Consider the following 57,566-nt stretch of genomic DNA (forward strand, 5'->3'; position numbering starts at 1 on the left):
TCCACTACTGATGACATCGTCTCCAATCTAGTGGAGTACTAACATGTTCCACTACTGAATTCATTGTCTCTAATCTAGTGGAGAAATAACATGTTCCACTACTGAAGACATTGTCTCTATTCTAGGTTGGAGTAATAACATGTTCCACTACTGAAGACATTGTCTCTAATCTAGTTTGGAGTAATAGCATATTCCACGACTGAAGACATTGTCTCTAATCTAGTTTGGAGTAATAACATGTTCTAATACTGAAGACATTGTCTCTAATCTAGTGGAATAATAGCATGTTCCACTACTGAAGACATCGTCTCCAATCTAGTGGAGTACTAACATGTTCCACTACTGAATTTATTGTGTCTAATCTAGTGGAGAAATAACATGTTCCACTACTGAAGACATTGTCTCTAATCTAGTTTGGAGTAATAACATGTTCCACTACTGAAGACATTGTCTCTAATCTAGTTTGGAGTAATAGCATGTTAAACTATTGAAGTCATTGTCTCTAATCCAGGTTGGAGTAATAGCATATTCCACTACTGAAGACATTGTCTCTAATCTACTGGAGTAATAACATGTTCTAATACTGAAGACATTGTCTCTAATCTAGTGGAGTAATATAGTGTTCCACTACTGAAGACATTGTCTCTAATCTAGTGGAATAATAACATGTTCCACTACTGAAGTCATTGTCTCTAATCCAGGGTGGAGTAATAACATGTTCCACTACTGAAGACATTGTCTATAATCCAGGTTGGAGTAATAACATGTTCCACTACTGAAGGCATTGTCTCTATTCTAGTGGAGTAATAACATGTTCCACTACTGAAGTCATTGTCTCTAATCCAGGGTGGAGTAATAACATGTTTCACTACTGAAGACATTGTCTCTATTCCAGGTTGGAGTAATAAGATTTCCCACCACTGAAAACATTGTCTCTAATCTAGGTTGGAGTAATAACATGTTCCACTACTGTAGACATTGTCTCTAATCTAGTGGAGTTATATCGTGTTCAACTACTGAAGACATTGTCTCTAATCTACTGGAATAATAATAACATGTTCCACTACTGATGACATCGTCTCCAATCTAGTGGAGTACTAACATGTTCCACTACTGAATTCATTGTCTCTAATCTAGTGGAGAAATAACATGTTCCACTACTGAAGACATTGTCTCTATTCTAGGTTGGAGTAATAACATGTTCCACTACTGAAGACATTGTCTCTAATCTAGTTTGGAGTAATAACATGTTCCACTTCTGAAGACATTGTCTCTAATCTAGTTTGGAGTAATAACATGTTAAACTATTGAAGTCATTGTCTCTAATCCAGGTTGGAGTAATAACATGTTCCACTACTGAAGACATTGTCTCTAATCTAGTTTGGAGTAATAGCATATTCCACGACTGAAGACATTGTCTCTAATCTAGTTTGGAGAAATAACATGTTCTAATACTGAAGACATTGTCTCTAATCTAGTTTGGAGTAATAACATGTTCCACTACTGAAGACATTGTCTCTAATCCAGGGTGGAGTAATAACATGTTCACCTACTGAAGACATTGTCTCTAATCTAGTGGAGTAATAACATGTTCCACTACTGAAGACATTGTCTCTAATCTAGTGGAATAATAACATGTTCCACTACTGAAGACATCGTCTCCAATCTACTGGAGTACTAACATGTTCCACTACTGAATTTATTGTCTCTAACCTAGTGGAGAAATAACATGTTCCACTACTGAAAACATTGTCTCTAATCTAGTTTGGAGTAATAACATGTTCCACTTCTGAAGACATTGTCTCTAATCTAGTTTGGAGTAATAACATGTTAAACTATTGAAGTCATTGTCTCTAATCCAGGTTGGAGTAATAACATGTTCCACTACTGAAGACATTGTCTCTAATCTAGTTTGGAGTAATAACATGTTCCACTACTGAAGACATTGTCTCTAATCTAGTTTGGAGTAATAACATGTTCTAATACTGAAGACATTGTCTCTAATCTAGTGGAATAATAACATGTTCCACTACTGAAGTCATTGTCTCTAATCCAGGGTGGAGTAATAACATGTTCCACTACTGAAGACATTGTCTCTAATCCAGGGTGGAGTAATACGATTTCCCACCACTGAAAACATTGTCTCTAATCTAGGTTGGAGTAATAACATGTTCCACTACTGTAGACATTGCCTCTAATCTAGTGGAGTTATATCGTGTTCAACTACTGAAGACATTGTCTCTAATCTAGTGGAATAATAACATGTTCTAATACTGAAGACATTGTCTCTAATCTAGTTTGGAGTAATAACATGTTCCACTACTGAAGACATTGTCTCTAATCTAGTTTGGAGTAATAGCATGTTAAACTATTGAAGTCATTGTCTCTAATCCAGGTTGGAGTAATAGCATATTCCACTACTGAAGACATTGTCTCTAATCTACTGGAGTAATAACATGTTCTAATACTGAAGACATTGTCTCTAATCTAGTGGAGTAATATAGTGTTCCACTACTGAAGACATTGTCTCTAATCTAGTGGAATAATAACATGTTCCACTACTGAAGTCATTGTCTCTAATCCAGGGTGGAGTAATAACATGTTCCACTACTGAAAACATTGTCTCTAATCTAGGTTGGAGTAATAACATGTTCCACTACTGAAGACATTGTCTATAATCCAGGTTGGAGTAATAACATGTTCCACTACTGTAGACATTGTCTCTAATCTAGTGGAGTTATATCGTGTTCAACTACTGAAGACATTGTCTCTAATCTAGTGGAATAATAACATGTTCTAATACTGAAGACATTGTCTCTAATCTAGTGGAGTAATATAGTGTTCCACTACTGAAGACATTGTCTCTAATCTAGTGGAATAATAACATGTTCCACTACTGAAGTCATTGTCTCTAATCCAGGGTGGAGTAATAACATGTTCCACTACTGAAGACATTGTCTATAATCCAGGTTGGAGTAATAACATGTTCCACTACTGAAGGCATTGTCTCTATTCTAGTGGAGTAATAACATGTTCCACTACTGAAGTCATTGTCTCTAATCCAGGGTGGAGTAATAACATGTTTCACTACTGAAGACATTGTCTCTAATCCAGGTTGGAGTAATAAGATTTCCCACCACTGAAAACATTGTCTCTAATCTAGGTTGGAGTAATAACATGTTCCACTACTGTAGACATTGTCTCTAATCTAGTGGAGTTATATCGTGTTCAACTACTGAAGACATTGTCTCTAATATACTGGAATAATAATAACATGTTCCACTACAGATGACATCGTCTCCAATCTAGTGGAGTACTAACATGTTCCACTACTGAATTCATTGTATCTAATCTAGTGGAGAAATAACATGTTCCACTACTGAAGACATTGTCTCTATTCTAGGTTGGAGTAATAGCATATTCCACGACTGAAGACATTGTCTCTAATCTAGTTTGGAGAAATAACATGTTCTAATACTGAAGACATTGTCTCTAATCCAGGGTGGAGTAATAACATGTTCACCTACTGAAGACATTGTCTCTAATCTTGTGGAGTAATAACATGTTCCACTACTGAAGACATTGTCTCTAATCTAGTGGAATAATAACATGTTCCACTACTGAAGGCATCGTCTCCAATCTACTGGAGTACTAACATGTTCCACTACTGAATTTATTGTCTCTAACCTAGTGGAGAAATAACATGTTCCACTACTGAAGACATTGTCTCTAATCCAGGTTGGAGTAATAACATGTTCCACTACTGAAGGCATTGTCTCTGTTCTAGTGGAGTAATAACATGTTCCACTACTGAAGTCATTGTCTCTAATCCAGGGTGGAGTAATAACATGTTCCTCTACTGAAGACATTGTCTCTAATCCAGGTTGGAGTAATAAGATTTCCCACCACTGAAAACATTGTCTCTAATCTAGGTTGTAGTAATAACATGTTGTAATACTGAAGATATTGTCTCTAATCTGGTGAAGTAATAACATGTTCCACTACTGAAGACATTGTCTCTAATCTAGTGGAGTAATATAGTGTTTCACTACTGAAGACATTGTCTCTAATCTAGTGGAATAATAACATGTTCCACTACTGACGTCATTGTCTCTAATCCAGGGTGGAGTAATAACATGTTCCACTACTGAAGTCATTGTCTCTAATCCAGGGTGGAGTAATAACATGTTCCACTACTGAAGTCATTGTCTCTAATCCAGGGTGGAGTAATAACATGTTCCACTACTGAAGATATTGTCTCTAATCCAGGTTGGAGTAATACGATTTCCCACCACTGAAAACATTGTCTCTAATCTAGGTTGTTGTAATAACATGTTCTAATACTGAAGACATTGTCTCTAATCTGGTGAAGTAATATAGTGTTCCACTACTGAAGACATTGTCTCTAATCTAGTGGAGTAATAACATGTTCCACTACTGAAGACATTGTCTCTAATCCAGGGTGGAGTGATAACATGTTTCACTACTGAAGACATTGTCTCTAATCCAGGTTGGAGTAATAAGATTTCCCACCACTGAAGACATTGTCTCTAATCTAGTGGAATAATAATAACATGTTCCACTACTGATGACATCGTCTCCAATCTAGTGGAGTACTAACATGTTCCACTACTGAATTCATTGTCTCTAATCTAGTGGAGAAATAACATGTTCCACTACTGAAGACATTGTCTCTATTCTAGGTTGGAGTAATAACATGTTCCATTACTGAAGACATTGTCTCTAATCTAGTGGAGTAATATAGTGTTCCACTACTGAAGACATTGTCTCTAATCTAGTGGAGTACTAACATGTTCCACTACTGAATTTATTGTGTCTAATCTAGTGGAGAAATAACATGTTCCACTACTGAAGACATTGTCTCTAATCTAGTTTGGAGTAATAACATGTTCCACTACTGAAGACATTGTCTCTAATCTAGTGGAATAATAACATGTTCCACTACTGAAGTCATTGTCTCTAATCCAGGGTGGAGTAATAACATGTTCCACTACTGAAAACATTGTCTCTAATCTAGGTTGGAGTAATAACATGTTCCACTACTGAAGACATTGTCTATAATCCAGGTTGGAGTAATAACATGTTCCACTACTGAAGGCATTGTCTCTATTCTAGTGGAGTAATAACATGTTCCACTACTGAAGTCATTGTCTCTAATCCAGGGTGGAGTAATAACATGTTTCACTACTGAAGACATTGTCTCTAATCCAGGTTGGAGTAATAAGATTTCCCACCACTGAAAACATTGTCTCTAATCTAGGTTGGAGTAATAACATGTTCCACTACTGTAGACATTGTCTCTAATCTAGTGGAGTTATATCGTGTTCAACTACTGAAGACATTGTCTCTAATCTACTGGAATAATAATAACATGTTCCACTACTGATGACATCGTCTCCAATCTAGTGGAGTACTAACATGTTCCACTACTGAATTCATTGTCTCTAATCTAGTGGAGAAATAACATGTTCCACTACTGAAGACATTGTCTCTATTCTAGGTTGGAGTAATAGCATATTCCACGACTGAAGACATTGTCTCTAATCTAGTTTGGAGAAATAACATGTTCTAATACTGAAGACATTGTCTCTAATCTAGTTTGGAGTAATAACATGTTCCACTACTGAAGACATTGTCTCTAATCCAGGGTGGAGTAATAACATGTTCACCTACTGAAGACATTGTCTCTAATCTAGTGGAGTAATAACATGTTCCACTACTGAAGACATTGTCTCTAATCTAGTGGAATAATAACATGTTCCACTACTGAAGACATCGTCTCCAATCTACTGGAGTACTAACATGTTCCACTACTGAATTTATTGTCTCTAACCTAGTGGAGAAATAACATGTTCTACTACTGAAAACATTGTCTCTAATCTAGTTTGGAGTAATAACATGTTAAACTATTGAAGTCATTGTCTCTAATCCAGGTTGGAGTAATAACATGTTCCACTACTGAAGACATTGTCTCTAATCTAGTTTGGAGTAATAACATGTTCCACTACTGAAGACATTGTCTCTAATCTAGTTTGGAGTAATAACATGTTCTAATACTGAAGACATTGTCTCTAATCTAGTGGAATAATAACATGTTCCACTACTGAAGTCATTGTCTCTAATCCAGGGTGGAGTAATAACATGTTCCACTACTGAAGACATTGTCTCTAATCCAGGGTGGAGTAATAACATGTTCCACTACTGAAGACATTGTCTCTAATCCAGGTTGGAGTAATACGATTTCCCACCACTGAAAACATTGTCTCTAATCTAGGTTGGAGTAATAACATGTTCCACTACTGTAGACATTGCCTCTAATCTAGTGGAGTTATATCGTGTTCAACTACTGAAGACATTGTCTCTAATCTAGTGGAATAATAACATGTTCTAATACTGAAGACATTGTCTCTAATCTAGTTTGGAGTAATAACATGTTCCACTACTGAAGACATTGTCTCTAATCTAGTTTGGAGTAATAGCATGTTAAACTATTGAAGTCATTGTCTCTAATCCAGGTTGGAGTAATAGCATATTCCACTACTGAAGACATTGTCTCTAATCTACTGGAGTAATAACATATTCTAATACTGAAGACATTGTCTCTAATCTAGTGGAGTAATATAGTGTTCCACTACTGAAGACATTGTCTCTAATCTAGTGGAATAATAACATGTTCCACTACTGAAGTCATTGTCTCTAATCCAGGGTGGAGTAATAACATGTTCCACTACTGAAAACATTGTCTCTAATCTAGGTTGGAGTAATAACATGTTCCACTACTGAAGACATTGTCTATAATCCAGGTTGGAGTAATAACATGTTCCACTACTGTAGACATTGTCTCTAATCTAGTGGAGTTATATCGTGTTCAACTACTGAAGACATTGTCTCTAATCTAGTGGAATAATAACATGTTCTAATACTGAAGACATTGTCTCTAATCTAGTGGAGTAATATAGTGTTCCACTACTGAAGACATTGTCTCTAATCTAGTGGAATAATAACATGTTCCACTACTGAAGTCATTGTCTCTAATCCAGGGTGGAGTAATAACATGTTCCACTACTGAAGACATTGTCTATAATCCAGGTTGGAGTAATAACATGTTCCACTACTGAAGGCATTGTCTCTATTCTAGTGGAGTAATAACATGTTCCACTACTGAAGTCATTGTCTCTAATCCAGGGTGGAGTAATAACATGTTTCACTACTGAAGACATTGTCTCTAATCCAGGTTGGAGTAATAAGATTTCCCACCACTGAAAACATTGTCTCTAATCTAGGTTGGAGTAATAACATGTTCCACTACTGTAGACATTGTCTCTAATCTAGTGGAGTTATATCGTGTTCAACTACTGAAGACATTGTCTCTAATCTACTGGAATAATAATAACATGTTCCACTACTGATGACATCGTCTCCAATCTAGTGGAGTACTAACATGTTCCACTACTGAATTCATTGTCTCTAATCTAGTGGAGAAATAACATGTTCCACTACTGAAGACATTGTCTCTATTCTAGGTTGGAGTAATAGCATATTCCACAACTGAAGACATTGTCTCTAATCTAGTTTGGAGAAATAACATGTTCTAATACTGAAGACATTGTCTCTAATCTAGTTTAGAGTAATAACATGTTCCACTACTGAAGACATTGTCTCTAATCCAGGGTGGAGTAATAACATGTTCACCTACTGAAGACATTGTCTCTAATCTTGTGGAGTAATAACATGTTCCACTACTGAAGACATTGTCTCTAATCTAGTGGAATAATAACATGTTCCACTACTGAAGGCATCGTCTCCAATCTACTGGAGTACTAACATGTTCCACTACTGAATTTATTGTCTCTAACCTAGTGGAGAAATAACATGTTCCACTACTGAAGACATTGTCTCTAATCCAGGTTGGAGTAATAACATGTTCCACTACTGAAGGCATTGTCTCTGTTCTAGTGGAGTAATAACATGTTCCACTACTGAAGTCATTGTCTCTAATCCAGGGTGGAGTAATAACATGTTCCTCTACTGAAGACATTGTCTCTAATCCAGGTTGGAGTAATAAGATTTCCCACCACTGAAAACATTGTCTCTAATCTAGGTTGTAGTAATAACATGTTGTAATACTGAAGATATTGTCTCTAATCTGGTGAAGTAATAACATGTTCCACTACTGAAGACATTGTCTCTAATCTAGTGGAGTAATATAGTGTTTCACTACTGAAGACATTGTCTCTAATCTAGTGGAATAATAACATGTTCCACTACTGACGTCATTGTCTCTAATCCAGGGTGGAGTAATAACATGTTCCACTACTGAAGTCATTGTCTCTAATCCAGGGTGGAGTAATAACATGTTCCACTACTGAAGTCATTGTCTCTAATCCAGGGTGGAGTAATAACATGTTCCACTACTGAAGATATTGTCTCTAATCCAGGTTGGAGTAATACGATTTCCCACCACTGAAGACATTGTCTCTAATCTAGTGGAATAATAACATGTTCCACTACTGACGTCATTGTCTCTAATCCAGGGTGGAGTAATAACATGTTCCACTACTGAAGTCATTGTCTCTAATCCAGGGTGGAGTAATAACATGTTCCACTACTGACGTCATTGTCTCTAATCCAGGGTGGAGTAATAACATGTTCCACTACTGAAGTCATTGTCTCTAATCCAGGGTGGAGTAATAACATGTTCCACTACTGAAGTCATTGTCTCTAATCCAGGGTGGAGTAATAACATGTTCCACTACTGAAGATATTGTCTCTAATCCAGGTTGGAGTAATACGATTTCCCACTACTGAAAACATTGTCTCTAATCTAGGTTGTTGTAATAACATGTTCTAATACTGAAGACATTGTCTCTAATCTGGTGAAGTAATATAGTGTTCCACTACTGAAGACATTGTCTCTAATCCAGGGTGGAGTGATAACATGTTTCACTACTGAAGACATTGTCTCTAATCCAGGTTGGAGTAATAAGATTTCCCACCACTGAAGACATTGTCTCTAATCTAGTGGAATAATAATAACATGTTCCACTACTGATGACATCGTCTCCAATCTAGTGGAGTACTAACATGTTCCACTACTGAATTCATTGTCTCTAATCTAGTGGAGAAATAACATGTTCCACTACTGAAGACATTGTCTCTATTCTAGGTTGGAGTAATAACATGTTCCATTACTGAAGACATTGTCTCTAATCTAGTTTGGAGTAATAGCATATTCCACGACTGAAGACATTGTCTCTAATCTAGTTTGGAGTAATAACATGTTCTAATACTGAAGACATTGTCTCTAATCTAGTGGAGTAATATAGTGTTCCACTACTGAAGACATTGTCTCTAATCTAGTGGAGTACTAACATGTTCCACTACTGAATTTATTGTGTCTAATCTAGTGGAGAAATAACATGTTCCACTACTGAAGACATTGTCTCTAATCTAGTTTGGAGTAATAACATGTTCCACTACTGAAGACATTGTCTCTAATCTAGTGGAATAATAACATGTTCCACTACTGAAGTCATTGTCTCTAATCCAGGGTGGAGTAATAACATGTTCCACTACTGAAAACATTGTCTCTAATCTAGGTTGGAGTAATAACATGTTCCACTACTGAAGACATTGTCTATAATCCAGGTTGGAGTAATAACATGTTCCACTACTGAAGGCATTGTCTCTATTCTAGTGGAGTAATAACATGTTCCACTACTGAAGTCATTGTCTCTAATCCAGGGTGGAGTAATAACATGTTTCACTACTGAAGACATTGTCTCTAATCCAGGTTGGAGTAATAAGATTTCCCACCACTGAAAACATTGTCTCTAATCTAGGTTGGAGTAATAACATGTTCCACTACTGTAGACATTGTCTCTAATCTAGTGGAGTTATATCGTGTTCAACTACTGAAGACATTGTCTCTAATCTACTGGAATAATAATAACATGTTCCACTACTGATGACATCGTCTCCAATCTAGTGGAGTACTAACATGTTCCACTACTGAATTCATTGTCTCTAATCTAGTGGAGAAATAACATGTTCCACTACTGAAGACATTGTCTCTATTCTAGGTTGGAGTAATAGCATATTCCACGACTGAAGACATTGTCTCTAATCTAGTTTGGAGAAATAACAGGTTCTAATACTGAAGACATTGTCTCTAATCTAGTTTGGAGTAATAACATGTTCCACTACTGAAGACATTGTCTCTAATCCAGGGTGGAGTAATAACATGTTCACCTACTGAAGACATTGTCTCTAATCTAGTGGAGTAATAACATGTTCCACTACTGAAGACATTGTCTCTAATCTAGTGGAATAATAACATGTTCCACTACTGAAGACATCGTCTCCAATCTACTGGAGTACTAACATGTTCCACTACTGAATTTATTGTCTCTAACCTAGTGGAGAAATAACATGTTCTACTACTGAAAACATTGTCTCTAATCTAGTTTGGAGTAATAACATGTTAAACTATTGAAGTCATTGTCTCTAATCCAGGTTGGAGTAATAACATGTTCCACTACTGAAGACATTGTCTCTAATCTAGTTTGGAGTAATAACATGTTCCACTACTGAAGACATTGTCTCTAATCTAGTTTGGAGTAATAACATGTTCTAATACTGAAGACATTGTCTCTAATCTAGTGGAATAATAACATGTTCCACTACTGAAGTCATTGTCTCTAATCCAGGGTGGAGTAATAACATGTTCCACTACTGAAGACATTGTCTCTAATCCAGGTTGGAGTAATACGATTTCCCACCACTGAAAACATTGTCTCTAATCTAGGTTGGAGTAATAACATGTTCCACTTCTGTAGACATTGCCTCTAATCTAGTGGAGTTATATCGTGTTCAACTACTGAAGACATTGTCTCTAATCTAGTGGAATAATAACATGTTCCACTACTGAAGACATCGTCTCCAATCTAGTGGAGTACTAACATGTTCCACTACTGAATTCATTGTCTCTAATCTAGTAGATTAATAACATGTTCCACTATTGAAGTCATTGTCTCTAATCCAGGTTGGAGTAATAGCATTTTCCACTACTGAAGACATTGTCTCTAATCTAGTTGAGTAATAACATGTTCCACTACTGAAGACATTGTCTCTAATCTAGTGGAGTAATAACATGTTCCACTATTGAAGTCATTGTCTCTAATCCAGGTTGGAGTAATAGCATATTCCACGACTGAAGACATTGTCTCTAATCTAGTTGAGTAATAACATGTTCCACTACTGAATACATTGTCTCTAATCTAGTGGAGTAATAACATGTTCCACTATTGAAGTCATTGTCTCTAATCCAGGTTGGAGTAACAACATGTTCCACTACTGAAGTCATTGTCTCTAATCTAGTGGAGTAATAACATGTTCCACTAATGAATACATTGTCTCTAATCTAGTAGATTAATAACATGTTCCACTACTGAAGACATTGTCTCTAATCTAGCTTGGAGTAATAACATGTTCCACTACTGAAGACATTGTCTCTAATCTAGCTTGGAGTAATAACATGTTCCACTACTGAAGACATTGTCTCTAATCTAGCTTGGAGTAATAACATGTTCCACTACTGAAGACATTGTCTCTAATCCAGGTTGGAGTAATAACATGTTCCACTACTGAAGACATTGTCTCTAATCCAGGTTGGAGTAATAACATGTTCCACTACTGAATACATTGTCTCTAATCCAGGTTGGAGTAATAACATGTTCCACTACTGAAGACATTGTCTCTAATCTAGCTTGGAGTAATAACATGTTCCACTACTGAAGACATTGTCTCTAATCTAGCTTGGAGTAATAACATGTTCCACTACTGAAGACATTGTCTCTAATCTAGCTTGGAGTAATAACATGTTCCACTACTGAAGACATTGTCTCTAATCTAGCTTGGAGTAATAACATGTTCCACTACTGAAGACATTGTCTCTAATCTACTGGAGTAATAACATGTTCCACTACTGAAGACATTGTCTCTAATATAGTGGAGTAATAACATGTTCCACTACTGAAGACATCATCTCCAATCTAGTGGAGTACTAACATGTTCCACTACTGAAGACATTGTCTCTAATCTAGCTTGGAGTAATAACATGTTCCACTACTGAAGACATTGTCTCTAATCTAGCTTGGAGTAATAACATGTTCTAATACTGAAGACATTGTCTCTAATCTAGCTTGGAGTAATAACATGTTCCACTACTGAAGACATTGTCTCTAATCTAGCTTGGAGTAATAACATGTTCTAATACTGAAGACATTGTCTCTAATCTAGCTTGGAGTAATAACATGTTCCACTACTGAAGACATTGTCTCTAATCTAGCTTGGAGTAATAACATGTTCCACTACTGAAGACATTGTCTCTAATCTAGCTTGGAGTAATAACATGTTCCACTACTGAAGACATTGTCTCCAATCTAGTGCAGTAATAACATGTTCCACTATTGAAGTCATTGTCTCTAATCCAGGTTGGAGTAATAGCATATTCCACGACTGAAGACATTGTCTCTAATCTAGTGGAGTAATAACATGTTCCACTACTGAAGACATTGTCTCTAATCCAGGTTGGAATAATAACATGTTACGCTACTGAATACATTGTCTCTAATCCAGGTTGGAATAATAACATGTTACACTACTGAATACATTGTCTCTAATCCAGGTTGGAGTAATAGCATATTCCACGACTGAAGACATTGTCTCTAATCTAGTGGAGTAATATAGTGTTCCACTACTGAAGACATTGTCTCTAATCTAGTAGATTAATAACATTTTCCACTACTGAAGACATTGTCTCTAATCTAGTAGATTAATAACATTTTCCACTACTGAAGACATTGTCTCTAATCTAGTAGATTAATAACATTTTCCACTACTGAAGGCAATCTACCCTATTTAAAAAGACAGAAACAGATCATTTGGTTCCATTTGACCATATTTATTAGTGAAAACAAAGTGATGTCATTTATATGGTAGACGGTAGACAATGGTAGAGGGTAGGCAATGGTAGAGGGTAGACAATGGTAGAGGGTAGACAATGGTAGAGGGTGTCACCATAGTCAAATCTAACTGGAGGGTATTAAAGGGACAATGGTAGAGGGTGTCACCATAGAGGGCATTATCTGGAGGGCAGGAAGTGTGCCCCCGGTGATGTGTTGTGCAGACCTCACTATGGAGAGCCTTAAGGTTGTGGGCAGAGCAGTTGCCGTACCAGGCGGTGATACAGCCCGACTGGATGCTCTCGATTGTGCATCTGTAGAAGTTTGTGAGTGTATTTGGTGACAAGACAAATTTCTTCAGCCTCCTGAGGCGCTGTTTCAGTTTGTCCATGATGTCCATGATGTGTACGCCAAGGAACTTAAAACTTTCCACCTTCTCCTTCTTCTCCATCTCCACCTTCTCCATTACATCGATGATACTCCATTACCATCGATGTGGATAGGGGGGTGTTCCCTCTGCTGTTTCCTGAAGTCCACAATCATCTCCTTTGTTTTGTTGACGTTGAGTTTGAGGTTATTTTCCTGACACCACACTCCGAGGACCGTCACCTCCTCCCTGTAGGCCGTCTCGTCGTTGTTGGTAATCAAGCCTACCACTGTAGTGTCGTCCGCAAACTTGATGATTGAGTTGGAGGCGTGCATGGCCATGCAGTCATGGGTGAACAGGGAGTACAGGAGAGGGCTGAGAACGCACCCTTGTGGGGCCCAGTGTTGAGGATCAGCGGGGTGGAGATGTTGTTACCTACCCTGACCACCTCAGGAAGTCCAGGACCCAGTTGCACAGGGAAGGAGCTTAATGATGAGTATGGAGGGTACTATGGTACTATGGTCAGTTGAACAAAAGGTGAACAAAAGAACTTGAGTTCCTGTATGTTGTCATGATCACACCACGACTCATTAATCATAAGGCATACACCCCCGTCCTTCTTCTTACCAGAGAGATGCTTGTTTCGGTCGGCGCGATGCGTGAAGAAACATTATTTTCAAGGACCCATTTTTTCCCCACACCTATAGAATCCTTTACCACAGAATCCTTTCATATAAAGTAATATTATACTGAGAAAAGCAGTATTTGTGTGAAGGCGTGGACGATTGTTGGCTAGTGTGTAAGATAATAAATACCTCATTCTGTAAACTATACAAATGAAACAAAATAAGTCTATGTTTTGGCATCTGTCTCCTCCTTGGTTTTTCTTCTTTGAGTGCAGCTATCAGTTGAACTGAATCATCATTATACTCCACAGATGAGAATACGGGTATACTGGATCCACACTGAGAAGAATACTCTCTTCTTACAATATATTGATAGATTGACCCCAGAGGTTAGTCAGTACATTACATTGATAGATTGACCCCAGAGGTTAGTCAGTATATTATATTGATAGATTGACCCCAGAGGTTAGTCAGTACATTATATTGATAGATTGACCCCAGAGGTTAGTCAGTACATTACATTTATAGATTGACCCCAGAGGTTAGTCAGTATATTATATTGATAGATTGACCCCAGAGGTTAGTCAGTACATTACATTGATAGATTGACCCCAGAGGTTAGTCAGTACATTACATTGATAGATTGACCCCAGAGGTTAGTCAGTATATTACATTGATAGATTGACCCCAGAGGTTAGTCAGTACATTACATTTATAGATTGACCCCAGAGGTTAGTCAGTTTATTATATTGATAGATTGACCCCAGAGGTTAGTCAGTACATTACATTGATAGATTGACCCCAGAGGTTAGTCAGTATATTATATTGATAGATTGACCCCAGAGGTTAGTCAGTATATTATATTGATAGATTGACCCCAGAGGTTAGTCAGTTTATTATATTGATAGATTGACCCCAGAGGTTAGTCAGTATATTATATTGATAGATTGACCCCAGAGGTTAGTCAGTATATTATATTGATAGATTGACCCCAGAGGTTAGTCAGTTTATTATATTGATAGATTGACCCCAGAGGTTAGTCAGTATATTATATTGATAGATTGACCCCAGAGGTTAGTCAGTATATTATATTGATAGATTGACCCCAGAGGTTAGTCAGTACATTATATTGATAGATTGACCCCAGAGGTTAGTCAGTACATTACATTGATAGATTGACCCCAGAGGTTAGTCAGTATATTATATTGATAGATTGACCCCAGAGGTTAGTCAGTATATTATATTGATAGATTGACCCCAGAGGTTAGTCAGTACATTACATTGATAGATTGACCCCAGAGGTTAGTCAGTACATTACATTGATAGATTGACCCCAGAGGTTAGTCAGTATATTATATTGATAGATTGACCCCAGAGGTTAGTCAGTACATTACATTGATAGATTGACCCCAGAGGTTAGTCAGTACATTACATTTATAGATTGACCCCAGAGGTTAGTCAGTATATTACATTGATAGATTGACCCCAGAGGTTAGTCAGTACATTACATTGATAGATTGACCCCAGAGGTTAGTCAGTACATTACATTGATAGATTGACCCCAGAGGTTAGTCAGTACATTACATTTATAGATTGACCCCAGAGGTTAGTCAGTATATCATATTGATAGATTGACCCCAGAGGTTAGTCAGTACATTACATTGATAGATTGACCCCAGAGGTTAGTCAGTACATTATATTGATAGATTGACCCCAGAGGTTAGTCAGTATATTATATTGATAGATTGACCCCAGAGGTTAGTCAGTACATTACATTTATAGATTGACCCCAGAGGTTAGTCAGTATATTATATTGATAGATTGACCCCAGAGGTTAGTCAGTACATTACATTTATAGATTGACCCCAGAGGTTAGTCAGTATATTATATTGATAGATTGACCCCAGAGGTTAGTCAGTATATTATATTGATAGATTGACCCCAGAGGTTAGTCAGTACATTACATTGATAGATTGACCCCAGAGGTTAGTCAGTACATTACATTTATAGATTGACCCCAGAGGTTAGTCAGTACATTACATTGATAGATTGACCCCAGAGGTTAGTCAGTACATTACATTGATAGATTGACCCCAGAGGTTAGTCAGTACATTACATTGATAGATTGACCCCAGAGGTTAGTCAGTACATTACATTGATAGATTGACCCCAGAGGTTAGTCAGTATATTACATTGATAGATTGACCCCAGAGGTTAGTCAGTACATTACATTGATAGATTGACCCCAGAGGTTAGTCAGTACATTACATTTATAGATTGACCCCAGAGGTTAGTCAGTATATTATATTGATAGATTGACCCCAGAGGTTAGTCAGTACATTACATTGATAGATTGACCCCAGAGGTTAGTCAGTACATTACATTGATAGATTGACCCCAGAGGTTAGTCAGTACATTACATTGATAGATTGACCCCAGAGGTTAGTCAGTACATTATATTGATAGATTGACCCCAGAGGTTAGTCAGTACATTACATTGATAGATTGACCCCAGAGGTTAGTCAGTATATTATATTGATAGATTGACCCCAGAGGTTAGTCAGTTTATTATATTGATAGATTGACCCCAGAGGTTAGTCAGTACATTATATTGATAGATTGACCCCAGAGGTTAGTCAGTACATTATATTGATAGATTGACCCCAGAGGTTAGTCAGTTTATTATATTGTGGTCATCTACTCTACTGGAGCTTACAGTTAGAAATACTGTAAAAAGTAAATTATACAATACTGAGCTATATGGTATGCTCCAACGTTTTTTATTGTATATTAATATGGAGAACAGCATTTGTCAGCCCTCCATCCAGCCCTCCTTCCAGCCCTCCATCCAGCCCTCCTCCCAGGCCTCCATCCAGCCCTCCATCCAGCCCTCCATCCAGCCCTCCTTCCAGCCCTCCTCCCAGCCCTCCTTCCAGCCCTCCATCCAGCCCTCCATCCAGCCCTCCATCCAGCCCTCCATCCAGCCCTCCTTCCAGCCCTCCATCCAGCCCTCCATCCAGCCCTCCATCCAGCCCATATCTTCAACCACCAACTTACCAACCTGAGACAAGGCCGAGTATAGCCCACAAAGATCTCCGCCACGGCACAACCCAAGGTGTGGCGCCAACCCAGACAGGAAGATCACGTCAGTGACTCAACCCACTCAAGTGACGTCCTAGGGACGGCATGAAAGAAGGCTGTAACGTAATTTTTTTTGAAAAAGTCAAGGGGTCTGAATACAAAAAAAAATATTTTGATTTGTTTAACTCTTTTTTTGGTTACTACATGATTCCATATGTGTTATTTCATAGTTTTGATGTTAATTTAACTCTCTGTTCCCCCCATGTCTTTGTGTGGGATTGTTTGTTGTAGTGCTTGTGCACTTTTGACTGACGCGCGACGGGTTATTTTGTACCCATTTATACTTGTTGTCCTGGATACTGTTGGTTTTGCTGAATAATCTACTCCGGTTATTACCCAGTTCTGCTCCCGACTTCTCTGTCGCCAGTTACGCAACCCGCTACAGAATCCCACACCAAGACATGGGGGGAACAGAGGGTTAAATAAACAACAAGTAAATGAGGGAATTGAAACCAGCTGTGTGGAAAAACAAGACAAAACAAATGGAAAATGAAAAGTGGATCGACGATGGCTCAAAGACGGGCGAAGCCGAGCTCCGAGCGCCTCCTGAACAAGGAGAGAAACCGAATTCGGTGGAAGTCATGAAATTAAGGTCTATTTAATTTGACTTGAAATTGAAATGATCCTTACCTCCTCAGAAACGGCTGTCATCACAACCGGAAGGTCAGCCCGGATGGGCCTTATGTAGGCAATGGCCTGGTTAATGCCACAATCCTCCATAATGTACCTTACAGTGTACCTGGTTGGAGGCAGAGGCAGAAGGGTCAGAGACCGGGCTCTGGACACTGGACGGAGGATTTCAAAAAGAAATAGGACTCAAGGGTGTCCAGAAAAATCCAGGGCCCACCGTCCTCGAACGTGACCCGTTTCTTCCACAGGCAAACATTGCCCAAGAGAGCCTTCTCCGTTGAGGTGGGCAGCTCTAGAGGAGGCAATAACAAAATGAGGCAATAACAAAATGTGTGACTCCAGGTCTCATGCTTCCTCTTCCTCTGCGCTTTGGTCCCTAGAGGATTGAACCGGGTTGCATACGGCTGAAAAAGCTGTGTAAATTCTTGTTGAGTGTTGAGTGGGGTTCGTAAAGGTGTTGGAAAATTGTGAACACTCCCACTCGGGGTAGGTGAGGGATCACTTTGGAGCAGGTGAAGGAGCACTTGGAGCAGGTGAGGGAACACTCGGAGCAGGTGAGGGAACACTCGGAGCAGGTGAGGGAACACCTGGAGCAGGTGGGGGAACACTCAAAGAAGGTGATATGGGAACACTAGGAGCAGGTGAGGGAACACTCAGAGCAGGTGAGAGAACACTTAGTGCAGGTGAGGGAACACTCGGAGCAGGTGAGGGAACACTTAGTGCAGGTGAGGGAACACTCAGAGCAGGTGAGGGAACACTTAGTGCAGGTGAGGGAACACTCGGAGCAGGTGAGGGAACACTTAGTGCAGGTGAGGGAACACTCAGAGCAGGTGAGGGAACACTTAGTGCAGGTGAGGGAACACTCAGAGCAGGTGAGGGAACACTCAGAGCAGGTGAGGGAACACTTAGTGCAGGTGAGGGAACACTCGGAGCAGGTGAGGGAACACTCGGAGCAGGTGAGGGAACACTCGGAGCAGGTGAGGGACACTCAAAGAAGGTGAAGGGTTAAAATGTATTTTGGGGGGTCTTCTAAAGACCCCTACCATTGATCATGTTGTTATTAATTTGTTGAATGTTGAATATTGAGGCCTCTCTGTATCCAGCTCTCGGCCAAAACCTGCAGCCCCGCGTCTGTGAGAATAGGTGAAAAAAGGGACTGAGGGTGATAGTGAGACACAAAGAGTCAGCGTCTGTTTTTCTCTGAAACAAGGGCAGATTTGCAGACCGCTGAGACAGGTTCTCAGAAACCTTGTGTTAAGATTAACTTATTTTAGCTGCACATGCAGGTTTTGACATAGGAGATGATGCCATAAGGTGTCTTTCTTTTGTTCGGGGAAGATCTCAGAAGAGACATAAGTTGTATGTTGATCTTTGACTTCTGACTATGGCTGTATTTTAATTAAAATATCTTAAATATATATGAACATTTTGAGTATTCCTAAGTTGTTAAGTAAATAACGGAGCCAAGAAAAGGTAGAACCAACAAAGGTGATATGAGAACACTCAGAGCAGGTGAGGGAACACTTAGTGCAGGTGAGGGAACACTCAGAGCAGGTGAGGGAACACTCAGAGCAGGTGAGGGAACACTTAGTGCAGGTGAGGGAACACTCGGAGCAGGTGAGGGAACACTTAGAGCAGGTGAGGGAACACTCGGAGCAGGTGATATGAGGACACTCGGAGCAGGTGAGGGAACACTCAGAGCAGGTGAGGGAACACTCGGAGCAGGTGAGGGAACACTCGGAGCAGGTGAGGGAACACTCGGAGCAGGTGAGGGAACACTCGGAGCAGGTGAGGGAACACTCGGAGCAGGTGATATGAGGACACTCGGAGCAGGTGAGGGAACACTCAGAGCAGGTGAGGGAACACTCGGAGCAGGTGAGGGAACACTCAGAGAAGGTGATATGAGAACACGCAGAGAAGGTGATATGAGAACACTCTGAGCAGGTGAGGGAACACTCGGAGCAGGTGAGGGAACACTCGGAGCAGGTGAGGGACACTCAAAGAAGGTGAAGGGTTAAAGTTGATTTTGGGGGGTCTTCTAAAGACCCCTACCATTGATCATGTTGTTATTAATTTGTTTACGTGCCATTGTACTTATGCTCACTGTATAGCTGAATATTGAGGCCTCTCTGTATCCAGCTCTCTGCCAAAACCTGTAGCCCCGCGTCTGTGAGAATAGGTGAAAAAAGGGACTGAGGGTGATAGTGAGACACAAAGAGTCAGCGTCTGTTTTTCTCTGAAACAAGGGCAGATTTGCAGACCGCTGAGACAGGTTCTCAGAAACCTTGTGTTAAGATTAACTTATTTTAGCTGCACATGCAGGTTTTGACATAGGAGATGATGCCATAAGGTGTCTTTCTTTTGTTCGGGGAAGATCTCAGAAGAGACATAAGTTGTATGTTGATCTTTGACTTCTGACTACGGCTGTATTTTAATTAAAATATCTTAAATATATATGAACATTTTGAGTATTCCTAAGTTGTTAAGTAAATAACGGAGCCAAGAAAAGGTGGAACCAACAAAGGTGATATGAGAACACTCAGAGCAGGTGAGGGAACACTCAGGGCAGGTGAGGGAACACTCAGAACAGGTGATATGAGAACACTCAGAGAAGGTGATATGAGAACACTCGGAGCAGGTGAGGGACACTCAGAGCAGGTGATATGAGAACACGCAGAGCAGGTAATATGAGAACATGCAGAGCAGGTGATATGAGAACATGCAGAGCAGGTGATATGAGAACATGCAGAGCAGGTGATATGAGAACATGCAGAGCAGGTGATATGAGAACACGCAGAGCAGGTGATATGAGAACACGCAGAGCAGGTGATATGAGAACACACAGAGCAGGTGATATGAGAACATGCAGAGCAGGTGATATGAGAACATGCAGAACAGGTGATATGAGAACACACAGAGCAGGTGATATGAGAACATGCAGAACAGGTGATATGAGAACATACAGAGCAGGTGATATGAGAACACTCAGAGAAGGTGAAGTGTTAAAGTTGATTTTCGAGGTCTTATATCAAATCAAATCAGATCAAATTTTATTTGTCACATACACATGGTTAGCAGATGTTAATGCGAGTGTAGCGAAATGCTTGTGCTTCTAGTTCCGACAATGCAGTAATAACTAACGAGTAATCTAACTAACAATTTCACAACAACTACCGTATACACACAAGTGTAAAGGGATAAAGAATTTGTACATAAAGATATATGAATGAGTGATGGTACAGAACGGCATAGGCAACATGCAGTAGATGGTATCGAGGACAGTATATACATATGAGATGAGTAATGTAGGGTATGTAAACAAAGTGGCATAGTTTAAAGTGGCTAGTGATACATGTATTACATAAAGATGCAGTAGATGATATAGAGTACAGTATATACGTATACATATGAGATAAATTATATAGGGTATGTAAACATTATATTAAGTAGCATTGTTTAAAGTGGCTAGTGATATATTTTACATCAATTCCCATTATTAAAGTGGCTGGAGTTGAGTCAGTGTGTTGGCAGCAGCCACTCAATGTTAGTGGTGGCTGTTTAACAGTCTGATGGCCTTGAGATAGAAGCTGTTTTTCAGTCTCTCGGTCCCAGCTTTGATGCACCTGTACTGACCTCGCCTTCTGGATGATAGCGGGGTGAACAGGCAGTGGCTCGGGTGGTTGTTGTCCTTGATGATCTTTATGGCCTTCCTGTGACATCGGGTGGTGTAGGTGTCCTGGAGGGCAGGTAGTTTGCCCCCGGTGATGCGTTGTGCAGACCTCACTACCCTCTGGAGAGCCTTACGGTTGTGGGCGGAGCAGTTGCCGTACCAGGCGGTGATACAGCCCGACAGGATGCTCTCGATTGTGCATCTGTAGAAGTTTGCGAGTGTTTTTGGTGACAAGCCAAATTTCTTCAGCCTCCTGAGGTTGAAGAGGCGCTGCCGCGCCTTCTTCACAATGCTGTCTGTGTGGGTGGACAAATTCAGTTTGTCTGTGATGTGTACGCCGAGGAACTTAAAACTTACTACCCTCTCCACTACTGTCCCATCGATGTGGATAGGGGGGGTGCTCCCTCTGCTGTTTCCAAGTCCACAATCATCTCCTTAGTTTAGACGTTGAGTGTGAGGTTATTTTCCTGACACCACACTCCGAGGGCCCTCACCTCCTCCTTGTAGGCCGTCTCGTCGTTGTTGGTAATCAAGCATACCACTGTAGTGTCGTCCGCAAACTTTATGATTGAGTTGGAGGCGTGCGTGGCCACGCAGTCGTGGGTGAACAGGGAGTACAGGAGAGGGCTCAGAACGCACCCTTGTGGGGCCCCAGTGTTGAGGATCAGCAGGGTGGAGATGTTGTTACCTACCCTCACCACCTGGGGGCGGCCCGTCAGGAAGTCCAGTACCCAGTTGCACAGGGCGGGGTCGAGACCCAGGGTCTCGAGCTTGATGACGTGTTTGGAGGGTACTATGGTGTTAAATGCTGAGCTGTAGTCGATGAACAGCATTCTCACATAGGTATTCCTCTTGTCCAGATGGGTTAGGGCAGTGTGCAGTGTGGTTGAGATTGCATCGTCTGTGGACCTATTTGGGCGGTAAGCAAATTGGAGTGGGTCTAGGGTGTCAGGTAGGGTGGAGGTGATATGGTCCTTGACTAGTCTCTCAAAGCACTTCATGATTACGGAAGTGACTGCTACGGGGCGGTAGTCCTTTAGCTCAGTTACCTTAGCTTTCTTGGGAACAGGAACAATGTTGGCCCTCTTGAAGCATGTGGGAACAGCAGACTGGGATAAGGATTGATTGAATATGTCCGTAAACACACCAGCCAGCTGGTCTGTGCATACTCTGAGGGCGCGGCTTGGGATGCCGTCTGGACCTGCAGCCTTGCGAGGGTTAACACGTTTAAACGTTTTACTCACGTCGGCTGCAGTGAAGGAGAGTCCGCATGTTTTGGTTGCTGGCCATGTCATTGGCACTGTATTGTCCTCGAAGCGAGCAAAAAAGTTATTTAGTCTGCCTGGGAGCAAGACATCCTGGTCCGTGACGGGGCTGGTTTTCTTTTTGTAATCGGTGATTGACTGTAGACCCTGCCACATACCTCTTGTGTCTGAGCTGTTAAATTGCGACTCTACTTTGTCTCTATACTGAAGCTTAGCTTGTTTGATTGCCTTGCTGAGGGAATAGTTACACTGTTTGTATTCGGTCATGTTTCCGGTTACCTTGCCATGATTAAAAGCAGTGGTTTGCGCTTTCAGTTTCACGCGAATGCTGCCATCAATCCACGGTTTCTGGTTTGGGAATGTTTTAATCATTGCTATGTGAACAGAAGGACTTGAGTTCCTGTATGTTGTTGTTAACCATAAGGCCTACGCTCCGCCCCTCTTCTTACCAGAAATATGTTTGTTTCTGTCGGCGCGATGCATGGAGAAACCAGCTGGTCATGCCCAAAACACAGGGTGGAAAACACTGGCCAACCCAAAACACTGAACAACCCAAAACACTGACCAACCCAAAACACTGACCAACCCAAAACACTGACCAACCCAAAACACTGACCAACCCAAAACACAGGGTAACACAGTCCGGAGCACAAAACACCTCCAACTCAAAACAAAATAATCCCGCACAAACAAGAATGAGCCTCACAAGCTTAAATAGACGAGCAAATGAAGAATACACAAATTGGAACAGGTGCAACCAATAAGACTAAACTAACAGAAAAGGAAAACGAGATCTGCGGCGGCTAGTAGGCCGGAAACAACGACCGCCGAGCATCGCCCGATCAGGCAGTATCCATCTCCATCTCTTCAATCCCCTCAGACTCTATTAAACATATAACGGATGATTTAGAATGAAGCAACAACATTCACAATAAACTGACCAGTAATTCTAGGAAACATGAGAATCATAAAGACTGTGATTGCTTTGGTTCTCTGATGACGTCCTGTCATCAGCTCCCCCTGAGGACAAGAACAGATAGTCAGTCAGAGCATACAAGTTGGTGAGCGAACCTTAAAGACATGACATTCTCTCAGAGGACCTGAGGACCTACCCTGGGGGTCAGACATGTTCTAAAAAGGTCAAACTCTCCTGAAAACTGAATCGAGTTATATACTGTAGAACAAGAGGACATTACTAGTCAGGTTAGATGTAGAGGACATTACTAGTCAGGTTAGATGTAGAGTTATATACTGTAGAACTAGAGGACATTACTAGTCAGGTTAGATGTAGAGTTATATACTGTAGAACAAGAGGACATTACTAGTCAGGTTAGATGTAGAGGACATTACTAGTCAGGTTAGATGTAGAGGACATTCCTAGTCAGGTTAGATGTAGAGTTATATACTGTAGAACTAGAGGACATTACTAGTCAGGTTAGATGTAGAGGACATTACTAGTCAGGTTAGATGTAGAGGACATTACTAGTCAGGTTAGATGTAGAGTTATATACTGTAGAACTAGAGGACATTACTAGTCAGGTTAGATGTAGAGGACATTACTAGTCAGGTTAGATGTAGAGGACATTACTAGTCAGGTTAGATGTAGAGTTATATACTGTAGAACAAGAGGACATTACTAGTCAGGTTAGATGTAGAGGACATTACTAGTCAGGTTAGATGTAGAGGACATTACTAGTCAGGTTAGATGTAGAGGACATTACTAGTCAGGTTAGATGTAGAGGACATTACTAGTCAGGTTAGATGTAGAGGACATTACTAGTCAGGTTAGATGTAGAGGACATTACTAGTCAGGTTAGATGTAGAGGACATTACTAGTCAGGATAGATGTAGAGGACATTACTAGTCAGGTTAGATGTAGAGGACATTACTAGTCAGGTTAGATGTAGAGGACATTACTAGTCAGGTTAGATGTAGAGTTATATACTGTAGATCTAGAGGACATTACTAGTCAGGTTAGATGTAGAGGACATTACTAGTCAGGTTAGAAGTAGAGGACATTACTAGTCAGGTTAGATGTAGAGGACATTACTAGTCAGGTTAGATGTAGAGGACATTACTAGTCAGGTTAGATGTAGAGGACATTACTAGTCAGGTTAGATGTAGAGGACATTACTAGTCAGGTTAGATGTAGAGTTATATACTGTAGATCTAGAGGACATTACTAGTCAGGTTAGATGTAGAGGACATTACTAGTCAGGTTAGATGTAGAGTTATATACTGTAGATCTAGAGGACATTACTAGTCAGGTTAGATGTAGAGTTATATACTGTAGATCTAGAGGACATTACTAGTCAGGTTAGTTAGAAAAGAGATGACTACTTATGCTTTACTTCCCTTTTCACTTTTCACAGAAACACTCTACCCAGTACAGCCAGTAGAGGACTGGTCACCCCTCAGAGCTGGGTTCCTCTGGTCTACCCAGTACAGCCAGTAGAGGACTGGTCACCTCTCAGACCCTGGATCCTCTCTACCCAGTACAGCCAGTAGAGGACTGGTCACCCCTCAGAGCCTGGTTCCTCTCTACCCAGTACAGCCAGTAGAGGACTGGTCACCTCTCAGACCCTGGATCCTCTGGTCTACCCAGTACAGCCAGTATAGGACTGGTCACCCCTCAGAGCCTGGTTCCTCTGGTCTATCCAGTACAGCCAGTAGAGGACTGGTCACCCCTCAGAGCCTGGTTCCTCTCTACCCAGTACAGTCAGTAGAGGACTGGTCACCCCTCAGACCCTGGATCCTCTGGTCTACCCAGTACAGCCAGTATAGAACTGGTCACCCCTCAGAGCCTGGTTCCTCTGGTCTATCCAGTACAGCCAGTAGAGGACTGGTCACCCCTCAGAGCCTGGTTCCTCTGGTCTATCCAGTACAGCCAGTAGAGGACTGGTCACCCCTCAGAGCCTGGTTCCTCTCTACCCAGTACAGCCAGTAGAGGACTGGTCACCCCTCAGAGCCTGGTTCCTCTCTATCCAATACAGCCAGTATAGGACTGGTCACCCCTCAGAGCCTGGTTCCTCTGGTCTACCCAGTACAGCCAGTAGAGGACTGGTCACCCCTCAGAGCCTGGTTCCTCTGGTCTACCCAGTACAGCCAGTAGAGGACTGGTCACCACTCAGAGCCTGGTTCCTCTGGTCTACCCAACACAGCCAGTAGAGGACTGGTCACCCCTCAGAGCCTGGTTTCTCTCTACCCATTACAGCCAGTAGAGGACTGGTTACCCCTCAGAGCCTGGTTCCTCTCTACCCAGTACAGCCAGTAGAGGACTGGTCACCCCTCAGAGCCTGGTTCCTCTCTACCCAGTACAGCCAGTAGAGGACTGGTCACCCCTCAGAGCCTGGTTCCTCTGGTCTACCCAGTACAGCCAGTAGAGGACTGGTCACCCCTCATAGCCTGGTTCCTCTCTACCCAGTACAGCCAGTAGAGGACTGGTCACCCCCCAGAGCCTGGTTCCTCTCTACCCAGTACAGCCAGTAGAGGACTGGTCACCCCTCAGAGCCTGGTTCCTCTCTACCCAGTACAGCCAGTAGAGGACTGGTCACCCCTCAGAGCCTGGTTCCTCTCTACCCAGTACAGCCAGTAGAGGACTGGTCACCCCTCAGAGCCTGGTTCCTCTCTACCCAGTACAGTCAGTAGAGGACTGGTCACCCCTCAGACCCTGGATCCTCTGGTCTACCCAGTACAGCCAGTATAGAACTGGTCACCCCTCAGAGCCTGGTTCCTCTGGTCTATCCAGTACAGCCAGTAGAGGACTGGTCACCCCTCAGAGCCTGGTTCCTCTGGTCTATCCAGTACAGCCAGTAGAGGACTGGTCACCCCTCAGAGCCTGGTTCCTCTCTACCCAGTACAGCCAGTAGAGGACTGGTCACCCCTCAGAGCCTGGTTCCTCTCTATCCAATACAGCCAGTATAGGACTGGTCACCCCTCAGAGCCTGGTTCCTCTGGTCTACCCAGTACAGCCAGTAGAGGACTGGTCACCCCTCAGAGCCTGGTTCCTCTGGTCTACCCAGTACAGCCAGTAGAGGACTGGTCACCACTCAGAGCCTGGTTCCTCTGGTCTACCCAACACAGCCAGTAGAGGACTGGTCACCCCTCAGAGCCTGGTTCCTCTCTACCCATTACAGCCAGTAGAGGACTGGTTACCCCTCAGAGCCTGGTTCCTCTCTACCCAGTACAGCCAGTAGAGGACTGGTCACCCCTCAGAGCCTGGTTCCTCTCTACCCAGTACAGCCAGTAGAGGACTGGTCACCCCTCAGAGCCTGGTTCCTCTGGTCTACCCAGTACAGCCAGTAGAGGACTGGTCACCCCTCATAGCCTGGTTCCTCTCTACCCAGTACAGCCAGTAGAGGACTGGTCACCCCCCAGAGCCTGGTTCCTCTCTACCCAGTACAGCCAGTAGAGGACTGGTCACCCCTCAGAGCCTGGTTCCTCTCTACCCAGTACAGCCAGTAGAGGACTGGTCACCCCTCAGAGCCTGGTTCCTCTGGTCTACCCAGTACAACCAGTAGAGGACTGGTCACCCCTCAGAGCCTGGTTCCTCTGGTCTACCCAGTACAACCAGTAGAGGACTGGTCACCCCTCAGTATTATAGTAATAAACCATGAGGTCTGTGATTAACAGTTGACCCATCAGTATTATAGTAATAAACCATGAGGTCTGTGATTAACAGTTGACCCATCAGTATTATAGTAATAAACCATGAGGTCTGTGATTAACAGTTGACCCATCAGTATTATAGTAATAAACCATGAGGTCTGTGATTAACAGTTGACTCATCAGTATTATAGTAATAAACCATGAGGTCTGTGATTAACAGTTGACTCATCAGTATTATAGTAATAAACCATGAGGTCTGTGATTAACAGTTGACCCATCAGTATTATAGTAATAAACCATGAGGTCTGTGATTAACAGTTGACCAATCAGTATTATAGTAATAAACCATGAGGTCTGTGATTAACAGTTGACCCATCAGTATTATAGTGATAAACCACGAGGTCTGTGATTAACAGTTGACTCATCAGTATTATAGTAATAAACCATGAGGTCTGTGATTAACAGTTGACCCATCAGTATTATAGTAATAAACCATGAGGTCTGTGATTAACAGTTGACTCATCAGTATTATAGTAATAAACCATGAGGTCTGTGATTAACAGTTGACCCATCAGTATTATAGTAATAAACCATGAGGTCTGTGATTAACAGTTGACCCATCAGTATTATAGTAATAAACCACGAGGTCTGTGATTAACAGTTGACCCATTAGTATTATAGTAATAAACCACGAGGTCTGTGATTAACAGTTGACTCATCAGTATTTTAGTAATAATCATAATCTCTATATGTGAAACTCTAACAAGTCAACAGCCACTTACCTTGTTTTTCTTGTAGTTTTCTAATCTTCTTCCCTGTAGACAAAATAAAACAAATGTATAAAAGCATTACAAAAATAATCATTAAAAAGCTTAAACACAAAGTCTTTTAAAACAAAGGAATATACAGTATAACCATTAAAACCATGAGGTCTGTGAGAAACAGTTGACCCATCAGTGTTATAGAAGGTAACCTGGTATAAATGAATAGAGTCTAATGGACAGTATATGGGTCATTCCTAGTTATATCCTGATCTAATACAGGACTGGTCTGAAGGTAACCTGGTATAAATTAATAGAGTCTAATGGACAGTATATGGGTCATTCCTAGTTATATCCTGATCTAATACAGGACTGGTCTGAAGGTAACCTGGTATAAATGAATAGAGTCTAATGGACAGTATATGGGTCATTCCTAGTTATATCCTGATCTAATACAGGACTGGTCTGAAGGTAACCTGGTATAAATGAATAGAGTCTAATGGACAGTATATGGGTCATTCCTAGTTATATCCTGATCTAATACAGGACTGGTCTGAAGGTAACCTGGTATAAATGAATAGAGTCTAATGGACAGTATATGGGTCATTCCTAGTTATATCCTGATCTAATACAGGACTGGTCTGAAGGTAACCTGGTATAAATTAATAGAGTCTAATGGACAGTATATGGGTCATTCCTAGTTATATCCTGATCTAATACAGGACTGGTCTGAAGGTAACCTGGTATAAATGAATAGAGTCTAATGGACAGTATATGGGTCATTCCTAGTTATATCCTGATCTAATACAGGACTGGTCTGAAGGTAACCTGGTATAAATGAATAGAGTCTAATGGACAGTATATGGGTCATTCCTAGTTATATCCTGATCTAATACAGGACTGGTCTGAAGGTAACCTGGTATAAATGAATAGAGTCTAATGGACAGTATATGGGTCATTCCTAGTTATATCCTGATCTAATACAGGACTGGTCTGAAGGTAACCTGGTATAAATTAATAGAGTCTAATGGACAGTATATGGGTCATTCCTAGTTATATCCTGATCTAATACAGGACTGGTCTGAAGGTAACCTGGTATAAATGAATAGAGTCTAATGGACAGTATATGGGTCATTCCTAGTTATATCCTGATCTAATACAGGACTGGTCTGAAGGTAACCTGGTATAAATTAATAGAGTCTAATGGACAGTATATGGGTCATTCCTAGTTATATCCTGATCTAATACAGGACTGGTCTGAAGGTAACCTGGTATAAATGAATAGAGTCTTAGTCCTGATCTTTCTAATTCAGTGCATTCATAAAGTTACTTTTTCCCCCAAAAATTACATTACATAAAATTGATTAAATTATTATTTCTCAATCTACACACACTACCCCATAATGACATCACAATTGTAACGTCGGAGAGTGATGGGTGTGGAGTCAGGCGCAGAGAGCAGAAGTTCACGGGAAAAAACGCTTTAATGTCCACAGATAGCAGGAACAGGTACAAAAATGGGTGAAGCCAAAACACAGGCTGAAACCCAAAAACCCAAAACAGACAATACACCACCTTCGTACAAAATACAATAAGCCCGCACAAACACAAGCGGGCTAAACAAACGTAAATAATACCCAAAACCCCAACAAGGAACAGGTGAAAACAATTAGACAGAAACAAACGAAAATGAAAAAGGGATACCGGCGAAGACAACTGATTAGGAATAGGTGATATTCGTGACAACAATACCCCATAATGACATCACAATACCCCATAATGACATCACAATAACCCATAATGACATCACAATACCCCATAAGGACATCACAATACCCCACAATGACAAAGCAAAAACAGGTTTTCAGAAATTTTTACAAATTAATCAAATAAATGTAAACTGAAAGTTCACTTGTTTAATGTTGAGACATCAATGACCAGTCTGAGATCAAGGACCAGTCAGACATCAATGACCAGTCAGAGATCAATGACCAGTCAGAGATCAAGGACCAGTCAGACATCAATGACCAGTCAGAGATCAATGACCAGTCAGAGATCAAAGACCAGTCAGACATCAAGGTTAAACTCACCTGTATGTTTTCTCCACATGTAGACACCAGCTGAAGCTGTGAGAACTACAACAGCTGCAAGAACTATAACAGCTGCAGCTATTAGTAGACCAACCTTCCACCAGTAGGGTAATATAGGAAACACGTCATCTGAAACAGAGAAGCCATGTCAAACCATTACAACAACACCTACACATGTACTGTACAAGAAGTAAAGCATCATTTATAAATACTACTGAACAGACCAATAAGGTCACACCCTAGGAAACCGTCCTCCACCAACTAGTCTAACTAACTAGAGGTCTCAGGTATTTGGGTTAACCAATGAAGACCTCACCTGGGACATGAATCTCTGTCTCCTTCAGGTGATTGATCTCCGTCTGGTGAACTCTACAGGTGAACCTGTTGGTGTCAGTCTGGTCCACGGTGACATGTCGTCTCAGAGCGTAGAGGCCTTCTGAGTCCCTGAGTCTCTCTGGAGGTCCATCAGCAGGGAGGATGGTTCCAGAACTGTCCAGCCACTCCATCTCAGGTTCAGGAAACCAGCCTCCAGACTCACACTTCAGGACCACCCCCCAGTATTTAGTTCCAACAATAGAGATCACTGGCTGAGATACAGCACCTACAGATACAAGATAAAACAGATATCACTGGCTGAGATACAGTACCTACACAGATACAAGATAAAACAGAGATCACTGGCTGAGATACAGCACCTACACAGATACAAGATAAAACAGAGATCACTGGCTGAGATACAGCACCTACACAGATACAAGATAAAACAGAGATCACTGGCTGAGATACAGATACAGATACAAGATAAAACAGAGATCACTGGCTGAGATACAGTACCTACACAGATACAAGATAAAACAGAGATCACTGGCTGAGATACAGCACCTACACAGATACAAGATAAAACAGAGATCACTGGCTGAGATACAGCACCTACACAGATACAAGATACAACAGAGTATTGACAGAAAGATGGTCAGAAGTCATGAACAGAACCCTGCAACACTGCAGTATTAACAGAACCCTGCAGCACTCCAGTATTAACAGAACCCTGCAGCACTCCAGCATTACCATGTCATCAACCTGAATACATTGTGATGTAACACTGAGATAATCATTAAACCATAACAGCTTTACTTGACAGACATCAATAATTCACTGTGTCAAAAGCCTTGGACAAATCAATTAGCAAAACAGCACAATGCTGTTGACTATACATTACATTCTCTACAGTATGTATTACTATCAGTACATAGTAACTACTGTGAGTCAACAGCAGGTAGTAGGGATATTGGGACACAGACAGTGAGTCAACAGTAGGTAGTAGGAATATTGGGACACAGACAGTGAGTCAACAGTAGGTAGTAGGAATATTGGGACACAGACAGTGAGTCAACGGTAGGTAGTAGGAATATTGGGACACAGACAGTGAGTCAACAGTAGGTAGTAGGAATATTGGGACACAGACAGTGAGTCAACAGTAGGTAGTAGGAATATTTGGACACACAGCCAGTGAGTCAACAGTAGGTAGTAGGAATATTGGGACAATACAGTAGGTAGTAGGAATATTGGGACACAGAGAGTGAGTCCACAGTAGGTAGTAGGAATATTGGGACACAGACAGTGAGTCAACAGTAGGTCGTAGGAATATTTGGACACAGCCAGTGAGTCAACAGTAGGTAGTAGGAATATTGGGACACAGACAGTGTGAAAGACCAGCAGAATACATGATCTCTAACAGAGGAAGGAATGATAAGGGAGGAAGACCAGCTGAATACATGATAAGGGAGGAAGACCAGCTGAATACATGATCTATAACAGAGGAAGGAATGATGAGGGAGGAAGACCAGCTGAATACATGATGAGGGAGGAAGACCAGCTGAATACATGATGAGGGAGGAAGACCAGCTGAATACATGATCTATAACAGAGGAAGGACTGATGAGGGAGGAAGACCAGCTGAATACATGACAAGGGAGGAAGACCAGCTGAATACATGATCTATAACAGAGGAAGGAATGATGAGGGAGGAAGACCAGCTGAATACATGATAAGGGAGGAAGACCAGCTGAATACATGATGAGGGAGGAAGACCAGCTGAATACATGACCTCTAACAGAGGAAGGAATGATGAGGGAGGAAGACGAGCTGAATATATGATGAGGGAGGAAGACTAGCTGAATACATGATGAGGGAGGAAGACCAGCCTAATACATGATCTATAACAGAGGAAGGAATGATGAGGGAGGAAGACCAGCTGAATACATGATCTATAACAGAGGAAGGAATGATGAGGGAGGAAGACCAGCTGAATACATGATGAGGGAGGAAGACCAGCTGAATACATGATCTATAAAAGAGGAAGGAATGATGTGGGAGGAAGACCAGCTGAATACATGATGAGGGAGGAAGACCAGCTGAATACATGATCTACAACAGAGGAAGGAATGATGAGGGAGGAAGACCAGCTGAATACATGATCTATAACAGAGGAAGGAATGATGAGGGAGGAAGACATGTTGATTTTTTAGCAGCCAATCATTTAGCCAGATTTACCAATACAACCTCTGATCACATCTCCAGTATTCATGACTCACCAACAAAGAGTTGAACAGTGGTGTTCTTCACCTGGCTGGTCAGTGTTGGAATGAAGCACCTGTAGCTTCCAGCATCAGAGAGAGTAACTCTGGTCAGCTTTAAGGAGACGTTGCTGTTCTTCAGTTCTTCATGAAACATTGATGTCCTTCCCCTGTAGGATGTAAACTGCTCCTCATTCGAGTCTCGACCTTGACGGTAAAGATGGACATTTCTTGTTTTCAGGTACAATCCTGTCCACTCCACTGCCATGTCCTCAGCACTGACATTGGGTTTCAGGGAACATGGCAGAATGACGTCATCACCAGCTAAGGCAACGACTCGGTCAGCCGGTCCAACAACCTGAACCTCAGACGACCCTGGAGAAAAACAAAGGACACACAGTTAAAGACACCTGGTAACTTCCTGTTTCTGATTCTGGCCCACATGACACCATTCATACCTATGTGAAGACTCAATAGCATTGTTGCCAAATGAAGGCGGCTAAGGTGGTGTCTCATGTGGGACATTTTTGTAGACAGTTTTAGCTACTCCAGGAGGTGACGTTGCTAGCTCAATGCTGCTCCCTCTCATTAAGTAACTCAAGTTGTAGGCCAACTATACACTGAGCATACAAAACATTATGAACACCTGAGCTGTGTTTGAATACCCATACTAACATGCTGTATACTACATACTTATTGAGTATATACTACATACTATTAGTTCATTTTAGTATACTGTAACTACATACTTATTGAGTATATACTACATACTATTAGTTCATTTTAGTATACTGTAACTGAACAGGATCAGATACACAGATACAAGATAAAACAGATCACTGGCTGAGATACAGCACCTACACAGATACAAGATAAAACAGAGATCACTGGCTGAGATACAGCACCTACACAGATACAAGATAAAACAGAGATCACTGGCTGAGATACAGCACCTACACAGATACAAGATAAAGATCCTTTCAGTTGAGTGTACTAGCTCTTCGCCTGTCTACCGGAAGTTGATGCTGTTGCTATGCAACCTCTTACTATCTAGTTAGCGTAACAAATGACTACGACATTTTACGACTTCGGGTGTGTTCTTAAATTTAATCTGGAGTGCCGGAGTGCACTCATAAATTCAGAGCATTGTCAGATTGTCCATTTGTAAATTCAAAGTGTTTCGCTCTCGGGGCACAAACTACACGCTCGGGCCGAGGAGTAGGGTTGATATGAGCATTCTGACCTTACAACGGTAGTCAAGTACCCAAGCTGGCTAGCTTGCTAGCTACTTCCAGACACAAATGAGACCACTCTGACCATTTATTTAGAGAGGTGACTAACTGTGCTGTTGGCAACAATTTAATTTAGCTTTTTTTGCTGACGTTAACTGACATCATTCATATTCAAAGGGTGTTGAGCACTCAGACAAGAGTGCTCTGAAATCAGTGTAGATATCCAGAGCGAATTTACGAAAAAGCACCCGAATGTCCATTGAGAAAGCACAACGAATACACCATTTAGCTAAGCTAAGAATGATGGGAATAATCAAGTCAATAAACGTTGGGTAGTTAGATATCCAGTAGTAAATATACTGGCAAGTTTGATGTATAATATAATTTTCTTAAAATCGTATTTTATCTTTATTTAACTAGGCAAGTCAGTTAAGAACAAATTCTTATTTTCAATGACAGCCTACAGTGGGTTAACTGCCTTGTTCAGGGGCAGAACGACAGATTTGTACCTTGTCAGCTTGAACTTGCAACCTTCCGGTTACTAGTCCAACACTCTAACCACTAGGCTACGCTGATGTGAACCTCTATTTCCTGAAGAATTGCATTGTGGGCCCTAAAATACGTTGATAATAATGTCCTCTGCGAGCATACCTCATATTTTGGCGAATTTAGTACAACATCCGAGAACTTTTTGCATACTAACTGTATCCATACTATGACCAATAAGCATACTACATACTATGTTCACATCACAAATAGTACAGTTAGTGTGGTTAGTATGAGTATTCGAACACAGCTCTGCTCTTTCCATGACATAGACTGACCAGGTGAATCCAGGTGAAAGCTGTGATCCCTTTATTTTCTAGGGGGTAGATCAGCTTTAATATTGTAGATAGATTGTAGCTTCTGCAAAGACTTTGCCCTGTTGGGTGATGGTCAGAAAACCCCCTTTCTCTCTCCCCCCCCCCCCCCCCCCACCTGTTTATGAACCCCCCCATAAATACCGAAACTCTCTCTCTCTCCATTCTATAGAATGATCTTTTGATCCTTTGTTACCACAGAGAGAACCTAGAACGAGGATACAGACAACCGCCGAAATATCTATCTATGAGAACATTTCCGAATGGTACTCTGAAGTATCCATTCTAACAACGAAAGGCTTTGATCTTCGGGGAAACACAACCAGAGAGACTCTGATGAACTCTCCAGCAGACGGATCAGATTACAACAGAGAAGACAACAACGACATATATACATTTAAATTGCAATGAGCATTTTGTTAATGTAAAGTACAGTTGAAGTCGAAAGTTTACTTAGGTTGGAGTCATTAAAATTCGTTTTTCAACCACTCAACAAATGTCTTCTTAACAAACTACAGTTTTGGCAAGTCGGTTGGGACATCTACTTTGTGCATGAAACAAGTCATTTTTCCAACAATTGTTTACAGACAGATTATTTTCACTTATAATTCACTGTATCACAATTCCAGTGGGTCAGAAGTTTACACACACTAAGTTGACTGTGCCTTTAAACAGCTTGGACAATTCCAGAAAATTATGTCATGGCTTTAGAAGATTCTGATAGGCTAATTTACATAATTTGAGTCAATTGGAGGTGTACCTGTGGATGTATTTCAAGGCCTACCTTCAAACTCAGTGCCTCTTTGCTTGAAATCATGGGAAAATCCAAAGAAAATCAGCCAAGACATCATAGAGGGGGCAAATTGTAAATTGTAGACCTCCACAAGCCTGATTCATCCTTGGGAGCAATTTCCAAACACCTGAAGGTACCACGTTCATCTGTACAAACATTAGTACGCAAGTATAAACACTATGGGACCACGCAGCCGTCATACCGCTCAGGAAGGAGACGTGTTCTGTCTCGTAGGGATGAACGTACTTTGGTGCGAAAAGTGCAAATCAATCCCAGAACAACAGCAAAGGACCTTGTGAAGATGATGGAGGAAACAGGTACAAAATTATCTATTTCCACAGTAAAACAAGTCCTATATCGACATAACCTGAAAGGCCACTCAGCAAGGAAGAAGCCACTGCTACAAAAACCGTCATAGAAAAGCCAGACTACGGTTTGCAACTGCACATGGGGACAAAGATCGTGCTTTTTGTTTGTTTCTAATGAAACAAAAGTAGAACTGTTTGGCCATAATGACCATCGTTAAGTTTGGAGGAAAAAGAGGGAGGCTTGCAAGCCGAAGAACACTATCCCAAACGTGAAGCACGGGGGAGGCAGCATCATGTTGTGGGGGTGCTTTGCTGCAGGACGGACTGGTGCATTTCACAAAATAGATGGCATCATGAGATCGGACATTTATGTGGATATATTGAAGTAACATCTCAAGGCATCAGTCAGGAAGTTAAAGCTTGGTCGCAAATGGGTCTTCCAAATGGACAATGACCTCAAGCATACTTCCAGTTGTGGAATAATGGCTTAAGGACAACAAAGTCAAGGTTTTGGAGAGGCCATCACAAAGCCCTGACCTCAATCCTATAGAAAATGTGTGGGCAGAACTGATAATGCATTTGTGAGCAAGGAGGCCTAGAAACCTTACTCAGTTACACCAGCTCTGTCAGGAGGAATGGGCCAAAATTCACCCAACTTATTGTGGGAAGCTTGTGGAAGGCTACCCAAAACGTTTGACCCAAGTTAGTCAATTTAATGGCAATGCTACCAAATACTATTTGAGTGTATGTAAACTTCTGACCCACTGGGAATGTGATGAAAGAAATAAAAGCTGAAATAAATCCTTCTCTCTACTATTATTCTGACATTTCACATTCTTAAAATAAAGTGGTGATCCTCATTTTTACTAGGATTAAATGTCAGGAATTGTGAAAAACTGAGTTTAAATGTATTTGGATAAGGTGTATGTAAACTTCCGACTTCAACTGTTTATCAACTGTATATGTTAAACAGTTCCATACTCTACCACTAATGAATACAGTACCATAACAACCATCAGCTCTATATGTTAAACAGTTCCATACTCTACCACTAATGAATACAGTACCATATGCCAAAAATGTGAGATTTGACCATTGTCAAGTCCTAGGTGATGGATATCAGATTCACCCCCGTCCCCTGAAACACACACAGGCCCCCCGTTGTGACCATTGTCAAGTAAAAGGAGATCAGATTCACCCCTGTCCCCTGAAACACACACAGGCCCCCCATTGTGACCTTTTCCCCAAGCATCTCTGCAGTCAGACTTTTTGATGATTTTATGCCACCAGGCCACAATAGCTTGACCCGTCTCTGATTGTCTGAGTGTGACCCCCTGCCCATGGGTTACTGCAGCTAGTGTTGCCAGCACAGCCACTGCATGGGTGGGGGCACCCCACCGGAATCCCCACCGGCTAGGTACAAGGTCATCAAGGTTCTCATTAGCAGCTTTGAGAATGTCCTTGTATTTTGTGCTCTCCCATCAGCGGGGTTCGTAGGACCAACCCTGCCAGGCAGCTCAGAATCATAAGGGATCTTGCTGCTCTAGGTCTCTGACCACACTCACCATTCTGATTTGGCTGCGTCTAGGCTACTTACAGTAGGCCTATAAACCAGATAAGAACTCCTCCTTAGTGGGTCCATCAGGTGGGTGTCTAGGCTACTTACAGTAGGCCTGTAAACCAGGTAAGAACTCCTCCTTAGTGTGTCCATCAGGTGGGTGTCTAGGCTACTTACAGTAGGCCTGTAAACCAGATAAGAACTCCTCCTTAGTGGGTCCATCAGGTGAGTGTCATGATAGGACAATAAATAAACTATATTAATAATTTATTTTAAAATGTATATCCCTCATCTGCACAAAATGGAAAGCTCTCTCTCACTCCTGCTCACAAACATGGGCTCTGGGATTTGCAACCATTACATTTTTGTTCACTCACATAACACTTTTCCAAACCCATCTTCCATCCCCACATATTGTTCCTGTGTTTGCTGTGTGTTTACCATGTTGATTCAGTTCTTTACTGTTCCAGTTCCTTTATTTGAAGATGTGTTATTTCAATAATAATTATTTAGCTAATTATCCTTTCTTCTAATGCTGTCTTATCTATTTATAAAATACTGTAAAAACAAAAAAAAATATTTTTAAAAATACGGTTGAATACTAAAATATATATATATATTTTCACCATTCCCTGTCTTGGTTGGTATAGTTGTAGTTTATTTCTTTATCAATTGTTGTATTTTATTGTTTTCCTATATTTTGTTATTACAATCCCTAACATGGCTAGAATTGTATGTTTCATTATTTGCCCCCTCTATGAGAACATTGTAATTTTTAGATTAGACATGGAGTCTTTGTGTTTCTGAACATACAGTTGATCTACTACGAGAGCTACACAGCTTGTATGGGTCTACAGTCTACAGTCTACAGTCTACAGTCTACAGTCCACAATGTCTGCTGCCTTAGTTTGTTTGATGGCAGTTTGGGTAAACTCCAGAATGTTATCAAGAGCGATCAGATGATTTGCAATGTATTGCAAAGTCCCTCTTTGCCATGCAAATGAACTGATCCCCCAAAAACATTTCCACTGCATTTCAGCCCTGCCACAAAAGGACCAGCTGACATTATGTCAGTGATTCTCTCGTTAACAGAGGTTAGTGTTGACGAGGACAAGGCTGGAGATCACTCTGTCATGGTGATTGAGTTCGAATAACAGACTGGAAGCTTGAAAAGGAGGGTGGTGCTTGGAATCATTGTTCTTCCATGGTTACCTGTGTTAGGTTCTTATTTTTCAGAGTAAATAACCCACGGACACTAGAGAAGCTTTAACCAAGTTTAATTCTTCCCAAAGGTTCTGTACAGCTGTAATCAGACAACCCAACATTTGTTCCATCCAGATATTTATGTCCCACTTAAGACACTCCCTCTTGTCTCCAATCGTTACATCTTATGCTCAACAGGAAGAAGGTAACCAGATACTAAACCCTGATTACTAACTTAAGAGGAACTGACCTCACCTCCTGACCTCAACCATTCCTTCCCCTAGTCCACAGACGACCATCTGTCTCCCCTATCTCAACCCCTCCGTCCCCTAGTCCACAGACGACCATCTGTCTCCCCTATCTCAACCCCTCTGTCCCCGAGTCAACAGATGCCCATCTGTCTCCCCTAAACCAAACGTTGCTCTACTCCCTCAACTCATTCCAACCCATTCCAACTCATTCCAACCCATTCCAACCCATTCCAACCCATTCCAACTCATTCCAACCCATTCCAACCCATTCCAACACATTCCAACCCATTCCAACCCATTCCAACCCATTCCAACCCATTCCAACTCATTCCAACCCATTCCAACCCATTCCAACTCATTCCAACCCATTCCAACCCATTCCAACCCATTCCAACTCATTCCAACCCATTCCAACCCATTCCAACCCATTCCAACCCATTCCAACCCATTCCAACCCATTCCAACTCATTCCAACTCATTCCAACCCATTCCACAGCTATCTGTTTTTCTACAGAGGCCCAGTCTTTTTCTCCTTGGATTCTATGCTTCTTTCGTTTAATTAATATCTCAATGTTCAAAATGTGGAACCCAACAGTCCCTCGTCTTGAACAATAGCATCCTAATGTTCAACTCATATGAACTTGGAAATTACTAATACATGTATAAACAATGATAATAAAACATGAATAAAACCTAACAAATTATTATAAAACATTAATTAAACAAACAAACAAATGAACAACCAATGAACAGTCACCGTGAGGTGAACAAATTCAGAGACTTATGGCCTCTGAACTATGATCACACAACAAAATGTAATTCCAGCTGAATCGGCCGTCTCGTTCAATGACAGATGGAGCAGCTTTCAGTTTCTGCACTTCCCACTTCTGGTTCCTAAGAGAGTGACAGCACAAGACTTGGAAAGCAACAAAACGACACACAAAACACAAGACTTGGAAAGAAACAAAAAACACAAAAAAATAACAGTGTTAACGATGTGATAAGCTATGCATAATTATATATGCATGACAACCAAAGCCTGAAACCATGACAATTCCCACTTTCTCTTCACCTGACTCTATGCCTCCAGGACACTTTCCTGCCGGACTATAAATCCCTAATGATGCTTCCTCGTGCTTTCACCCAGTCTTCCCATTTAGGCGCCAGGTTTCCCGAGAGGTGTTCCTAAGTCATGTCATTTTCTCTTTGTTCCCCTTCTCCTCCATTTTACCTGATAGGCACGAACACCTGACATGGAAGTGTGGATCACTAATCCATGTTCCATCCTCTTGAGGGAACTCAACACTGTATGTATAGAGTATAGTGTGTTATGGGTTAGATGTAGTGATAGAGGAGTATAGTGTGTTATGGGTTAGATGTAGTGATAGAGGAGTATAGTGTGTTATGGGTTAGATGTAATGATAGAGTATAGTGTGTTATGGGTTAGATGTAGTGATAGAGTATAGTGTGTTATGGGTTAGATGTAGTGATAGAGTATAGTGTGTTATGGGTTAGATGTAGTGATAGAGGAGTATAGTGTGTTATGGGTTAGATGTAGTGATAGAGTATTGTGTGGTATGGGTTAGATGTAGTGATAGAGGAGTATAGTGTGTTATGGGTTAGATGTAATGATAGAGTATAGTGTGTTATGGGTTAGATGTAGTGATAGAGGAGTATAGTGTGTTAGATGTAATGATAGAGTATAGTGTGTTATGGGTTAGATGTAGTGATAGAGTATAGTGTGTTATGGGTTAGATGTAATGATAGAGTATAGTGTGTTATGGGTTAGATGTAGTGATAGAGTATAGTGTGTTAGATGTAATGATAGAGGAGTATAGTGTGTTATGGGTTAGATGTAATGATAGAGGAGTATAGTGTGTTATGGGTTAGATGTAGTGATAGAGTATAGTGTGTTATGGGTTAGATGTAATGATAGAGTATAGTGTGTTATGGGTTAGATGTAGTGATAGAGTATAGTGTGTTAGATGTAATGATAGAGGAGTATAGTGTGTTATGGGTTAGATGTAATGATAGAGTATAGTGTGTTATGGGTTAGATGTAATGATAGAGGAGTATAGTGTGTTATGGGTTAGATGTAGTGATAGAGTATAGTGTGTTATGGGTTAGATGTAATGATAGAGTATAGTGTGTTATGGGTTAGATGTAGTGATAGAGTATAGTGTGTTATGGGTTAGATGTAATGATAGAGTATAGTGTGTTATGGGTTAGATGTAGTGATAGAGTATAGTGTGTTATGGGTTAGATGTAGTGATAGAGGAGAATAGTGTGTTATGGGTTAGATGTAGTGATAGAGGAGTATAGTGTGTTATGGGTTAGATGTAATGATAGAGTATAGTGTGTTATGGGTTAGATGTAGTGATAGGGTATAGTGTGTTATGGGTTAGATGTAATGATAGAGTATAGTGTGTTAGATGTAATGATAGAGTATAGTGTGTTAGATGTAATGATAGAGTATAGTGTGTTATGGGTTAGATGTAGTGATAGAGGAGTATAGTGTGTTATGGGTTAGATGTAGTGATAGAGTATAGTGTGTTATGGGTTAGATGTAATGATAGAGGAGAATAGTGTGTTATGGGTTAGATGTAGTGATAGAGGAGTATAGTGTGTTATAGGTTAGATGTAATGATAGAGGAGAATAGTGTGTTATGGGTTAGATGTAGTGATAGAGGAGTATAGTGTGTTATAGGTTAGATGTAATGATAGAGGAGAATAGTGTGTTATGGGTTAGATGTAGTGATAGAGGAGTATAGTGTGTTATGGGTTAGATGTAATGATAGAGTATAGTGTGTTAGATGTAATGATAGAGTATAGTGTGTTATGGGTTAGATGTAATGATAGAGTATAGTGTGTTATGGGTTAGATGTAGTGATAGAGTATAGTGTGTTATGGGTTAGATGTAATGATAGAGTATAGTGTGTTATGGGTTAGATGTAATGATAGAGTATAGTGTGTTATGGGTTAGATGTAATGATAGAGTATAGTGTGTTAGATGTAATGATAGAGTATAGTGTGTTATGGGTTAGATGTAATGATAGAGTATAGTGTGTTATAGGTTAGATGTAATGATAGAGTATAGTGTGTTATGGGTTAGATGTAATGATAGAGTATAGTGTGTTATAGGTTAGATGTAATGATAGAGTATAGTGTGTTATAGGTTAGATGTAATGATAGAGTATAGTGTGTTATGGGTTAGATGTAATGATAGAGTATAGTGTGTTATAGGTTAGATGTAATGATAGAGTATAGTGTGTTATGGGTTAGATGTAATGATAGAGTATAGTGTGTTATAGGTTAGATGTAATGATAGAGTATAGTGTGTTATGGGTTAGATGTAATGATAGAGTATAGTGTGTTATGGGTTAGATGTAATGATAGAGTATAGTGTGTTAGATGTAATGATAGAGTATAGTGTGTTATGGGTTAGATGTAATGATAGAGTATAGTGTGTTAGATGTAATGATAGAGTATAGTGTGTTAGATGTAATGATAGAGTATAGTGTGTTATGGGTTAGATGTAGTGATAGAGTATAGTGTGTTATGGGTTAGATGTAGTGATAGAGTATAGTGTGTTATGGGTTAGATGTAATGATAGAGGAGTATAGTGTGTTATGGGTTAGATGTAATGATAGAGTATAGTGTGTTATGGGTTAGATGTAATGATAGAGTATAGTGTGTTATGGGTTAGATGTAGTGATAGAGTATAGTGTGTTATGGGTTAGATGTAATGATAGAGGAGTATAGTGTGTTATGGGTTAGATGTAATGATAGAGGAGTATAGTGTGTTATGGGTTAGATGTATGGGTTAGATGTAGTGATAGAGGAGTATAGTGTGTTATGGGTTAGATGTAGTGATAGAGGAGTATAGTGTGTTATGGGTTAGATGTAATGATAGAGGAGTATAGTGTGTTATGGGTTAGATGTAGTGATAGAGTATAGTGTGTTATGGGTTAGATGTAGTGATAGAGTATAGTGTGTTATGGGTTAGATGTAGTGATAGAGTATAGTGTGTTATGGGTTAGATGTAATGATAGAGTATAGTGTGTTATGGGTTAGATGTAGTGATAGAGTATAGTGTGTTATGGGTTAGATGTAGTGATAGAGTATAGTGTATTATGGGTTAGATGTAGTGATAGAGTATAGTGTGTTATGGGTTAGATGTAATGATAGAGTATAGTGTGTTATGGGTTAGATGTAATGATAGAGGAGTATAGTGTGTTATAGGTTAGATGTAGTGATAGAGTATAGTGTGTTATGGGTTAGATGTAGTGATAGAGTATAGTGTGTTATGGGTTAGATGTAATGATAGAGTATAGTGTGTTAGATGTAATGATAGAGTATAGTGTGTTAGATGTAATGATAGAGTATAGTGTGTTATGGGTTAGATGTAATGATAGATTATAGTGTGTTATGGGTTAGATGTAGTGATAGAGTATAGTGTGCTATGGGTTAGATGTAGTGATAGAGTATAGTGTGTTATGGGTTAGATGTAGTGATAGAGTATAGTGTGTTATGGGTTAGATGTAGTGATAGAGTATAGTGTGTTATGGGTTAGATGTAGTGATAGAGGAGTATAGTGTGTTATGGGTTAGATGTAGTGATAGAGTATAGTGTGTTATGGGTTAGATGTAATGATAGAGGAGTATAGTGTGTTATGGGTTAGATGTAGTGATAGAGTATAGTGTGTTATGGGTTAGATGTAGTGATAGAGTATAGTGTGTTATGGGTTAGATGTAATGATAGAGGAGTATAGTGTGTTATGGGTTAGATGTAATGATAGAGTATAGTGTGTTATAGGTTAGATGTAGTGATAGAGTATAGTGTGTTATGGGTTAGATGTAATGATAGAGGAGTATAGTGTGTTATGGGTTAGATGTAATGATAGAGGAGTATAGTGTGTTATGGGTTAGATGTAGTGATAGAGTATAGTGTGTTATGGGTTAGATGTAATGATAGAGTATGGGTTAGATGTAATGATAGAGGAGTATAGTGTGTTATAGGTTAGATGTAATGATAGAGTATAGTGTGTTATAGGTTAGATGTAATGATAGAGTATAGTGTGTTATGGGTTAGATGTAATGATAGAGTATAGTGTGTTATGGGTTAGATGTAGTGATAGAGTATAGTGTGTTATGGGTTAGATGTAATGATAGAGTATAGTGTGTTATGGGTTAGATGTAATGATATAGTATAGTGTGTTATAGGTTAGATGTAATGATAGAGTATAGTGTGTTATGGGTTAGATGTAGTGATAGAGGAGTATAGTGTGTTATGGGTTAGATGTAGTGATAGAGTATAGTGTGTTATGGGTTAGATGTAATGATAGAGGAGTATAGTGTGTTATGGGTTAGATGTAGTGATAGAGTATAGTGTGTTATGGGTTAGATCAAAATCAAATCAAATCAAATTTTATTTGTCACATACACATGGTTAGCAGATGTTAATGCGAGTGTAGCGAAATGCTTGTGCTTCTAGTTCCGACAATGCAGTAATAACAAGTAATCTAACTAACAATTCCAAAACTACTGTCTTGTACACAGTGTAAGGGGATAAAGAATATGTACATAAGGATATATGAATGAGTGATGGTACAGAGCAGCATAGGCAAGATACAGTAGATGGTATCGAGTACAGTATGTACAAATGAGATGAGTATGTAAACAAAGTGGCATAGTTTAAAGTGGCTAGTGATACATGTATTACATAAGGATACCGTCGATGATATAGAGTACAGTATATACGTATGCATATGAGATGAATAATGTAGGGTAAGTAACATTATATAAGGTAGCATTGTTTAAAGTGGCTAGTGATATATTTACATCATTTCCCATCAATTCCCATTATTAAAGTGGCTGGAGTTGAGTCAGTGTCAGTGTGTTGGCAGCAGCCACTCAGTGTTAGTGGTGGCTGTTTAACAGTCTGATGGCCTTGAGATAGAAGCTGTTTTTCAGTCTCTCGGTCCCAGCTTTGATGCACCTGTACTGACCTCGCCTTCTGGATGATAGCGGGGTGAACAGGCAGTGGCTCGGGTGGTTGTTGTCCTTGATGATCTTTATGGCCTTCCTGTGACATCGGGTGGTGTAGGTGTCCTGAAGGGCAGGTAGTTTGCCCCCGGTGATGCGTTGTGCAGACCTCACTACCCTCTGGAGAGCCTTACGGTTGAGGGCGGTGCAGTTGCCATACCAGGCGGTGATACAGCCCGCCAGGATGCTCTCGATTGTGCATCTGTAGAAGTTTGTGAGTGCTTTTGGTGACAAGCCAAATTTCTTCAGCCAACTGAGGTTGAAGAGGCGCTGCTGCGCCTTCTTCACGATGCTGTCTATGTGAGTGGACCAATTCAGTTTGTCTGTTATGTGTATGCCGAGGAACTTAAAACTTGCTACCCTCTCCACTACTGTTCCATCGATGTGGATAGGGGGGTGTTCCCTCTGCTGTTTCCTGAAGTCCACAATCATCTCCTTAGTTTTGTTGACGTTGAGTGTGAGGTTATTTTCCTGACACCACACTCCGAGGGCCCTCACCTCCTCCCTGTAGGCCGTCTCGTCGTTGTTGGTAATCAAGCCTACCACTGTTGTGTCGTCCGCAAACTTGATGATTGAGTTGGAGGCGTGCGTGGCCACGCAGTCGTGGGTGAACAGGGAGTACAGGAGAGGGCTCAGAACGCATCCTTGTGGGGCCCCAGTGTTGAGGATCAGCGGGGAGGAGATGTTGTTGCCTACCCTCACCACCTGGGGGCGGCCCGTCAGGAAGTCCAGTACCCAGTTGCACAGGGCGGGGTCGAGACCCAGGGTCTCGAGCTTGATGACGAGGTTGGAGGGTACTATGGTGTTGAATGCCGAGCTGTAGTCGATGAACAGCATTCTCACATAGATGTAGTGATAGAGGAGTATAGTGTGTTATGGGTTAGATGTAATGATAGAGGAGTATAGTGTGTTAGATGTAATGATAGAGGAGTATAGTTTGTTAGATGTAATGATAGAGTATAGTGTGTTAGATGTAATGATAGAGTATAGTGTGTTATGGGTTAGATGTAATGATAGAGTATAGTGTGTTAGATGTAATGATAGAGTATAGTGTGTTAGATGTAATGATAGAGTATAGTGTGTTATGGGTTAGATGTAATGATAGAGTATAGTGTGTTAGATGTAATGATAGAGTATAGTGTGTTATGGGTTAGATGTAATGATAGAGTATAGTGTGTTAGATGTAATGATAGAGTATAGTGTGTTAGATGTAATGATAGAGTATAGTGTGTTATGGGTTAGATGTAATGATAGAGTATAGTGTGTTATGGGTTAGATGTAATGATAGAGGAGTATAGTGTGTTATGGGTTAGATGTAATGATATAGTATAGTGTGTTATGGGTTAGATGTAATGATAGAGTATAGTGTGTTATGGGTTAGATGTAGTGATAGAGGAGTATAGTGTGTTATGGGTTAGATGTAGTGATAGAGTATAGTGTGTTATGGGTTAGATGTAGTGATAGAGGAGTATAGTGTGTTATGGGTTAGATGTAATGATAGAGGAGTATAGTGTGTTATGGGTTAGATGTAGTGATAGAGTATAGTGTGTTATGGGTTAGATGTAGTGATAGAGTATAGTGTGTTATGGGTTAGATGTAATGATAGAGGAGTATAGTGTGTTATGGGTTAGATGTAATGATAGAGGAGTATAGTGTGTTATGGGTTAGATGTAATGATAGAGTATAGTGTGTTATGGGTTAGATGTAATGATAGAGTATAGTGTGTTATGGGTTAGATGTAATGATAGAGGAGTATAGTGTGTTATGGGTTAGATGTAATGATAGAGGAGTATAGTGTGTTATGGGTTAGATGTAATGATAGAGTATAGTGTGTTATGGGTTAGATGTAGTGATAGAGTATAGTGTGTTATGGGTTAGATGTAATGATAGAGTATGGGTTAGATGTATGGGTTAGATGTAATGATAGAGTATGGGTTAGATGTATGGGTTAGATGTAATGATAGAGTATGGGTTAGATGTATGGGTTAGATGTAATGATAGAGTATGGGTTAGATGTAATGATAGAGTATAGTGTGTTATGGGTTAGATGTAATGATAGAGTATAGTATGTTATGGGTTAGATGTAATGATAGAGTATTGTGTGTTATGGATTAGAAGTAATGAAATAGTATGGGTTAGATGTAATGATAGAGTATTGTGTGTTATGGGTTAGATGTAGTGATAGAGGAGAATAGTGTGTTATGGGTTAGATGTAGTGATAGAGGAGTATAGTGTGTTATAGGTTAGATGTAATGATAGAGTATTGGTTAGATGTAATGATAGAGTATGGGTTAGATGTATGGGTTAGATGTAATGATAGAGTATGGGTTAGATGTAATGATAGAGTATGGGTTAGATGTTTGGGTTAGATGTAATGATAGAGTATGGGTTAGATGTATGGGTTAGATGTAATGATAGAGTATGGGTCAGATGTAATGATAGAGTATGGGTTAGATGTATGGGTTAGATGTAATGATAGACTATGGGTTAGATGTATGGGTTAGATGTAATGATAGAGTATGGGTTAGATGTATGGGTTAGATGTAATGATAGAGTATGGGTTAGATGTAATGATAGAGTATTGGTTAGATGTATGGGTTAGATGTAATGATAGAGTATGGGTTAGATCCCACAAGGGCATCCAGTGATTCCCCCACACAAACCACCTCCCTTCATCATGACACTGAGAGATACGTTTCTCGGCCGCATAAATGTTAGCAGCGTATCCACCCCTCATCGTGCTTTAGCAATTCTCTCTCGCTGTATCCCAATCACAACGAAAACATTTTATAATTTATCCCAACCAGAATCTAGAATGACTGACCTCAGCGCTCACTTTGAGACTAAGGCTCCAATTCCAGTTTTATCAACTTCGATCGTCCCTGTGAGAACACACATTTATAAACCACCTTTTACTGCCGGTCATAACTCTTCTCATTACAGCCCCCCCTTTTGTCCCTGTTGTCCTGTCATGAGTGGCCTGGTCAAGAAAGATCAGGATCTCAATGCATTCCCAGTTTAAATAGTTAGCAGGGCGTGTACCCCCTCCCATTTCCGTCGCCCTGCACCTATCATTCTGGCGTGTCTTGTTCAGATGTCATTTACAGTTAATTTTCCCAAAGGCACATGTAAACTTTTGCCTGTCACATTTCATGGCCCTTGATAATGTCCCGATTTTAATATCCAAGGAGATACTTCCGTTTCCCCCACGTACACGAGTCTCTCACCTGAGCTTGTTCTCTCTCTCCACGCTCTCAGCACCCCGGCCCTGGTTTACGGCCCGGACTCAGAGTGGTAAAAGTCACTGTCTCTCAGAGCACGCCTTTGTCGCTCTTCCTTCAGCCGGTTAGGGAGGGTTTTGAGGTTGACACACACTGTCTGTGGTCAAAAATTCATGCATTAAAACACGATCTGATGTCACCTTCCATGATAACCTCAAAAAAGCACAGATCATAACAACAGTTAAGTTAATTTCATTTCTGTTTCAGGAAACTAGACAAACATTGACTATATGATGAATTATGACATTTTCTTAATAACATCTATAAGACAAATGTCAAAAAGCATAACATGATGTTACTGCTAAAAAACATTTTCTAAATGAGTCCGTACTCCCTTATTCTACTGGCGAGCTCTAGGAAGAGTTACCAGATCATGAAGATGGCACCCTAACCCCTCGCAGAATTCCACGATCCCTCTGGTGAAATTTCAAAAATAAACCGATTCACTTAACTAATCAACTTAGAATCACAACTCTTTATAACTCCCTAAGGAAATGGTAGTATCTCATAAAGTAATGGTACAATTTGGATAGAGACTGGTGTTTCTCGTGAATTATATAATGAACCGTCTATTTAATTCATAATGAACTTGATCATTCTTCATTAGGAATTGTTAATATTCAAGGCTTTTCCTCACCATTCAGATGTTTCCTCCTCCTTTCTTTGCCTGTCCTTCAGAAACCATTTAAATACCTCTTCAAAACATTTCATCCTATAAATCCCACAACACGGCCATATTATCTCACCACCGATCCTTTTCCCCATGTGGTTCTCCATCATACCACATAAAAAAATATATAAGTTCCTTTTAGGTTTGGTAACCCCAATGCTAATTCCTCGTGACCCCTCCACCCTTTCGTCCATTCTAGAATCCCATTCCAGAATAAGACAACATAAAACGTAAATGTATTTAAAAATAAAACCACATAAAATGTCCCATGATTTAAATAAACCCTAAGGCCTCCTGCATTTTGCAAGGAATGTTTGGCCATATTTAAATGTGTTACCTTTAGAATCCGTTCCCCTGGCGTTTAGAATCTTCAACCCAAAATATGTTTTCCTGCGGCAAATTTAGACAATTTCTCATCGCAAGGAATCCCACAATATTTAATCCCTGGCCTTTACTGAACAGTTAGGTAAAACGTTATCTCATACGTCTTCCTTCACAACTTTAATCTCTATGTATATCGATGGAACAGAGACACCGCTAGGTGAAAGTTCCATTCTTGCTAACCTCAAAACGAGTAGTTGTTGATCTTTTGAAAATGATGCAAACGCTTGCCTGGCAGCATTTCCTCTGAATACAGTTCCACACCCACTTTACACTCCCTTTTCCGATGACCACACCCACTTTACACTCCCTTTTCCAATGACCACACCCACTTTACACTCCCTTTTCCAATGACCACACCCACTTTACACTCCCTTTTCCAATGGCCAAATAGCCACACAGCTAAAACACTCGGTCTCCCTATGCTTTGATGCTTTCCGCCATGTTTCTTTGGTTTAGAGGGTCTACACCAGAAGGTAATGGGTATGGTCATTGAAATTATAGTTAGTGATATTCTCTATGGCCCCAGTCTTTCTGTATTAGTGTTCTGGTGTTACACTTTCTGGGTTTATCGTTACGCATTTTCTGTTGATATAATGCTGACATCTAAACACTGGTATATTGAGCTTTTGATTCTGGTTTTATGTCCTTGTGCCAAGTCATAATTGCCTCCCTGAATTATTTATTTGATTTGAATTCTCCGTCAGCAGGAAAATGTTGTCCAATTTTCTCTAATTTGCTAAATTTTTCCCATATTCCAGCTGAATTGGTAGAATGCTCGTGCACTTCTTTCACCGCATTTATTAAATTCCGCTATCTCTATATTACAGGGAGAAACAGGTCTGTTGGTCGCCATGCCTCTAGTTATTATTCCCTAAACACTCCCAACAGGAGTTCAGGGTGTTTTAGATTTCTTCACGTCTATCATACACACCTTCTATTAACTATTTCCTAAGATAGCACTACACTCTTCCCCGGATAATAATTAATTGGTCACGGCACTTAATACCTTGTATTAGAACCGATACCATAGACTTCTGTGAATCTATTACTGGAGAATACGGACAGGACTTCATGTCCTATTCCGGTACTTCCTCAAATATCTCTATTATTGATACATCATCTCTCAATATGATACTGCTACTACACGTAAATCAAACAGTGTTCAAATATCCTATCCTATTTTATTTTTGTTTTTTAACTCACTATTTTCTAGAACTCTCGTCTTTAAAAAAAAACTCACTGCAACTGGGACTTCTGTCCTTTTTTTACAGATCTCGCAGGGATATACCCCCACTCTCAAATACCATCAGTCCTGTGTCATGCCAACAGTAAAGCATCCTGAGACCATTCATGTGTGGGGTTGCTTCTCAGCCAAGTGAGTGGGCTCATCCACAATTTTGCCTAAGAACACAACAACTTCTGGAGATGAACAAGGCCTTTTCCAGCATGATGGAGCACCTTGCCATAAGGCAAAGGTGAAAACTAAGTGGGAACAAAACATTGATATTTTGGGTCCATGGCCAGGAAACTCCCCAGACCTAAATCCCATTGAGAACTTGTGGTCAATCCTCAAGAGGTGGGTGGACAAACAAAAACCTCCAAATTCTGACAAACTCCAAGCATTGATTATGCAAGAATGGGCTGCCATCAGTCAGGATGTGGCCCAGAAGTTAATTGACAGCATGCCAGGGTGGATTGCAGAGGTCTTGAAAAAGAAGGGTCAACACTGCAAATATTGACTCTTTGCATCAACTTCATGTAATTGTCAATAAAAGCCTTTGACACGTATGAAATGCTTGTAATTATACTTCAGTATTCCATAGTAACATCTGACAAAAATATCGAAAGACACTGAAGCAGCAAACTTTGTGAAAATTAATATTTGTCATTCTCAAAACCTTTGGCCTTAATCTAATGTGTTAATATATAGAGGGAATGAGTGATGCAGTCTACACCAAGTTAAATAACTGTTTATAATCTAATGTGTTAATATATAGAGGGAATGAGTGATGCAGTCTACACCAAGTTAAATAACTGTTTATAATCGAATGTGTTAATATATAGAGGGAATGAGTGATGCAGTCTACACCATGTTAAATAACTGTTTACTTCATAATACACATGCTAACATCTGTAAGTACTTCCTTATAAAAGAAACAGTCTGGAGGGTCATTGGGAAACTACTGTCCATTTCCTGGCAAAGATTTTACATTGCCAATAGCCTGAAAGAGGTCATTTTAGTTAGGTTTTTAATGCATATTTACAAGTAGATTTAAACACAAATGTTATCCAATATAATTAGTGGTTCAAGGAGCAAAGCTTTGGGGCAGCAGCATAGCCTAGTGGTTAGAGTGTAGTGGTTAGAGTGTAGTGGTTAGAATGTAGGGGCGGCAGCGTATCCCAGTGGTTAGAGTGTAGTGGTTAGAGCGTTGGACTAGTAACCGAAAATATCAAATCCCAGAGCTGACAAGGTACAACTCTGTCATTCTGCCCCTGAACAGGCAGTTAACCCCACTGTTCCTAGGCCGTCATTGAAAATAAGAATTTGTTCTTAACTGACTTGCCTAGTTTAAAAAAAAAGAATGTATTAGTTTCCGTTGGTTATTAGGGGATAGAGCAGAGAAGCTGGTGAAAGTCTGTTGTATTGGTTATTAGGGGTTAGAACAGAGAAGCTGGTGAAAGCCTGTTGTATTGGTTATTAGGGGATAGAGCAGAGAAGCTGGTGAAAGCCTGTTGTATTGGTTATTAGGGGATAGAGCAGAGAAGCTGGTGAAAGCCTGTTGTATTGGTTATTAGGGGTTAGAACAGAGAAGCTGGTGAAAGCCTGTTGTATTGGTTATTAGGGGTTAGAACAGAGAAGCTGGTGAAAGCCTGTTGTATTGGTTATTAGGGGTTAGAGCAGAGAAGCTGGTGAAAGCCTGTTGTATTGGTTATTAGGGGATAGAGCAGAGAAGCTGGTGAAAGTCTGTTGTATTGGTTATTAGGGGTTAGAACAGAGAAGCTGGTGAAAGCCTGTTGTATTGGTTATTAGGGGTTAGAGCAGAGAAGCTGGTGAAAGCCTGTTGTATTGGTTATTAGGGGATAGAACAGAGAAGCTGGTGAAAGCCTGTTGTATTGGTTATTAGGGGTTAGAGCAGAGAAGCTGGTGAAAGCCTGTTGTATTGGTTATTAGGGGTTAGAGCAGAGAAGCTGGTGAAAGCCTGTTGTATTGGTTATTAGGGGTTAGAGCAGAGAAGCTGGTGAAAGCCTGTTGTATTGGTTATTAGGGGTTAGAACAGAGAAGCTGGTGAAAGTCTGTTGTATTGGTTATCGGGGGTTATATTTCTTCTGATTCTTTATTGCTATATTATTATTATACCAGTTAACATTCAAATAAAAGTGAGATAGCAAGGCCGAGGAGGGTGCAACTTGAATTTCGACCTGGCCCGGGTATCCTGGAAGGCTATTGACCTCATCCCGTCAGTAGAGGATGCCTGGTTGTACTTCAAAAGTGCCTTCCTCACCATCTTAAATAAGCATGCCCCTTTCAAAAAATGCAGACCTAAGAACAGATATAGCCCTTGGCCAGGTCGCAGTTGTAAATGAGAACTTGTTCTCAACTGGCCTACCTGGTTAAATAAAGGTGAAATAAAAAATAAAAAATAATGGTAAAGAGCCATAGTCTACATCCTCTCGTGCCAATTGTCAGGAGAAACACTTTCACCTCCGACACCAGATGGAGAGACATAAGGCTGCACACACATATAATTATGTATAGCTTACCACATTGTTAATACTGTTATGTGTTGTGTTTCTTTTTGCTCTTCAAGTCTTGTGCTGTCACTCTCTTAGGAACCGGAAGGAGAAAGTTGAGATGGAAGAAGTCAACAGCTCCAGCGGACACGTTCTCATCAGTGTTCTATGAGAAATGGAAATGAGAGTGTGCTTGGTGTGATCATAGAACAGAGGCCATACGTCTCTGAGTTGGTAAACCTCACAGTGAATGAGAATGATGTTTATTATCATTGTTTGTCCATTGATAAGTCATTTCCAAGTGTATGTAAGGTTGAACAATATGGAAGGTTGAACAGTATGGAAGGTTGAACAGTACGGAAGGTTGAACAGTATGGAAGGTTGAACAGTATGGAAGGTTGAACAGTACGGAAGGTTGAACATTATGGAAGGTTGAACAGTACGGAAGGTTGAACAGTATGGAAGGTTGAACAGTATGGAAGGTTGAACAGTATGGAAGGTTGAACAGTATGGAAGGTTGAACAGTATGGAAGGTTGAACAGTATGTAAGGTTGAACAGTACGGAAGGTTGAACAGTATGGAAGGTTGAACAGTATGGAAGGTTGAACATAGGTTGTTAGTTCTATTAGTTAGGTTGCTATAGAAGCAGACTGGTTGTTAGTTCTATTAGTTAGGTTGCTATAGAAGCAGACTGGTTGTTAGTTCTATCAGTTAGGTTGCTCGAGAAGCAGACTGGTTGTTAGTTCTATTAGTTAGGTTGCTATAGAAGCAGACTGGTTGTTAGTTCTATCAGTTAGGTTGCTCGAGAAGCAGACTGGTTGTCAGTTCTATCAGCTAGGTTGTTAGAGAAGCAGACTGGTTGTTTGTTCTATCAGTTAGGTTGTTAGAGAAGCAGACTGGTTGTTAGTTCTATCAGTTAGTTAGTTCTATTGGTTTGATTGCTATGCAGGCCGGTAACGTTCTTATCCCTTGCTTGCTAGCTAGAAAACTACGGCTTACATGGTCAGGTCAGATAGAATCACATCAAAGTAGCTGAATTTGTTGAATCTGTTTTCTAGTGAAATTTATTTGGATACATCCATGCTACTGTTAATACATAATGCCTGTTGAGGGGTGGCACATTTAATATGAATATTACTACCTACATTTCATATAAATATTACTACCTACATTTCATATATTATTTTTAGTGACGGAAGAGGAGGTAGAATCGAGTGGATTTGGGGCATTGATGAGCTGATCTGGCCCTAAAATGGCAGGCTTGGCTCAGTTCAGGCTGCCAGATCTGGGCTGAATGACTCCGGCCTACTCTGTACAGTCATTCATTTGGGACTCAGACCGGACCCAGCTACCAGACCAGAGCAGTTTTAGATCTGTAGTAACAGGAAATCAGCCCATATGTTTGTGCTACCTGGGTACATAACTAAAAAAACATGTCTGATATGTATTGAGGTGCACAATCGTTCTAACACTCTCAGGCAGCAAGTGCAGAGACCTTAAAACCGGTGTGATGTGTTCTCTCCGTCTGGTCTTGGTCAGTACCCTGCAGCATTCTGTATGTTTTACAGTTGACCAGACAATATAATGTCACAGCTATAAAGATGAGTCCTCTATCTCTATAGTCATTACCTTAATCTATAATGTCACAGCTATAAAGATGAATCCTCGACCTCTATAGTCATTACCTTAATCTATAATGGTACTGATATAAAGACCTATCTCTATAGTCATTACCCTAATCTATAATGGTACTGATATAAAGACCTCTATCTCTATAGTCATTACCCTAATCTATAATGGTACTGATATAAAGACCTATCTCTATAGTCATTACCCTAATCTATAATGGTACTGATATAAAGACCTATCTCTATAGGCATTACCCTAATCTATAATGGTACTGATATAAAGACCTATCTCTATAGTCATTACCCTAATCTATAATGGTACTGATATAAAGATGAATCCTCTACCTCTATAGTCATTACCCTAATCTATAATGGTACTGATATAAAGATGAATCCTCTACCTCTATAGTCATTACCCTAATCTATAATGGTACTGATATAAAGACCTATCTCTATAGTCATTACCCTAATCTATAATGGTACTGATATAAAGACCTATCTCTATTGTCATTACCCTAATCTATAATGGTACTGATATAAAGACCTTAGCTTCAGCCAGCTTCATACTAAAGACAAGACGTTTTACGATCTGAATTCTTTGTATCTCTTCAATTCAGACCAGAATCTGTCTTCACTAACCCTTTTCCTAACCTTAAAATAATTAAACTAATTCTCCTAACCTGCTATGAAACAGTCACTGCCATATCGAAGTATTGTGTAAATACGGACACCACCCTAAAACTCCACCACACCCCAAACTGCCCTGTCTGTCACGGACACCACCCTACAGCACCACCACACCCCAAACTGCCCTGTCTGTCACAGACACCACCCTACAGCACCACCACCCTACAGCACCACCACCCTACAGCACCACCACACACCAAACTGTCCTGTCTTCCACGGATACCAACCTACAGCACTACCACTCTGCAACATCACCACACCCAAACTGTCCTGTCTGTCACGGACACCACCCTACAGCACCACCACCCTACAGCACCACCACACCCCAAACTGTCCTGTCTGTCACGGACACCACCCTACAACACCACCACCCTACAGCACCACCACCCTACAGCACCACCACACCCCAAACTGTCCTGTCGGTCACGGACACCACCCTACAGCACCACCACACCCCAAACTGTCCTGTCGGTCACGGACACCACCCTACAGCACCACCACCCTACAGCACCACCACCCTACAGCACCACCACACCCCAAACTGTCCTGTCTGTCACGGACACCACCCTACAACACCACCACCCTACAGCACCACCACCCTACAGCACCACCACACCCCAAACTGTCCTGTCGGTCACGGACACCACCCTACAGCACCACCACACCCCAAACTGTCCTGTCGGTCACGGACACCACCCTACAGCACCACCACCCTACAGCACCACCACCCTACAGCACCACCACACCCCAAACTGTCCTGTCTTCCACGGACACCACCCTACAGCACCACCACCCTAAAGCACCACCACCCTACAGCACCACCACCCTACAGCACCACCAACCTATAGCACCATCACACCCCAAACTGTCCTGTCTTCCACGGACACCACCCTATAGCACCACCACACCCTATAGCACCACCACACCACAAACTCTCCAGTCTGATGGAGATGGAGATTACCCTAACTGCAGTGTCTGCCGCGGACACCACCCTAAAGCACCACCACACCCAAACTGCCCGGTCTGATCAGACAACAACACAGTGACGTCAAGACATCTACATTTCCTGCACTCGGTTTTGATCCTGCACTTGAATTCTCCCCGTTTCTTTCTTGTTAATATTATGTTCAGATAATAAAATATCCTTCAGGCTAAATAATGAAGGAATAATGTTGTGTCCTACCTGTCGTTATCAATGAAACACTGATGAACAGAATCCCAAAATACCAGACCGCCGAGGTCGGAACGGTCTTCATTTCACTAACAAAACAAGTCTGACTCCAAGGTAAAGCTGTTTGTAACTGGTCAATAAAATTATTAGGAGTTTAGAAACATAAACCAAAACAGTTGAAAGGCTAATTTGTCAACAAACAGAATGTAACACTGCGTCTGTTTAAGAAATAACGGGAGAAAAGGGTGGTGGAGTTTCACACTTTACTTTCACTTTCACTTACAGTACTTCTAGTTGAATATCATCTCGGGATATCTAGCTCCATCTAGTGTTCTGATATGGACATTAAACTTCATGTCATCTCGCGATATCTATCTCCGTCTACTGTTCAGATTATTTTTAAATGTAACCTTGGCAAGTCAGTTAATAACAATTAAGACGACCTACTCCGGCCAAACCCGGACGACGCCAATTATAGGCAGCCCTATGGGACTCCCAATCACGGCAGGCTGTGATACCCTGGTTTGATTCCAGGCTGTGTCTGTAGTGACGCCTCAAGCACTGCCTAAGACCGCTGCGCCTCTCGGGACATATTGGAACATCATATTGGAACAATAGTGACTAATAGGGAGCCCTGATACGGACATTAACTTTGTCAAATGTCCTAAAAACAGATATGTGCACAAATAGGAATGGTGAAATAAATGTGACAACAAGTAGGCTGTAGAGCATATTTAAATTAGTAACAACTTACGATGTGAAATTTTCCCATGAACGTTGATCATTAAAATGTGACTTTCCCTGTCAGTTGTAGTCTAGCTGGTGTGAGCAGTATGGCAGAAAATACACTAATTTTTATCAGAGATGTTGTCATGTTGTGTTGCTACCATGCTGTGTTGTAATGTGATGCTGCCTTGCTATGTTGTTGTCTTAGGTCTCTCTTTATGTAGTGTTGTGTTGTGTTGTCTCTCTTGGCGTGATGTGTTTCTTGTCCTATATTTTTATTTAATTTATTTGTATTTTTAATCCGCAGGAGGCCTTTTG

The 57,566-nt window shown here is 40.7% G+C and overlaps 1 protein-coding gene across 3 annotated transcripts; it reads right to left on the reverse strand.

Annotated features, from left to right (window-relative positions):
• Positions 1-20,778: 20,778 nt before the first annotated feature.
• Positions 20,779-56,873, reverse strand: LOC110514165 (butyrophilin subfamily 3 member A2). Of its 3 annotated transcripts, XM_090183265.1 has the most exons (7): positions 56,535-56,847; positions 53,067-53,202; positions 32,739-33,095; positions 30,461-30,745; positions 30,145-30,273; positions 28,076-28,108; positions 20,779-23,568 (listed from the first exon to the last, which is right to left on the reverse strand). In XM_090183265.1, the coding sequence occupies exons 3-7, from the start codon at positions 32,986-32,988 to the stop codon at positions 23,528-23,530; spliced, it is 738 nt and encodes a 245-aa protein (XP_090039391.1). In that variant the 5' UTR covers positions 32,989-33,095; positions 53,067-53,202; positions 56,535-56,847; the 3' UTR covers positions 20,779-23,527. The 3 variants fall into 3 exon arrangements, with proteins under 3 accessions (XP_090039391.1, XP_090039390.1, XP_090039389.1); XM_090183264.1 differs by lacking the exon at positions 53,067-53,202 and having other exon boundaries at positions 56,535-56,848; XM_090183263.1 differs by lacking the exons at positions 20,779-23,568; positions 28,076-28,108; positions 30,145-30,273; positions 30,461-30,745; positions 32,739-33,095 and adding an exon at positions 44,338-48,347 and having other exon boundaries at positions 56,535-56,873.
• Positions 56,874-57,566: the final 693 nt, after the last annotated feature.

This window comes from Oncorhynchus mykiss, chromosome 9 (assembly GCF_057628025.1).
Source record: "Oncorhynchus mykiss isolate SJ-2025 chromosome 9, ASM5762802v1, whole genome shotgun sequence".
NCBI classification, from domain to species: domain Eukaryota; kingdom Metazoa; phylum Chordata; class Actinopteri; order Salmoniformes; family Salmonidae; genus Oncorhynchus; species Oncorhynchus mykiss.

Excerpts from the sequence above, each read along its gene's own strand:
- LOC110514165 (XM_090183263.1), bottom strand. The coding sequence starts at position 45,806 with ATGCTGTTCATCGACTACAGCTCGGCATTCAACACCATAGTACCCTCC.